We start from the raw sequence: 72089 nt of genomic DNA, 5'->3' as shown, positions 1-72089 counted from the left end.
TTAATAGAATTAGAATCGAAAAAAGGACTTTCAATGAAGTTATAATAGAAAGCGGAAGTCAGTCCGTGAATATCGAAATGGCGGAGATGGAGATAGCATAAAAATGACAGCATGACCGTGGGTATAAGCATATGCATCGATAAAATATAAAAACAATATAACAGATCACGGATGTATTTAGAAAGAATTTAACTTTGATACCATATTAAAATATGAACTGAAATTTTCTTCAATCATAAGAACTAGTACATACTTATAATGAGATATAAATATCGTCTAAATAAAACAAAAATCTTACAAAACTCTTAAATAAACTTTTGACAATCTCTATTTCTTCCCGTATCTAGACAAGAATCCTACAAATTACCATAATATAATATGGATATATATATTCTAAATATATCTTTTAACAATCTCTATTTCTTCACGTATAGGAGATAATTGAAAATAGAGAACTCAAATAATTTTGTTCCTCAATCTTCAATTTTCAAGTCCAAACAAATAAAGAACTCATAAATAATTTTGTTCCTCAATCTTCAATTTTCAAGTCCAAACAAACAAGGGAGATAGATTTATTTTCATTTCTCTGCTCCATTTCCCTATGCCAAATACTCCCTACATTTCAATGGCGTGAGATTGAATTTAAAGTGTCATTCTAGTTAGTTTTGAGTAATAAATTCAGAAACATATGGAAGAGTAGGGAATGATATCTGAATTATCAAATCATTCATTTAATATTAACCAAGAAAAAAAAAATTTCTTGACAGTAATCAGTAAAGAGAATGATATTAAACACGCACAAGCACTTGCACAAGGGCATAAACAAGAAACCAGTAGCGAATAAAAGACAACTGCAATTGCAAATGTTTTGGTTAAAATGAATTGCTCATATCCAGGGCGATCGAATTCGAACCAGGCATACATTACTACATAAGCACAATCACAATCACAATCATAATCACAATCAAAATCAAAATCACAATCGGGAAGAAAACATACCATGAAGCGGCGAACTTAGATGACTGGGCAATAGCAAAGGCAAGAAGAGCGGAAATTAATGGATAGTTGGTTGAAACTGATGAAAAATAATACGGGGTTGCCTCTACCGCTGCTGTTGATGTCGCGTTTCGCATCGATCCACCCACTTCATCCGCACCCATTGTCCCTTAATTCCCTGGTTATTCTGCCGATTTTCTGAATCGTAAAACTTTACTCAAATATCTGACTGAAGGAGCAGGGAATTCCAGGAGAGGAGAGCAGGGAATCGTTAGAGATAAAAACAAGTGGAACGCAAATAAATAAATGAAAGACGGATCAATTGCCAGATGCAGAAAAGCTAAACTTGGAAGGCAAGAGATGGTAATGGGAATGGGAGGAAGAAGGCTCTAATCTTGGGCAGACGAAGCAAGAACCGGTCAACATTCATGTACTTATTGCTGAATTAATAAGATTAATCAAATCAATTAATAAACGTCACATCCATCATTGTCTTTGGACTTCGATGGAAATGATACGATTATAATTATAATTGTAATGACATATCACTAATCTATATAATCTATGAACGCTATGCTACTACGCTAATGCTATACTCATCGTAACTAGAGAATAGAGGGGCATAAAATCCCATATTTCTAACCAATCAAATTATGACAGGAAGTGAGAAAACGTAGATGGAATTTATCCATATTTCGAACAAATCAAATTATCACATTTGGAACAGAGAAAATGTTGGTGAAATTTACAATATACTTATATTTCTATTATTTACTAATTTTATTTTTCTTTAAAAAATTTTTAAAAAAAATTATATTCAATCTTAATTGTTATTCAATTCTATTTTATTCAAATTTTTATTATACTATTTTACAGTAAAAATATATAATTTTTTGTAAAGTGACAAAAAAAAAAAAAAAAAAAAAAAAAAGAAAAGATAATATGAAAAAATTTATTATTTGACATTTTTATTTAAAGGTGTATTCATTTAGGAATTTCATTGGATTGTTTTTATTTTAAAAAGTTTATGAATTTATGTGAATTTAGAAAGCGTAGTTTGATGAATTTTATTAATTAATTTAGATGCATTCTTATAGATTTGATTGGATTTATTTATGGATTTATATGAATTTTGTAGAATTGTAAAATATTTTTTTTATTGATTTATATAACTATATAAACTTATGTAAACCCAAATTTTACAATTATAATATATTTATTATATATTACTATTATATTTTATAAAATATAGGTAATATTAATAAATAATATATAATTATTAATGATATAGAAATATCGTAACATATATGATACTACTATTTTGTATATTATTTTTTAAATTTTATAATTTTTATTATATTATCATTCAATATATCAAATTATTTTTATATTTTTTATTAGTTATTATTATTATTCTTATGTATATAAATTTTGTAGAAAATAAATATATAGACTAAAAAATTAATATATCACAAACATTCATTATTTTTATATTATATGCATAATTTCTTATACCTTAAAAAAATATCTCTTCAAAATATTTCACAAAACAATCACACCATAAATAAAAAACTGCATTTACGATTTTACATAAGAAATAAAAGTAAAAGTAAATAAATATAACTAACATTATGCTTTGTGAGTATTTATGTGTATATTTATTTGGTCCCAACACTGTTTGAGAATAACTTTAAGCACCAAAAAAAAAAAATCAATATCATTTCATTTGGACTGCATGGATCTTAACTTGGCATTAAGAACAAACCAACCTACTTCTCTTACGACGGAAAACACTGCTGATGAAAAGTGGTTGTTTGAGAAGTAGAATAGGTCCAATCGTCTAAGGCTAATGATTATTAAGAAAAGCATTCCAAAATCTTTCAGGGTACGATATATGATGATATCACTACTGTCAATGGATTCCTCGTCGAAATTAAGAAACGCTATACCAAAAGTGATAAAACAAAAATGAGTACTCTTCTCAAGAGTCTCATTGCCATGAAATATAATAACGACAAAGGTAACATAGAATAATACATCTTAAATATGTCTAATAATACTTCTAAATTAAGGACAATTAAGTTAGACCATTTTGGAGGACATATTGACCCTAATGATCTTGCTCTCATCAATGACGCATAATGAGATATACTTTTCTTACTTTGGTTTATTCTGAAATTAGTTTAATTCCAGTTAATAGACATACTTGTGCATGTATTTTTGTGCAACATTAAAATTATCTTTATTGCTGAAAATCAATTGACGGTGAAAGATACATCTACGTAACTAACGGAAAGAAAGTTTAAGTTTAAGTCATTGACAATTTTAGATTATTATTAAGTAATGGTTATTATTTAAATTTGGATGATATATTTTTTTGGTACCATCTTTAGACAGAATTCGGTTTCAATTTATATTTTGGACAAATTCGGTTATTATTATCCATTCATAAATAAAGTCTTAGTTTATTCTAAAATTCAAAATCGGTTTAAACAAGTACATTATTTGATAATAATATAAACATTGTTTACTTAATAATGTGACTGTAATATAATGAATTAGTTATTTAACATATTCATACAACTTCTATGATTGTAGATCCATTTAATTACTAAATGGTTTTCATTTAAGTTCTATAATGAAAATATTGCTCGTATGAGAGTAAAACCGTATTTTGATATTTTGATTTATTGGGAGCTGGTCAATAATGTCTGAATGCTATTGAAGTTATTTTGGTTTACACTACATTGATTAGTATTCAATGTTCAATATACAATGTTTAGTATTAATGTTCAATATTAAGTATTCAGTTATTCTGAATTAAAATTACGTGGATTAGATGAAAATAGGTATGTTAAGATCACATTACAAGAAATTTTCATGTTGTGCATCCATATTTAAATGAATATTAAGTTATATTAATAGTGTGACCACTGATCGATTTTATTGTAATAAATGCAGTGATGACCCCTTTGATCCGATATTAATGTGATTTACATATAATATTAGTAAAATATATTAAAGGATCTGATAGAAAAAATTTCATGAGCTCATAAAGTTATATATGATACATTTACCCAAGCAAGAGATTGTTGAATTAAAAATCCAATTATGGTTTGAATGTAACTAATTGCGCTATCAGTCAGATTAAATCTATATTAAGTGATCTCTAAAATTTATTGAACTTAAATGTATTTAGTAAATGTGAGTCTCATATGTGCAAAAACTCGGTAAATTAATAATTGAGTGATGAAGTCAATTAATTATAAGGGATAATATAAATAAATTAGGGTTGTAATCACAGGTCTAGACGCAACATCAACTATTTTTCACCCACCCTGAGATTATTCTAAGGCAAATACGTTTAACCTTAGAGTTCTTTCAATAGGGCTTCCAAGAAGGAATGTGCTCATTGTTGATGAGTAGTCTATTCAATCCATTTAATCTATATTCAAACTCGGATAGCCTGGCACTGGCTCATCCATGGGAGTTGCCCTAACACCGGCCTAACTTCGGGGGTATTACATCCTCCCCAACTTAAGAATGCAACATCCACGTTGCACCCCAAGAATCATCAACTGCTAGGCTCATCCTCAGTCCAGTCAACGACTGCGGGCTGTCGCAGGTCGGCTCTGATACTAACTGTGACACCCCTACCCACAAACCACACAAAACTGAGCATGTTGGGATTGCAGACTGAGCACGGGCCTAACAGTTGATGATCCTTGGGGGTGAAACGTGGACGTTGCATTCTTAAGTAAAGGAGGATGTAATACCTCCGGAATTAGGTCAGTGCTAGGCCAACATCAGATAGATTGAATAGACTATTCATGTTAACAATGTGCACATTCATTTTTGGGAGCCCTACTGAAAGAACTCTAAAGTTAAGCGTGTTTGTCTTAAAATAATTTGAGGATGGATGACCCCCTAGGAAGTCTCCCAGGGTGCGCATGAGTGGGGACAAAGCGCGCTGCAAATGACTCGTATTGACCTGTGGGGCCAATCTGCAATCTTGACATGCTCGGCTTCTCGTGGCTTGCGGGCCGAGGTGTCACAGTTGCATCATAAGCTTGAAGAACACAATACCCTCAATTAATTTGCAGATCGATTACGCTAAGGAATCATATCAGATTTTATTTTCTTATCTTAATTATTTCAACACGATAGATCTTGATATTATAATTTAATTCCTGATAAGTTCCAACAGTAAATTAAAGAAAAAATAAAGTAGCGAAAATATAGTCATAACAAACTAATGATGAGATACAAAGAGATACATGCTACAACCAATAATACAATTAGAAAAAAAAAAAAAACACACATGTGTATTTAAAAAAAAAAAACACATATTAATATAATATATACCACATTTTTGATAGCATATAATATAATAATATTCAGCATAATATATTATGATTTCATTACAATATATTCTGATTTCAACACTAGTACAATAAGCAGATTATACAACACAATACAATATATAAATCACACAACAAATGTTAATACAATATACTCTTTCCTTAACAAACTATTTATTTTTCTATATTGATATGTCCTATAACAAAATATTTATTTTCTTTTTTAGTAATTATAGTATCTATCTAATATTACAAATAGTCTTACAACTTACAATATATTACACAAATGTCATTACTTTTATATCACACAATACTAAAAAGGTTATTTTAGTCATTTCAACTTTATTTTTATTACATATCAATATAATACTAATATACTTTAAACTCCATGCAAAAAGCAAACGGATATTTACTTAACGGACGGAGGGAGTATAACTTAGTATATTAATCCATTCATCATAATTCAAAGTACCTTTTATTATTTTTCGTCTGTTCCACTTCATATTCATTTTCTATTTTAGAAAAAGTAATCATACACTAATACCAAAATACCTTTAATTTTTACTTAAATTACAAATATACCATTACATATGCATAAAGTCAATGGACAAAAATGTCAAAAACTCTTACACGCTTCTACTAACCAATAATTTTATATAGCACAATATATGTTAATTTCAGGATAATATATAACTAGCACGTCACATATTTCTATATAACACATTATATGCTATTTATTTTGTGATGAAATATTCATTGGTTTAAGTTAATGTGTAAGTTGATCATATATTATTTGTCTTATAATGAAATACTAATTACTTCAAGTTAGTATGATTAAATCAGCACTGATTTAACTCAGTCGGTACTCTAAATTACGGCTAGATCCTAATCTTTGTATTAAAACATGTAGCATATAAGCTGTCAAATATGAATACATTTGTGTTTGTTTTGGGGATTAGATTTTAAATACACTATTCATCCCATTTTTTCCTTCCAGAACATCAAATCAAATACTTATTTTTCATTTTTTATATTATACTAAAAATCAATTTTACATTCAAAACATCACATCAATATCTATTTATATCATATCATACAACTATTCAAATTCAAAATTTTTACTATTCAAATCTCAACTCAAAATCGAAACGTCCAAACATTCACACCATGCGTGTTCAACGACGTTTATGCATATCCTAAGTTAAAAGGCTTTTTTTTTTTTTTTTTTTTTTTTTCTATGCAGTGGGTTTTTATTTTTTAGGCATACGATAGCCACCAACAACCCAAGCATGATCACGGCTCGAGGGTTCAAGAGTAACGTGTTCAGCAAGGTTGAAATGCTCTGCCTGGCAGCCTCTTACTTCCTGGGTGAAAACAGTAGCGGCCGGACAGTTGAATCAATGCAATTATACAGTTATATGATATCCTTGACGACAAAATAAAATTTGTGTTATGACAAAAAAAAGAAAAAAAAGAAAAAAAATAAAAAATAAAAAATAAAAATGCAGTATTGTTTAAAAAGTGATGAGATGGTATGTGATGTTCCCTCAAACAAAAGGATGTTGCATCAGGTAAATTGTAAAAGACTTATTAACAGAAGTTAAGTCCAATTATCAACCAAAACTGAGAAATCAACACAGTTGAAAAGTAAAAAAACTCACATATTTTAAACCAAATTCCAGTTTAAAAAGTCACCAAACTTCAAAGTAAGCAGAATTTAAATAAATATAAGTTAAATCTCATAAACCAGTAATATATATGCACAATCAGGAACAACACAATTAAAATCTTATTAGGAAACAATGATGATTCACTACCGAGATGAAGAGCAAAGAGAAGTATAACTTACGGGTGACTAGCAAAGCTTTTCCCAAAACAAAATCATGACTCAAGATACCAAGTTGAATCTCCCCAAAAATAGAAGTCCAAGCTTTCTTGTTGCATCAGCCTCAATAGATGCTCTATTATGTACCAAATTTTCAGCCCTAGGATAAAAATGGCTTTAGGGGAAGTGAGATGCCCTCTAAAATAACGAAGGAATCCGCCGCTACCCGAAAATGTGCACGGGCTAAACCGTCAGAAGAATGTAATACCCCGTAAACTAGATTCGACAAGGCAAGTCATACTAGACGAACCATGCGTGACAGATGGACCTGGAGGCGTCGGGTTTGAACCCATAACCCCCCAGGTCATCTCTTACGGGATTTGTATATGGTCTTTCTTATCAACATCTATTCTATCCAGCTAAACCCAGGTGGTTTATACTTATAACCACAATCCTCCTCACCTTCTCTCTGCAATGTCTTCTTCCTCAACTTATGTGCCTCCTCCCAATGCCCAATTTCACCGTATAAATTAGCCACTGTTGCGCTATAACCACCCCCATTATTAGAATTACGATCGATCTCGCCGAGTTTCTTCAGGGCTAATTCAGCCAGATCCGCACGCCGGTGAATCTTACACCCATTGAGCAGCGACCCCCACACAACCTCGTCAGCCGGAACTCTCATCTCCTGCACCACTTGCAGAGCTTCTTCAAACAGCCCTGCTCGCCCCAGCAGGTCTATCAAGCACCCGTAATGCTCAATCTCAGCCTCTATTCCATACTCCTTAATCATCATATCAAAATAATGGCGCCCCTCCTTCACCAGCCCTCCGTGACTACAAGCATTCAACAGCCCCACTAATGTCACTCCATCCGGCTCCACTTCATCCCCATCCCGCATTTCTTCAAAAATACGAATAGCGTCACGAGTTCGACCATTAACAGCGTAACAATTTATCAAAGAATTCCAACACATTGAATTTTTCTCTACAGCTAACTCAAAAACACTAGTTGATTTTTCCAAACTCCCACATTTCCCGTACATATCAATCAACCCGTTCACAACAAACAAATCTGAACTCAGTCCACTCCTATATATGTAACCATGGGTACATTTGCCAATCTGCAGCAACCCACCATGGCCCAGAGCAGAAAGCACGCAGACAATAGTTCCCTGATTTGGCTTATTATTCATTCCCTCCTCGACAACCATCCTCCTAAGAAACTCAACACTCTCTGAGAATAGCCCATTTTGCACACAACCTGCAATAACACAATTCCAAACAGGTGTGTCCCTAACACCCTTTGGCATATCATCAAAAAGCGCAACCGCATCCCCCATTTGCCCTGCTCTAGTATACCCCGAAATCATGGCAGTCCAGGATACCACATTCTTCTCAGACATTTCATCGAACACCTTCCTTGCAGCAAGGATGTGGCCCCCCCAGCGAGAGTAGGCGTCCAACATCGCAGTCTGCACCACCGGGTTCCCACCATAACCAGTCTTCACTATCTGGGCTTGTACCAGTTGCACCCCGTAACGCGTATCAAACTCTGGCCAGGATGTCAAGATAATCGAAAACATAAAATGGTTCGGCTTGGACCGATTTTCGCGGACCATGTCCCGGAATAGTAGTAAAGCCGATTGGTGATCGGGTACTTGGGTGTAGGCGCGAACAATTGCAGTGTAAATATAAATGTTGGGCGAGGCGAAATTGTCGAATATTCGGCGTGCGTAAGCAAGATTGCGAAGGCGAGTAGTGCAGAAACGAATGAGCTTGAAGGCGTAGAAATGTGTGCGGGCATGGCCGAGTGCGGTGAGATGGGCTTGAAGTTGCCTGAGATGGTCGAGGTTACTGCATTTGTCGAGGATTGTCAAGACATGCCTGTTGAGGCTGCCGGAGCCGGAGCCGGAGCCGGACATCTCATTCTTCTTCTAATCAATTTCTGTAAAATGTCTTAGAAGACGTTAGTTATTCAGTGATAATTACATCTCATGCTTATTGGGTTCTATTTTCAATTTATCTTATCTTTTTAAGTTTTAACATTAATTATATTTAAATATTTTTTAATTATTTTAATTATTTTATCAATTATTTTAGCTTTTATAACGAAAATTGGCAGAAAAAACATTTTATTACTTTATGTATAAAATAGTGATTGGAAAATAATTTATTCAATCATTTTTATAGGATTTGTTCTTCTAATTTTTTTTTCCACATTGTCTTTCCAAAAAAATTAATACATTAGGGTGTGTTTGTTTGGGTATTAGATTTTTAATCCACTATTTATCCTATTTTTTTCCCCAAAAACCATCAAAGGAAATACCTATTTTTTATTTTTTATATTATACTAAAAATCAATTTTACATTCAAAACATCACATTAACACCTATTTATATCACATCATACAACTATTCAAATTCAAAATTTTTATTATTTAAATCTCAACTCAAAACCCAAATCAATTAGATATTTTTGTAGGAAAAAAATTGAATAAATAGTAAAAAAAAATCCAATCTCCTATTTATTTCACACACACAACATTTTTTTGTCATGATACATAGATTTGATGTATCATTGCATTATTTAATATGTTTATATTTTTGTCATGTTGTATCATTAATATAAAAATAATATATATATATATTTTGTTCTACGTTGACTTTTTGTATAAGAATATATAATATATATATTGGAAATGACAGCGAAAAAAAATTGTTTAAAAGATTTTTACAAATTTAAACTTATTAAAATTACTAAAAATTTTATATATTTTTATATTATTTATAAAGTATATTAACTTATCAAAATGAAGGTAAAACAAAATATATATTGTTAATAATTCTGATATATATATATTTTATTATATAAATTTATATTAAAATAAATAAAGTGAATAAATTTATTAAAATTATATACTCTCTCTGTCCACATACAAAATAAACATTTATGTTTGGCGCGATGTTTAAAAAATAATAGTATTTTAATTATAGTAGGCAATTAAAAGTAGTGTAATAACATTTTTGCTCTTATTTTTTGGTGTAAAAGTAATAATATGATGTAAAGTAATGGTATTTGTGGAAAAAAGTGAGATATTTAATGAAATATTTACTTTATAATTGGACGTCCCAAAATAAAAATATGTATACTTTCTAACTGGACGGAGAGAGTATATACTAAAATAATAAATTAATTAATATCAATATAATTATATTAGGAATTTTTTATCTTTTATATTATTCTCAGAATAATTATCATATTTTTCAATAATTTAAAAAAACATCTTAAAATAACAAAATAAATATTACTCTCTCGGTTCGTTTTGAAAGTATACATTTACTTTTACGGTAATAATAAGAAATAATATTATATCGCTCTACATAAAATTTTCATTTTGTTTTATTTTAATATGTTTCACATAATTAATCATTTTTTTTTCAGAAATATAATTATACTTTAATCACATCTTAAAATTAATAATTTATAGTTTTTTTTATTTCAATTAGATTATTTAGTTATTTTAATTTTAATTTATAATTATTTTTACTAATATATTTCTTAATTACTTATAATTATATTTTTATCTAAATTATTGTATCTACGTTAACATGGATAATTTATCGAAGAGAAAGGAAGTATTATTTAATTATAGTGAGTAATTAAAAATAGTATTTAAATAATTTTGTCATTATTTTTTAGTGTAAAAGTAATGATATGATAGTAAAATAAGAATATTTTTGTAGAAAAAAAAATGGATTCGTAGTTAGTGTAAAAAACAATGATTAATGCTAATAAAGATTTAAGAAGTGTTTGACTATTAGTTGATTTGATTAGCTTTATCAACTAAATGAATATTGAAAGTATAATAATACGATGGTAAAGTAGGAATATTTATAAAAAAAAAGTGAAGTTCATATGGTATTATGCTTACTTCTTCCGTCCCGCGTTTACATATACATGTTTCAATTTCCATCCGTATCGTTTTACTTTATATATTTCTTCTTTTAAGTAATTACGTATCTTAATTTTTTTATATAAATATCTTTACTTTACTATTATATTATTACTTTTACATTAAAAAATAAAGACAAAATTATCTTTACATTATTTTTAATTATCCACTGCAATGAAAATATTATTATTTTTTAAATTCTGTACAAAAAAATAAACGTATACCTTAATGCACAACATAGAGAGTATATCTTATAAACTTCATTCAAAATATTATGTTCTTATATAATTTTTTCGATAAATAGTTATATTTATATATATTAAAAAATTATTTTTTTATAAATTAATTTAGAGTTTGTTTGCTTGTGAAAAAATTTCTAACATATTTTTCAAAAAAATTAATATATTATATACATTGATTATTTTTATATTACTTACATAATTTTATGTACTTTACACAATAAAATTTTATTTCAAACCAAAATACCAAACAAACAAACCCGTGTATTCAATATAAATATATATTTATATTTATTTATGTATATTATATAATTTTTTTATTATCTATATTATATATATTTTATTAAAATTTAAAATATTTAAATATATATTATAAAAAAAATTTACTCAATATGTATGTTATAGCATAAATTACATATTAATTAAATAAATAATTTTCAATTGAACTTTTAATTTAAAAAACAACCAATAGCCACAAACACATTCCATGTTTGTTTGGTTTTGTTTGGGATTGAGATTTTGATCTAGGTCAAAATGAATTGGTGGAACGAATTAGCCCACAATTTATCATAGCTTGCAAATAAGTTGATTATTTACGAATCAATCCGCGATGAGACGAATTAAGATTTAAACAGTTCAACCCAACCCATTGGCTGGTGGCGAGCCAAGCGGGCCAATCCACGGACTTTTAAAAAATATTTAAAATATTTTTTTATATATTTAACATAAAAAATAGTTATATTTTAGAATTTAAATAATAAATATGTAACATAAATTGATTTAAAATTTTAAATATCTTCGGTCGTTATTTTTTAAAAAAATGTGTTAATCGAAAATATCTAAACAATAAATATGTATTATTTTTATAAATATTTTAATAAATTTTAGAAAAAAAAATAAAAAAAACAATGGAAAATGAATAAAATATGGAAAAAAGAATTAAAATAAAGAAAATAGCAACATCTCCAAAGCAGTTATAAAAGAGAATAATATCACAGATAACCTATATTGGTTAATTATTTTAACATAATATGAAAGATTTTTATAAATTAATTATTTGATTTAACTTAAGATAAAATATTTTTAAAAACTAATATAAAATATAATATTTCATCAATCTCACATGCCTATATCTCTTTACTTTTTTATTAAAAATTATGAATATCTCTATTAAACAATAATGATGATTTTCGTTGTAATAATAAGTAAGTTGTAAGAATTTTCTAAAGTTACATAGTAAGTACAATTACTGAAAATAAAATAAATAGATTAATTTTAGACATAATAAAATAGCAAAATAGATAGATTTATTTGAAATATTAAAAATATAATATAATTATAATTATTTGGCCTCGAATTAACCCGCTCCACTGCGACCTAGTCCACTTCTAACCCGCAGTTCGTGTAGATTGGCTCGTTTAGACCCGTATTTTAATGGACCTAAAAAATTGAAACTCAAAACCCTTTCTAAAAGTGGGGCAGGCCGGGCAAACCCAACCAACTCAACCTATTTTAATACTCTAAGCCATATAATTATTTTAATTTGGTCTCTAATACTCCCTCCGTCTCATATCTATATATCTATTTACTTTTTGCACGATATTTTAGAAATATTAGTATTATATTGAGATAAAATAAAATTAAAGATAAAAAGACTAAATTAACCCTATTAGTATTGTATGATATAAATATAATGACATTTGTGTAATATATTGTAAATTGGAAGGGTATTTGTAATGTTATGTAGATAATACAATTACTAAAAAAAAATTGAATACTTTGGTATGGGACGAACCAAAATAGAAAAATAGAAAGATTGTTAAGGGAGAGAGATAGTATAAATTTTGTATACTAGACTTTCTACTTTTATAGTATTTGTTTGCAAATACCACTTTACATATATATATATATATTATTTCCATTTCTATATAGTCCTCTAGTCAATTATAATTTTATTTTATTTTTTTAATGCAAAATTTTGGTTTATTGTCCCTACTCTTGCGAGCAATACTCCTGCAAGAGCAAGGCTATGGCAGTACCTTTTAATACTGTCTTTTATGTTTATTTTTTTTCTTAATTTTATTTATTTATTTATCATCATTATTAAATAGTATTATCATTAATTATGCAATTTAATAAAACAGTCTTTTATTTTTATTAATATTTTATTCTGTTCTATTTATAGTAATTATTACTTGTAGCTTTATTATTAATAGTGTATAGTATTTTTGTTTTCTTACATTCTCTGCTAACCATAATGCTAAACATATATATTAACACAAAGAACATACACTTACATACTATTGAATATTTGTTTTTCATTAAGCATTTTATTATTTTTAAGATATTAAAAAAACTTTCAAAATATAACAATTTTTGAATAATTTAAAAATTATATAATTAAGTTAATTCAATTTAGTGGAAAATTTTTTAAAAAAAAATTCATTAAAAAGTTAATATAATTTTTTATAATTTTAATTCATAATTTAGGTAAAAATTATTTATTTTGATAATTATTCACTACTGCACGCATGCGCATAACTGTAAAATAAAGTATCAGTTCATACGCCACAAAAAATTACAAAATGCAATAGTTCGGTGAGTAGGGTCGTCTCCACATAGAACATTAACAATATTGACTATTCGATTATTTATAATTATATTATATATATATATAATGGGGGGTTTTGATTTGTCACACTAATTTTGAGAAAAATAAATTCACTCAATTAAATAAAATAAAATAAATTACAAGACGATTTAACAAATATACTTAAACTCCAACATAGACATGAATTTTTCTGTTCGGGATATAAAATTTGTTCATCGATTAAAAATCAAGTTTATTGATTAGTTGGATAAATTGGTTATAGTTGATCTACACGCGTTCACAACCAACATTTCCTTACTTTTTCGATAGCTAAGGTACAACAGTTAGCTATTTTCTTAATCGAGTGAGAATCCTAGTTACGACCATAGTTTTACTGGCTCGACAACTTTAAGTACTAGAAAGACTCAATTCAATTTAACAAAATTTCTACACAGATTTGTTCAAAATTGATTCTAATTCTTCCCTATAGTATTCCTTTAGGTTGCTACATCAATTGAAAAATTACACAATTACGGATGTCAATCTCCAATTTAACTACGAAATCTCAAATCAATACGTATGCAATAATCAATTTAAAATTTATAAACTCGTAAATTAGAAGAATTAGAAATACTCAACATCAATAAATACCAAATTCAACCAAAACCAAGTCTCGCAAATTCAATCCAAAATATCAATTGACACCTACGCTAGAAATGAAATTACTCATATTTCATAGAAATTGAAAATACAAAACAATTGAAAAAGTTCATCATGACTTTAATTCTTTAGAAATAGATAAGAAAGAACAATACTAGAATAGAAGAAGAATGTCCCAAAAAGTCGTCTGCAATCCTTCTCCCTTTCTCCCCTTCAAGAAATGGTGTCGTGGTAAAAACGTGGTAGTCTCTTTCTCTCTTCCTCTTCAATTGCAAAATCATGTCTCTTAATTCTCCATCCCATGATCCCTTTGCACTTAAATCCTCACATAATCTTTATATTTTCAATTTACCCCGAAGGATCTTTTTGTAAATTTTCATATTTTCCATATTGTACTTGCGTGATCACGCCTAAGACCTTTATGTGTTTTGCTCCTCTTCTCCCAAATACGCCCCAAAACTTGTCAACTCCATGAAACCTATTACATAATAAAAAAAACACACCATGAGGAGAATATATACAAAATTCCGCATAAAATTTTTTCCTAGAATATAGCAAAATATTATCATATATAGCACATATCAACTAATTTAGAATACACATGCACATAAAAATCAATTGCATATTACTTTTTATGGCATTCAAAATTTTACCACTTTTAAATAAAATAATATAGTGTTCAACAATGTAAAAAAATAAATAAATACAAATTGTTCATTACAAACATACAAATCAAACAATGCCAATTAAATATTTGAAGTCACACGATGTACTTTCTCGAACTACCATTAAGAGACATGATCTTAAAAATCCTCAAGTTACCATTCAAATATTGAGATTCTTCCACACATCCAATATATAATACTTCTTTCATTTATGTATATACCATGGCAGCTTGCTTGAGTAACGGGTTATGGGGACTAAAAAGTGGGGTTTGTTTATGACGTGATTCAATATCATTTACCTTCTCTTTTGCTCGCCAATGATTTAAGACTTCTTCATAATTTCGAACACAATGTAGCAATTTCGAAGTATTATTTCCAATTTCAGCCTTCAAAGTTGTATTAGTGCCTTCACTCCAAGATGTAGCCATAAGCCCCGTATTGAACACCTTAAGGCTAAGAGTAGTCAAACCATCTTTGTCGTAAATTATACATCTTATTAAACTAACTCTTTTCATTAATTCCGCAATCAATCACCCTCTCTTGCCATGTTGCCTCGAATTCTTCTTCAGATTCACAAAAACTTATGCACTTTCTCCATAATCTTTTGAACTTTGAGTCGGAGTTCAACATTCCAAAATATGATGGAGCATTTTGATTAATATGCCACTGACAGAATCTATGATGAGTTAGGGGAAACTTATTGTCGACTGCAGTCATGATTGCCTAACTCTGATTCGTAAACACAACCCCCCGGTTGTTTATTGCCCATGGACTCAAGAAACACGCCAAAAAGCCATCCAAATGATCTTTGATTCTCATCAGTTAAAAATGCAAACCCGAACATGATCTTTCATTGTGATTGTTAATTTTGACGAATGGAACGCACACAAGTCCATACTAATTAGTTTCATCACCAAAGCAAGCACAATTTGTTAAGCATGTGAAATCTTTTAAAAATAAATTTACCATCGTAATATTATCTTCATCCACCTTCACGTTCTAATAAAAAATATGGTTTATAAAGTGACTTCTTCCTAAAGTACTGTACCGCTCCAATTGGATCATTTCCACTAATTTTTTGTTTATTTCTTTTCTCTTTAGCAGTTTCATCAAATGCATCTCTTTGAGTGAATCCCAAGTTACTCTTTCCTTGTGTCATTATCTTCATCAATCTATATGATTTAGCATGCTGTATACCGACATTCAACAGTGCATTATATACTGTTCTATATTCTTCACTCAATCAATGGTGAGATCGTAGTAAATATGTTTCATCGGGGTTATACAATTCATGGTTGTGTTTACAGTAAACATCCGTGATGATCCCCACTCCTATAAAATATTAATTTGGCACTACATTTGCATCGAAAGTTGTTCTTTTTGTAGTTTGCTAAATCTTATGTTGAAAATTTGTCGTCCTTTTCACCTTCGCAAGAACAATTGTACCATCTTCATATTAGAAATTCCGGCTTCTTTTTGCTATACACAATCTTTCCTTTTTCTGACCTTAAAACCCTTTGCATGAGTATATTCCAAGTATAACGTATACGCATTAGCTTCGTCTGGTAAAATTATTTTGTTGTTACCTACAGAAAAATTATTATTATTATTATTATTATTATTATTATTATTATTTATAGTATTTTTATGATATTAAGCTACATCCATTGAGTTAAAAAAAGGCTGGAAAAATCTAATGAACTTTTTTTTTTTTAATATAAAGAAGTAGTAAATCAATTTTTTAAAGATTGTGTAAATTTTACCTAAATATAATGTATAACTTTTTTTTTTCACATGTTTAAAATATCTTGATACACAAAAATAGTAAATAAAAATTTTATAATAATAATAAAAATATTCTAATTATATAAAATCATGTATAGTTATTAATTTTCTTTCACATCACTTGAAATAAAAAGAAAAACAAATATTTTTTGATTGAATTAAATAAATTAACATGGGTTTTTCTTTATGAAAAAAATATTAAATTAAATAAAAAAGTATTTAAATATTACCTAAATCCAGTATGTATATATTTCTTCTCATACATTTAAAATACATTGATTCATAAAAATAGTAAATATAAATTTTTTGATAATAACAAAAATATCATTAATTTTTTTTTTCACATAAGTTGAAATAAAAAGAAAAAAAATATGTCCAATTAAAATAAATAAATAATCTGTTTTATTTTTTTATGAAAAATTATTTTATATAAATAAAAATAGCAAATAGAAATTGTCTAATAATAACAAAAGTATATATAAAATTAAGTGTAATTATTAATTTTTTTCACTACTTAGATAAAAAGAAAAAAATAATCTAATTAAAGTAAATAAGTAACATGATTTTTAATGAAAAATTATTATATCAAATAAAAATCATAAAAATAAAATAAATATTATATAAATATTTTTTATCATAAATTTAAAATGTTTAGATACAATAAAACATATAATAAAAAAATAATTATCATGTAGCTGGAGTTCCCACGCCATAAAATATATATAATATTATAACTATATAAAATCAATAAATCATGTATAATAATTATTTTTTTAAAAAATATACATGATACATATTAAATAAAAAAGAATAAAAGTTAAAAAATAAAAAGAGAATAAAACGTTACAAATATATTAATTTGGATTTATGTGCACTTGCTATTTATCATGAGTATTGCTTCATGAATTTAAATTTGCCCCAGCTATTTGTTTACATCATAATTTTATTAGTTCTATAGTCGCAGATCAAATATATAATGTATTTTAACGTTTACTTGAGCCTTTTTTTTTAAAAAAAAAAAAAAAAACTCTTATTTTTATAGAGAATAATTAAATTGTATTGTTAGCTCCTGATTGATTTTAAAAAATAGTGAAATGCTTCTTTCCACTTTAAATTTATCTCACACAAATTCTCACAAAAATTGATCTTGACTCTAAATTTTTTTATATATGCATTATACTGCAATTGTCCACATTATATATAGAATTTGCTCTTAAATAGAAGAATGTGAAAAGTTTTTCTAATACTCCCTCCGTCCCATGTATTATGGGCCTATTACCGTAAATACGAGAATTTACGTAAAGTGTAATAGGTAAGTAATTAAGAAGTATATTAGTAAAAATAATTATAGTATAATAAAAATAATTGTGGATTAAGATTAAATAACTAAATAGTTTAATTAAGATTAAAAAATTATAAAATTTAAAATTTAAAATGAGATTAAAGTGTATAATTATATTTTAAAAAAAGAATGGACAAATTATGTGGAACAGATAAAAATAAAAAATAGCTACAAATTATGTAGAGTAATTCATCTAATAGATCCTAAAACCTTGTACAACTTATATCATGAATACACGTTAATGGTCATATCATCATTAATGATAATACCACTTAATAATGATAGTAAATAAACAAAATTTAAATATATATATATATATATATATAAAAGTAGTATTAAAGGCACGGGCATGTTTCATTGGGATTTTTTAAAATATTATTTACTTTTAATAAAAATTAATTTTATATTCAGAATATATATATATATAATTTCTATAGAAAATAAATGTATATTTAAACATTACATATTTTATAGAGTATTCATAATTTATATCATTATATTTGACATTTTTTATGTCATCGAATATTAATTTTTGTAAAAAATATCTTTAATTTTTACTAATTAGCTTCAAATTTAGTCTAATTACTCTTATTATTATGTATATTTAAGATTATATTATTATTATAATTTATTTTTATATTAATTTATATTAATAATATATAATTTATTTTTTATAAAAATATAATTTTTAAAATATTTAAATAGATAAATTTTCTTTGAGTGATTTGATTTAATTTCTTCTATCTAGAAAGAAAAATTCCCAAAAAAAATTAAATCACATGCACACTTATTTTTATTTTTTTTCATATTACTCTACAAATTAATTTTAAATTTAAAATATTACATCAATTTTTATTTATATTACATTACAGAGTTATTTAAATTCAAATAAAAACCGAAAATCAAAATCCCAAACAAACACAACTTTTTATTTTTATTTTTTATATAATGATAATAATAACTAATATTAATTGATGATGTGAAAAATGTAATTAACATATTTGATTATAAAAAATTTCTGTGTCCAACAAGTATCATTTGATGGAGCGGCAATCGAAACTCAGCACCATTTTAAGTCGTCGATTCAGAACACACTACACGTCCCACTTAGACATGTCATTTTGTTATCGCTAAAAAATTCTTTTGACAGCTTGGCCGTCGAGCCGATCGAAATTTGGATAGATCCTCCGACTTTGTCAAGAAAGAATTTGAAACAATGTGATTTCACATAAATTATTAAACAAAACAAAGCAATAAAATAAAAAAAAAACAAAAAAGAAAGTAATCAGTGACAAATAAGTATGTAAATGAAAAAAAAAAAAAAGAAATTGATTGCAAAAAGTTCTGGAATTGAATGGGAATTAATGAAAGAAAAATTGAAAAGTAATTAAATAATTGAAAAGAATAAAGAAAATAATATAAAAATAATTTTATTAATATCTTATAATACTAATATAATAATATTTGTAAAAATATTTTAATATTAAAAAATAATGAATGTAAATTGAAAATTTACTGAGAAAGACTATTAATCAAGATAATTTGATATTAAGGAGAAAATTGAATATATATTATTTAAATTATGAGATGTAATAAAATATGATTAATTATTTCTATTTTAAAATATTAAAACATATTTAAAACAAATAAAAAAAAGATTATAAAATATTTGAGATGGAAAAAGTCTTATTTTAATACAACCTGGTCCAAATAAACAGATCCCTAAACAACTTCGCCTACTAATTGAAGTTATTGGACCAACCAGCCAACCAACGAGTACAAAATTCAATATTCATCAACCAACGAAAACGAAAACAAACAAACAACAGCTAAGCTAGGTAGCACCTCTCCTGCCCCCTCATCGGGGTCATCGCCCCACCTCATACACATCGCACCTCATAACAGCCTCCTCCTGCCCAGCGGAAATTCCCAAGCACTCCACTTTCACTTTCTCAACCTTTTCCCCCACCCCATACCCTTTTCCCATCTCCATCTCTATCCCCCTCTCCCTTTCCGCCTTTTTCCTTTTCAACATGGCTGCTACCTTCGCTGCCGTGGGATCGCCTCTTACCGCCGCTGCTATTACTCGCAAGACCAAGATCGCCTATTTTTTACGCGCACCGGACAAGCTCCGGGGGTCTCCCATTTCGCAATGCCGCTCCATCAGATCCATCTCGCGCCCAGGTATGTGATATCTTGATGATATTATTAAGGCCCCAATGTTTATGCATGATTATTAACGTGGATGTGCAAGAAATTGATTGCCGGTGAGCTGTGATGTTAAATTCTAGCTTTATTTCTTTTGGGGAAAGGAGATTGAGTGGAGTGAGTCTCTGCATTGCTAGAGCCGTTGTTCTTTCGAATGCTATTTGATGGATGCACTGTACAAAGACTAGTTTGATCTAATTTGGTACCCACACACAAAACATATTTCAAATTTGCATCCTTCAGCTTCTGCTGCGGTATCTATTGAAAACTTTAGATTTTTACGGCCTTATTGAATCTTTGTGGCGGCTTTTCCTTTTTCTTTACTATGGCCGATGAGCCAGGCATAAAGGCCCAGGTTGCCACGGCGGAACAAACTACTACGGAAACAGTACAGAAAGCAGAAGCTCCTGTCGTTGTAATCACTGGAGCCTCCAGAGGAATTGGCAAAGCGATTGCTCTGTCTCTGGGTAAATCTGGTTGTAAGGTACGGTCTTGTAACTTATTAGTGGCTGCGGATCAGATTTCTTACATCGTACAGTAAATACTCCTCGTCATTTTGTGAATGGTTTTCTTTTTGTGGGGATAACAAATCGTCAGCGCACATTAATATTTATATAGTTCTTTTACCTTTTTCTCAAACTCATTAAGGATCTACTCCTTCAGGTTCTGGTTAATTATGCAAGATCATCTAAGGAAGCAGAAGAAGTTTGCAAAGAGGTGAGTATTAAAAGAAAGGACAAACTGTGTAATCAGATGTGTGCTGTTTTGGTAGCATCTGGAGTATGGGTTAGTGTAAAACTAAAGTTTAATATTAGTTTCTTCACCTTGTAGATAGAAATGTCGGGTGGACAGGCCCTTACTTTTGGAGGAGATGTTTCAAAAGAAGCTGATGTTGAATCCATGATTAAAACTGTGAGAAAGATCTCTAACTATATCTGTATATAAATTTATTAAAAAACATTTTATCCAATCAAAATCTTCCCTCAACCGTGATTTCTTTGGGATGTCTATAGGCAATGGATAAATGGGGAACAATAGATGTCATGATCAATAATGCAGGTAACCAAAAGCTGGATTATGTTCAAATACAATTCTCTCCTCTTTTTCTCATATTTAAAGTATATTTTACAATTTCAGGCATCACAAGAGATGGTTTATTGATGAGAATGAAGACATCTCAATGGCAGGATGTCATTGATCTAAACCTTACTGGAGTTTTCCTATGCACACAGGCTGGTTTCTCAAAGCTCCACATTTTTTTGCATTAATTTCTACTTTCATTTACATTAATGTCTTAATGCTCTGCAGGCAGCAGCCAAAATAATGATGAAGAAGAAAAAGGTAACAATGCTTCTATTGTTTTGATTCCATTTCATTTAATTCTAGTCTGATATTTGGCTTCAATCACACTCAATGACGTAATCCCAATTTGTTCTGCTCATAATGAGGGTAGTTTGTTCCTTTCTTTCATAGTGGAACAGTAATACATCCAATTTCCGTTTCTGCATTTAGACTAAGTACCTACGAAGTATCATAGGATAGTAATAAAATTGATCTTTAGAATCCATTGTATAACTCCAACTAAGGGTCAGAAATATTTCTGATAGTTTTATTATTATTATTATTATTATTATTATAATATACCCCTCCGTCCCCAATATTTAGCCCATTTGGGCTTGACACGGTATTTAAGAAAAATGAATATTTTATTGAAAAAGTAGAAAAAGTAAAAAGGTAATTGAGGGTATTTTTGGAAATTTAGCGAGTAATGAAAGAGAACGAAGAGAGGGAATGTAAGAAAGTTAGTGGTATTTGTTGTAAATAAGTGTTGAATGAAGGTAATAATTAAATGTGAAATTTTTTGACTTTTCTAAATATAGTAATGAGATAAATTTAACGGACGGACGAAAAAGAAAAGTGAGAATAAATTTGGCGGACGGAGAGAGTATATATTTTGGATTTCATCTTGGAGATTAGTATAAAGCTGATTTTATCAGGGAAGGATAATCAACATTGCATCTGTCGTTGGTCTTGTGGGCAATGTTGGGCAAGCCAACTATAGTGCTGCAAAAGCTGGGGTAATTGGATTCACAAAGACTGTTGCCAAGGAGTATGCCAGCAGAAACATCACTGTATGTGAGCTGGAATTTTTACCTTATTGTTTTCTGCAAGTTACAAACTATTCACACTGCAGCTTTCAGTGGCAAATAAAGATATTATATTAGAAGAAGATTCCATTGACAGGTAAATGCTGTTGCTCCTGGATTCATTGCATCTGACATGACTTCTCAACTTGGGGCAGATTTTGAGAAAAAGATACTGGAAGCCATCCCATTGGGTTAGTGATTTTTATTTCAATTTTGATCTACTTTATCAATCTTCTGGCTCCTTATTTTTGTGTTTCGCAAGACGAGGCAATGGTTTAATAATATTGATTCTCATTATTGGTTGGCCTCCTTTTCATCTTGAAGACCCAACAGCTATATATCTTTTTTCCAGCATTTATTTATGTGATGGGAGAATTAGGACGAACTGTAGGACTGAACTTGAACCCATGCGAAACAAATCAGGAAATAGATCTAATAGAAGGTTCAAGAATAGTGAGAATATAAGAGGAGTAAATCTATTCTAATCTAGAAACTAATGAGGAACGCAACATTAAGTGCAAGAAAAATAAAACACAAGGATTTACGTGGAAAAAGGCCACAGGAAATGGAAACAAAATCAATAAAATGTTCCCTATGACCAAAATGAAGGCTGCATAGATACAGATCATATTAAATGGCTTCAAACTATGCACTATTTATACCTTTTCTCTGTTGCAACGAATAAAACATTATTCATTTACTTTTACAATGAGAGAGAAAAGAATCAACTGGATCCTTAGAATTTTCAAGGCAATCATTGAAGTGGAATATTCAAGAATGTATTGCATACTGAGTGTAGAACATAAGGTAGCCATGGTGTGAATTTCTATGGAAGATGTAGCCCTACGTTGGTCTAAATGGCATCATATTCTCCATCCTGAGGCCTCTTTATAGGAATTTTCCCAAGTTTTGGTACTTTCATTTGATGATCAATATTTGGGAAGCCCATACGAATGTTTGGACATAACTCGACAAACACATCAATTTATAGTACTTTAACATATCTATGCAGCTAGCAACGGAAGTTCCAGGACTATTTGATGAACATTATATAGATTACTTTATGGGGGGTTATGGCCTGAGATTTGAATCCATTTGAGAAAAATGGACCTCAAGAACTTGAATGCATTGGCGTCAATGCCTAAGTCTTAGATCATTGGGAGAAGTGAATTTTCAATCTGGAGCGCAAGGGAGTTTGGCAAGCCACAAAAATGAAGTTGGTAGTAACAAGCTGGGAATGGGTAGTAAAGTTGCAAGTAGCCACCCCATTACCTCCGAGCAATCATTAGGGTGAGCTCTTCTTTGGAAGGTAAGTCACGCGGAATACCAAAAGTGTCAATCTAAAGATCTTTGCTACCTTTGCAATGAACCGTATACGTCATTGCATAAATGCATGGGTGAATCTCTTTGGGCATGCGTGGTGGATCCAGGGACTGAGTGACCGAACTTAAAGAAGTGAAAGAGTTCAAAGGTTGAGAAAACGGAAAGGAAGTGGTGGGTGAAATTGAATAGCTAGGCAAGTATGATTGCCCTTATTTATGATAGTGGGGTTTACTGGCTAGTAGACACTAAGGGGTCGAGAAGTTATCATTCTCATTGACAGTGGTGCCAGCCACAAGTTTGCTTCATCTGCCCTAGTACAAGTACTTGGGACTAATTGGAACCAACAGAAGCTTTGAATGTGGTACTAAAAAATGGTTAGAGGCTTTTTAGCGATGGAGTTTGTTGTGGGTTAAGCCTTGATCTTGGAATATGGATGGTGAAGGTGGATTGCTACTTATTTCCTCAAGAGGGCGTTGATGTTATTTTAGGGGTGGCATGGCTCTGTACCTAGGGAAACATTCGGATTAATTGAGAGAAATTAACAACAGTCTTTGTGGTCGTTGGAGAAAAGATTCAATCGCAAGAACACCCAACTCTTTGTCATTCTCAAGAAAGTTTCCATATGATATTTAATGGCACCAAAGCCAGGTATTGTGCTGCTATTGCTCCTAGTCCTCTAAAGTTGCAGATAGAGGGCTACTTGAGGTATGGAGGTGAGATTCAAATGGTATAAAAAAACATTCTCGACGGTCTTTCGGGTGCCATCCAATTTACCCCCCAAAAGGATCATACCAATCACACTATTCCTCAATATGGTGGTTTAGTTTCCAAACTGTACTATTACAAACAAGTTCAAAAGGACGAGATTGAACGACTTGTAAAGGGTATACTTCTTGCAAGGATAATATAATTGAGCACAAGTCCTTTCTTTAGCCCCTAGTGCTTCTAGTGAAAAAGGATGGCGAGGAGCTTGCTTCGACTATATCAATAGAAACAAAATTAATGAGATCATAAAAATCGGGATCTACTGTTTGCCCAAAAGTCTCCAGGGTCATTTATTTCAAAATAACCTTAATGACCCCACTTTAAAAATCAGGATCTACTGTGCACCAGGTGTGGAAATTTTGGTATTGGCTTCTACCGGCCTACACTTCAAGATTATCCTCTATATCTCTAGTCAACTTTATGGTTGTCGCTAGGTTCCTGAGTCTCAGGAGGTGGAGTGAACTTCGAATTAGAGACTTTTGACCTTTCATGAAGTAGTCTAGGTAGTGCGGGAAAAACCCGGAACTTGGCTCGTCAATTGAACATATAGAGTTGTTGATATAAGTGAGAAATAAAGGATTCAAATGATATCATTGCCCAAGAATAATCAAACGGTACCTATCATTTGCCCAAAGCCTGATGGTTACTTTATTTCCAAAATTCGAGAATGATAGTCTCCAACCTCATTACTCCTTAAATATTATTACCTAAACTGTACTTAATAAAAATAAAATAAGTCTATCAAATAACTAAAGGGCAAATCCAATTCAAAATATAATATATTAATAGAAAAGTAAGTAAATAAAATTTAAACAGGAGAACAACAGACTTAAGCTCATCCCCGTCGTCAATACACAAGCATCGGAAGAGACTCCACTTTATCTTCAATCTTAACTTCATACACTTTACAAAAAAGATAAAATCAAATAATAGCAACCAAATCTAGTAGTTATGACTAGATAATAACTATTAAATCTAAATAATATCTACCACAATATCTATCTAAAATATATCCCAAACACCTGCCTTAAACTCAAGTTGTGTTTTCGTAGCCAACGTGAGTTTGGCAAAAGAGACCAAAAGTGGAGTTTGAATACAAAAGAACTTCATAACTAGGCATCAATCTTTCAAGCATTCAAATCAATTTTATGTAGTGGTGGCGGCATTAAGAAACTAGGATTTTGGCCACATTAAGGTTTCTAGTGGCGACAATTCTCTCTCGCTAGAACACGCTGGAAATCATCTATTGCAAAGGTAATGCTAAACTCTAATAAATTTAAGTTTTTGGCTAAATTAGGATTTTAATGGGCACGATCCTCTCTTACAGTTGCGTCTAATTTCTGATGGCGGCGATCCTTTCTTGTGGCGGTGGAACCGGAAATCCTCTGTTGCTGCAGCGATGCTAAATCCTAAGAGACAGAAATCCCGGATAGATAATTGAAAACAAAACTAATACCTTCATTAAAAAACTAAAAACAACTTAACAGATAGGTTGGAAATATCTTAGTATGTTCTTGCTGAAAAATTATAGTGTTTTCCCATGCGGTTGGAGTTAGGGTTGACAAATTTGTTGACCACATTGACCATCCGTTGACCAAACATTAACAGATGATAACATGCGTTCTTCCTAATGACGACATTTGGTACGAGATTTAGTGGCAAATGTCGTCACAGAATCAAGAATATGGGGGCGGTGGTGGTACAAGTCAAATGCATCGAGGGAATGACATATAAATGAGATTAGAATGGAGTATATATACTTGAAGTGGTTGTAGATTTCATATGCAAGAGGCAACCCTCTGGGTATATTCTAAGTTACAAAATGAACTTGGAGAATTTTAAGCTTTGATACATGTTACATTGTGAGAGAATTTCTTAATTGTTTATTAATAATGAAATAAGTGTCTATTCATAGAACTTATACAAAAGAGATAAAACTTAAATAATAACAACCTAATTAGTAAATATACTTAAAATAATTACAACATAATCTAATAGATAAACTTAAATAATAACCATCAAATCTAAATAGTACCAACTAAAATATCTATTTAGGGTGTGTTTGTTTGGGGTTTTGGATTTTGAGTTGGGATTTGAATAGTAAAAATTTTGAATTTAAATAGTGGTATGATGTGATATAAATAGGTGTTGACGTGATGTTTTTAATGTAAAATTGATTTTTAGTATAATATAAAAAATTGAAAAATAGGTGTTTGATTTGATATTTTTGGGGGGGAAAAATGGGATGAACAATGGAAATCTAATCCAATCCCCAAAAAAACACACCCTTAAATTATATCTCAACAAAGATGATTAATAAGATAACAATCAAACATGATCTACCATTTCCCAATAGCTTCTAGGTTCTTTTATCTCAAAATGAAGTGATAAATCTCCAAACTTTAATGACTCCTTTTTAAATACTCTTAGGGTGTGTTTGTTTGGGGATTTGGATTTTGAGTTGGGGTTTGAATAGCAAAAATTTTGAATTTAAATAGTTGTATGATGTGATATAAATAGGTGTTGATGTGATGTTTTGAATGTAAAATTGATTTTTAGTATAATATAAAAAATTAAATATAGGTGTTTGATTTAATGTTTTTTGGGGGAAAAAATGGGATGAATAGTGGAAATTAAATCCAATCCCCCAAACAAACACACCCTTACTAAACTCAACTTATCAAAAATAAAATAAGCCTACCAAGATATAACAAAAGATAAGCCCATTTAAGATATAAAAGAGACTGGTAAAGCATACTAATGAAAGCCTAAACTATGAACAACAGGCCTAAGCCCGTCCCGGCCATTGATATATAAGTAATGGCCGAGACTTCTCTTCCTCTTTCATCTCAATCTTGTGCTTTCCCAACTCCTTTTCTATTACGTACAGTCACTTTTCAGACTTGCAAACAAGACGCTCCTGTCCTTTTTTAACATATCCCTCAGTTTGATTTATAAATACTTCTTCCAATTCCCCATAAGAAATGCAATTTGATAGTTATTTGTTCCATTTCTAGATCAAATTAGACTACCAAATCTCATGAATTCAAATGAATGTATGTGTCCCTGGTAGGAAGAAGATTTCAATAAAATCTATACCTTCTTGCTGACTATATTCCTTCATGAGCACCCTCACTTTGTAGCAGGGGTTTTCAACTCCAGAAATCCCTTCCTTCCACATATACACTAGGTCACTCCCGTCCTTTTGCAATTCTAGTGTCCCAGGTGTTTACTTGTAGCTGTTGTTTATTTATTTTCAGATGCTGTTCATTTCTGGAAGTTCGGAAATGAGATAGTATGCTTAAAATTCATAGTTTCATTGATTTATGATATCTGTTGGGCTACAATAGTGCTTCACCCATAGGTTCAAAGTTCATTTACCTTCTTTTCATTCTAATATTCCACCAACACCTTAAATTCCTTGAAGGTCTCAAATGCTTCAGTTTTGTGTTTTGGAAAATATACCCATATTTTTCTGGAGGAGTATCAAAAAGGGTCATCATAAGTTTCTTGTCTGTACAAGATAGAGCAATCGCGGGTCCCAAAAATCAGAGTGGGTATAGTCTAATTAACTATTGAATCTTTCTGATGACGAGGAGAAACCACACTCTTGTGCTTCCCAAACACAATGCTTGCAAAATCAACCTTGTCCAAGCCATTATTGTTATAACAACCTTTATGTAGAGAAATGGGGGAAAATATTATTTCATTCATTTTGAAAAGAGAAGGAAAGAATATATATATATCTTTAGAAAATTTATTCTAGCAAACTAAATCTAACTAAATCATAGATATGGAATCATATCTATATCAGAATCTAACAACCTAATTTAGATATGATTAAATAACTATTCATAAATTTAAATAATATTAATCAAAATATCTATCTAGAATAAATATTTTATGACGGCGATCCTCTGTCGCTGCAGTTGCACTAAATCCTTAGAAATTAAATCTTAATAGGTAGAAACTCCAGACAGGTAATTGAATACCAAACCAAAAACGTGATCAAAAAATTGGAAGCAACTTATAGATAAGTTAAAAATATTTCAGTTTGTTGTCATCGGAAAATTCTAGCTATTGAACACCGAATGCATTTGCACATGTAGCCAAAGTATGCGGAAATGAAATTGTTGACCTGAGTTGACTGGAGTTGACCGACAACGTTGATCAAATATTGACCGACACAGGTAACTCACGGGCGTTGTTTCTGAAGATGATATTTGGTGGCAATTGTATCTCAGAATAGGGATATGGTGGCTGCACGTGAGATTAGAATGAGTGTATTTTTTTGGAAGTAGAAGGAGATCTCAAATTCAAAAGGCAAGTCCTACTATCTATTTCTATTCTAGCAAAAAAAACTGACTCTATACCATTTCATTCATTTTGAAAAGGGAAAGAAAAAAAAAAAAAATATATATATATATAGATAGATAGGTATCTATCCTAACAAATTAAATCTAATTATATCTAACTAAATCATGGATATGGGATAGATATAAATCATATCTAAGATATAGATATGAATCTAACAACATAATCTAGATATGATTAAATAATAACTAACAAATCTAAATAATATTAATCAAAATATCTATCTAAAATATATTTCAAACACTTTGGAATTTAACATCTTTGTCTATTCTCGTTTATATGGTCCATTTGCATTCACCACAACTTCAATAAGCTAGAATTGTAGCTTACCTTCTCTGAAACTGGAGCCCTTGAATGCACTGCATGACCATCCAAAATACAAACCCTGGCCCCTCGCTTGCAAAATAGTTCATACACCTAAATTCACCTTCAGCTGAGTATGCCTAGCCCAAAAATTCCAGCATACCAAGAAACATTAAGTTCCGCCTAATTTCCGGAGCGTGACATTCATCAATGTGCATATGCTGCCATCTAGAATTTTGATTTGAACAGTTTCAATGCCTTGCACTTAACATCAGGAATTGACCCCCATTGAAACCACACCTTGTGTGATGTAGTAAGTGTAGAAAACTAGTCCTGAAAGGAAAAATATGGGGAACTAACACCTTAGTCCATTATCCACTTGTCATGAAGTTGTTTATCAGACATAAGTCAGGATTGGTTGTCCTCGTCCTATTGACATAATTAGTTTCAAGGGGAGTTTTCCCTTTTGTTCTTCACTTTTTCTTGTTCTTCAACTTATAGTAGTTGGGATAATGTGTCCTGATTTTCGGCAGTAGTTACAAATTTTGTTGGTTCTTCTCTTGGAAAGAGATTTGGATCATGACTTCTTCTCTTGAGCTTTGCAGCCCTTTCAAGCTCATGATTACAAACAAACAGAACCCAAAGCATTATCATCACTCCATGGTTGAACTTCTCATTTAAGAGAAAATTTGCTTTAACAGCTGCAAATGTGTCTCTTGGCCACTGTGCAACACGATTTCCTTGAATTTCTTGTGGAATGGAGGCATGAAACAAACAATAAAATAGCTTTGTCCTCATCTTTAATTTTGACATCCTGATTTTTTAGATCCATAAAGAGTTAAAATCTACTATATGTGTTCGTATACGAATACCATAACTCGTACTGATTTTTTATAGATGTTCCTTTTACCTTAGTATTAACTGAAGACTTGGCCATATACATCGTCTCCAACTGATTCCACAAACCAGGAGCAATTTCCTTAGCAGCAACTTCTCTCATCACATCCTTTGTTAGCATCAGTTGTTTGGCACTAATTGTCTTCTTGTCATATGATATCAACCTTGTCCTCTATTCTAGCAAGTTGCACCTTCAAAAGCTTTCTGAAAACTATATTGAATAATAATGACTCAAATTTGTCTATCAAATTACATCAAATCTTGAAACAGACATTCTCAAGAACAATAGTAGGGTGGTGATACCACTTGTGAAGAATTAGGACAAGCCTCAGGACCAAACTTCAACACATTCGGAACATATCAAAAAATAAATTTTATAAAAGAGTTGAAGTGAGTTGAGTCCCCTAGACGAACTCATTGATCAGCGAGTAGAAATAATAGTGATCCTTAAAAAGAAAGGAGAAAAGTAGGGTGTATTCTTTTGTGTATATATATGTTTGTGTGTGTGTTTTTTCAGATTTGATGTTTTTTAAGTGGAAATATTAGTTAGATATGATTTTTTTTTTTAAAATGAAAAATAGGTGTTGGAGCTGATGGTTTTGGAGGGAGAATAATAAACTGAATAGTTAAAAATGGGGGAAAACATACAAATGAACACATCCTTAGTGTCTTGGCAAATGAATCAACCCAACTTGCTAGAAAATTACTGTAGAAGGCTCACTTGCCTTAAGACTAAAGTATTGCCAAAGCTTGAAGATGAGGGAGTTGAAACTGATTCACCGGGGTTGATCTTGATTTCGGAAATATGTAACAATTTACTTGCTGAATGGTGAACTAGTTCAGCTTAGGACTCACAAAAGGGGTAAAGTACTTTATTGTTGCCAAATTCAATATTATAAGAATATGATGCTCAATTATTCTTGCTCGGAGTGTCCGTATATTATTAGTGCATCCTTGGATATCTAGAATGTAAATCACAGAGTTTGTGTGTACTAGTTTCGAAATGTTTATTTATGATAAAAGGTCGTATTGAATTCAGGGCGGTATGGACAACCCGAAGAAGTTGCTGGCCTGGTGGAATTCTTGGCCCTTAATCCTTCCGCCAGCTACATCACTGGACAGGTGATTGTTATTTGTCGTAATTTGTTCTCTTTTATACGAGCTCATGTCCGAGCTGCAAGTAACATTTGGGTCATGTCAGCCAAGTTGTGTTTGGTGTTTCTTGAAGACTTTAACGAAATTGTGACTGCCGTCTCATATTATATAGCGCTTGGTTTGAACTCGCAGGTGCTAACCATTGATGGTGGCATGGTTATGTAAACAGCATCCGTTAAAGTTGTTGCCAGCATTCGTCATGTCATCCCATCAAGTTTTAGGACAGGTTAGGACTTCTTATGATACATGCAAACAAATTTGGAGTCGGCCAAACAAGAGGTGATTTAAGTCTTTTGGTTTTTTTCATACATATATATAATTGTTATTCTGAAGATCATCATGATGTTACAAGGCAAATAATACGACTGACTAATTAATTGCCTGAATATGGTTTGGGGCAGAAATTTCCAATCACCTTTTATTTATTTATTTATTATTTTTGGTTACGCGACGTGAACGCATGCATGGTTAGAAAGTAGTATCATTTCCATCTTCATCTCCATCTCCAGTGAACAAGTGTTGGTGTGGTGTGTTACAGATGGAGTGAGTGCTGCTGCCGATGCCACTCACTCCAGCGAGTCATGCTTCAAATTATTATCCTCCAAAATTACAAGTGACAGTGATATATAGGATCCGTTTGGAGGGTCCGTTTGAATTGACTTAAAAAATAAGCAAAAGCAGAAGTCAAAAGCATAAAAAAGTTTGATTTTTGTGTTTGGATGTAATAAAGCTTGCTTTTAAACTGTTACAATTATTAAAAAGAACATCATGTTAATATAATTGTATTTTTTTATAAAAAATTATATATATATATTTTTAAAATTTTATAATTATATTTCAATAGTTTAAATAAAAGTATAGAAAATATATTTTTTAAAATTTAATTATTTATATTTTAAAATTTTAATTTTAAAAAAATATATAAATTAAAATAACAATATAATAGGAGTATTAAATTATTCGTATTCTTCAATTTATTTTAAAATTTTATAATTTATATTTAATAATTTTAGTATCATTAAAAAAATAAAATAATAATTTTAGCTAAAAAATATTCATGATTATTTCAGAAATTATCTTCAATATGCTTCTAAGAAAAGAATTGCTTTTCCTTTTAGACAAAAGTCAATATAAACAAATATGAAGTATTTTTTTTAAAAGCACATAGCAAAAACAACCGTCATCCAAACGGACAAAAGTGCAAGCACATGCCAAAAACAGCTGCCAAAAAAAAAAAAAAAAAAAAAAAAAAAAAAAAAAAAAAAAAAAAAAAAAACAATCCAATAGCAAACCAACAATACTATCCATATTATATTAACTAGGATCAGATCGGATCGGATCCGCCTGGGTAGGATCAATCCAGTTTTTCAAAATCCATAATTTAAAAGTGTGTTTGGTTTAGTGTTTGTGCGTTTTGATATTAATCTTTATTAATAATTGTTTAATGTTATTTTTAAATGCTGAAATTTAATAAAGAAATAGTAAAATTCAGACATAAGTTGGAACTTGATTTTTATAGTTTGAGAGAAAAAAATCCTTAAGTATGAAAGTTGAAATGTGTACCGTTTAATTGTGCTAAGGTTAGATCGTGGTGTTATTATTTGATATGCAATTTCACATTTTCTAAATATATTTGAATTTTGTTAGAACACGTAGAATCATGTGCTATGTTGTGTGAATATAGAGAGAAAATTATTTATAATTTGTCTATTAATATTTCCTTAATAGTCTTCTTTACTATTTCTGTCTGTCCAAAACAATAGTCTTGTTTTCATAAATAACCATATCACTCTAAAACTACCCTTACTTTTTCATTTTATTATACAATTGCCACTGTAAAAAAAAGTCTTTTATCTATATTTTTTACCAACTATTAATATAATATTAATATTTATTGAATCTCGTGTCCAACCCAATTAAGACTATATTTATGGGACAGAGGGAGTAATATGTTATACAAAAGAAATATAATTTGTTAAACCAAAACAAGTGGTTTAAAGGATGCATTAGAAATTGAACTTATGTTTGTGATCATATTTCAAAATTAGCGTATTATTATGTTTGAAATAGTACATTAGCTGTTTAGTATATATTTATATTATAGATAGCAAAAAGTTATACTAAAACGAGCATATTATACTATACAACAAACACATTACAAAATTAGTATATTATTACATTTAAAATAACACATGTTAGAAAGTTTGGAGGAAAATAATGAGATTGTCTTTTTATCATAAAATAAGGAGCTTATATATAGGCAATACAAAACAGACTCGATAGACTCAAATCTAAGTAATCTAATCTATGAATAATATTAAATCTAGATTTAAATCTACTAAATCTAAAATTGAATATCTAAAATATCTCAACATTCTCCCTCAAACTCAAGTGGTATAACAAAAACCAACTTAGTTTGATAAGAAATATAAACGCAAAAAAAAACTATAAATAAAATTAGCAGTTGACTCTCCACCCACCGGAGCAAAAAAACAAGATGACTCTCCACCGGAGCCAAAACGACATGACTCCACCGGAGCCGAAAACGACATGACTCCACCGGAGTTGAAAACGATATGACTCCACCGGAGCCGAAAACGACATGACTCCACCGGAGCCGAAAACGACATGACTCCACCGGAGTTGAAAACAATATGACTCCACCGGAGCCGAAAACGACATGACTCTACCGAAGCCGAACACGAGATAACTTTCTACTGGAGACGAAAAAGAGATGACTCCATCGGAGCCGAAAAGCATATGAATCCACCGGAGCCGAAAACCACATGACTCCACCGGAGCCTAAAACGACATGACTCCACCGGAGCCGCAAACGACATGACTCTCTACTGGAGTCGAAAACGATGGGAGTACTCTCCACAAAATCGGAAATAACAGGACTCTCATTGCAAGCAGACGGATCGTAGAATTGCGAACAGATGCGCAAACATGACTTCAATTGTAGACAAAATCAAGACTCAAGATAAAATCAAAATTAGAAAAAGAAAGGGCCGGAAACTATTGAAAAAATTTCAAAATTAAGAGACCTCCGGGTACATCCCGTGTTGAATGTACGCGAGAACAGACAAATTTCAGATTGTATGCAAGAAGGCAGCGGACAGATGACAAATCTTAGACGAAACAGATTTGCAAAAAGACGGACTTGCAAAAGCATAATCTCAAAACCACCGAGACCTCCGGGTACAATCCAGGTTGAATGTACCCGGAGAAACACAGGTTCGTAGGCTATATCTACGACATGATAAAAATAGGCTCTGATACCATGTTAGAAACTTTGGGGGAAAATAATGAGATTGTCTTTTTTATGATAAAATAAGGAGCCTATATATAGGCAATACAAAACAGACTCGATAGACTCAAATCTAAGTAATCTAATTTATGAATAATATTAAATTTAGATATAAATCTACTAAATCTAAAATTGAATATCTAAAATATCTCAAGAGCACATTGTTAGTTTAACGCATATTTGTATGAAATATAAAAAACATTATTACACCACACAACAAGTAGAATGCAGAGTTAACATATTATTACAATAAAAACATTATTAGTTTAGCACATATTTATATGAAATATAGATAACAAATGATTATACTGTAACAATAATATTTCACCACGCAATAAATATATTGCAAAATTAGCGTATTATTAAATAAGAATATATTTATATTATAAATAATAAATGATTACACTATAACAATAATATTTCACCACACAATAAGCATATTGCAAAATTAGCGAATTATTAAATAAGAATATATTTATATTATAAATAATAAATGATTATACTATAATGAACATATTTTAGCATACAACAACCACATTGTAAAATTAGTATATTATTATTGTTAAAGTAACACACTTTATTATATTAGCACATATTTATATTATAAATAGCAAACAATTGCACTGTAACTAGCATATTTTACCACACAATATATATTTCAAAATTAACAATATTGCTTAAATAGCACAGTTGAACATATAGAAATCATATAATTATTTATTAAATAAAATATATATATTTCAAAAAGTACAGGGAAACATAATATAATTTGTTAAGAATTATTGGATAAATATTATAAAATACAAAATTATATTTATACCTTAGCAATAATTCTAACTATTGAATTAATTATTAATCCAAAGAATTAAAATTAACAATCATACTATTGACACCAAAGTCCTAAAAGAAACTGCTCCTTTCGTCTCAAACACCTTGCAATATTTTTAAATTAATAATCATACTATTGACTAGTCCTAATCACCCGGCTAACCAAAGTCATAAAAGAAACTGTTCCCTCCGTCTCAAACACCTTGCAACATTTTTTTTATGTCACAAATACCCTGCAACATTTCTAAAATAGAAAATAATTAATTATACTTAATCCCCTCATATCGTCCAAATAAAAAAATAAAATATACATTTCTCTCAATCACATCACCTAATTTCTAAATTATCCTACTTAATACTACTGACCTAAAAGCCCGTGCCAAAAGCAAATGTTGCATCTTGTTTGGGACGGAAAGAGTAATATTTTTATTGTAAATGAGAGTATTTAAAACAACGTTTATAAACTAATACTCCCTCCGTCCAATATTTATGTATCCGTTTACTTTTTACACGAAATTTTAGAAATATTATTATTATATTGAAATATAGTAGAAATAAAGGTAAAAAGACTAACATTGTTAGTATTATAGGATATAAAAATAGTGAATGTATCACTTTTGCACAAGGTACAAACCCTTTTATAGCAGTTCCAAGAGGCCACTCTGGAAGAAATTCCCCGAGAAGAAAATAGTGAAGCAAACGACCTTGCACAACAAGCATCTTCAGTCTGATGAACAAGCTAATTTTCTTGCTTATATTTCAAATACGGATCTAGAAGCAAAAAGACTAACATTGTTAGTATTATAGGATATAAAAATAGTGAATGTATCACTTTTGCACAAGGTACAAACCCTTTTATAGCAGTTCCAAGAGGCCACTCTGGAAGAAATTCCCCGAGAAGAAAATAGTGAAGCAAACGACCTTGCACAACAAGCATCTTCGGTCTGATGAACAAGCTAATTTTCTTGCTTATATTTCAAATACGGATCTAGATTCTTTCTCAAGGAAGCCGAAAAATTCTTCATCTTAATTCTGGCAGGCTTACTTTGATAAGTCGTTGAAAAATATTTTGAGTGGCAACACACTTTCTTGATACTCAGCTCATAGCTCCATTCAAAATGACCTCCATTTTGATTATATCCATTTTTTATTGCTAGAGTATAGTATTTAACGGTTATAAGAATTGAGAGAACAAACAAAAAGCTGAATCATCGTCTCATTGTTTATAAACTTGATGAGATTGATTCTGAAATACCGGACAACATTCATTGTGTTTTTCACTTGTTCCGAAGCTCTCCTAATTTGGAGTCCCTTGAAATTTCAATAAGTGACATATCGTTGATTATATCGTCTTTATTTTATCTTTTCCGGTACCGGTATTCTCAATACGATAATGAAGTGCCCCCTTGATTGTTTGAAGGATGCACCAACTATTCTTCTAAAATACTTGAAAGATATGAAAATCTCAAACATGTCTGGTTATGATGTGGAAAGGGAAGAAGCTTTTGTAGTGATGAATAGGCAACGCAACTTAAGAATTTGAAAATGAGATACAAACAAACAATTCTCTTCCAGGTTCAAACCACAATTAAAACCAAAACAAAAATGCATGTGTATACAACATACTACTATATATATTGTATTCTCGCGTGCTTTGTGTCGGTATTACTACAAACTACATAGAACAAACATTAAATTAACAGTGTTTGATTTGTGTAGACCAGACCAAACCAGACCAGCTATTCCAAGTGTAGTGAGTGAGTATGATAAACTAAATGAGGCTTGCTCTAAGCTAAGCTATAACTTACTACAGCTGATTTGAGGCCAATCTCATGAAAAAAACCAGAGATTATTATAGTCTGCTCTACCAACCTCACAGAATGGACATAAAATACACTTCCCCCTATTCCTTTTCCAGAACCCAATATGATCTCCCTCAAGAATTTTGACCTTTATTAATAATAGTAATAATAATAAGACTTTTGCTGATACACTACTACTACTACTACTACTACTACTATGTACACTAAGTAGTCCAGTCTCTGTATCCACAATAACCAACCAACCAACCACTCATTCCTGCTGCCTGCACAAGGGAAGATAAGAAGATTAATTATCATCCAAGAATCAATCAAAAGATAGCCTAGCCAGCCTCCCACAGAAACAAACACCAAATCAGCAGCGGCAGCAGCAGCAGCATGCATACTCACAAACAATGCTCAAGTGCAACCAGATAGCTAGGAGAGTCTCCTCTCCTTGGGGCAGACAGACAGGCCTTTGGCTTAGGAGTATGTGGGCAGGCGGGCACCGACTCATCTACTGATGTTTCTCATCCGCATCCGAGACTGCTTTAAAAAAACGCGACACTTCTCGATATAGTATCTCAGCCTCAAATGGCTTTGATACGTACCCGTCCATCCCACACTTGAAGCACGCTTCATTTGTGGCCTGGATGACATCAGCCGTCATGGCCAAAATGGGCACGTGCCACTTTGAGATATGTCCGTATACTTCGGCAGAAAGTTCTCCTCCCTGGATCCTATTGTTTATGCTCAACTCCATCTCCCTAATCCTCTTTGTAGCTTCAAATCTGTAACATTACTTTCTGTGGTTAATTATAGCGTATATAGCAGCTACACATCATATGTTGCACTAATTAACATTAGGAAAAGGACAAGTATCTCCTCTGTTAAGTAAGTATGTATTGCCACTTGATGCATAACCACAACATATTGAATTCCTTCAAACCAGTCGAGCTGGTGAGGGAGGCAGTAATGCTTACCCATCCATTTCCGGCATCTGAATATCCATGAAACAGGCGTCAAATAGGTGTGGAGGAGTTAGCAACAATATTGCATCTTTCCCCCTCTCTGCATGGACCACCTCAGCACCGTACTTTTTTAGAGCTCCGGAAGCCACCACAAGGTTCACTGGATTGTCATCTACTACTAGAATCTTTTTACCATGAAGAAGATTGCTGAGGGACAGATTATGATGCTCTCCATTGCGATACATTCTTCGGCTTCCAAGACCCATGGCACGCTGTAGGGATGCGGCAAGCATGCTTGCTCTTAGTGGTTTCATGACAACAAATGGTGTGGGAACATCAGAATCTGAAAAACCGGCTTGAACAACACTGCTTGTTGAATTTGATAGAAGCAATAGTTTAGGAGCGATCCCATAATTGTTCCTTCTCAACATCGAAACTGACATGCATATATCCCTATTCCAGATTTCCTCTTCAATGAAAACCATGTTCAAGGGGATTACGCCAGAGAAGCTTTGACTCAAGTCAGAAACCACTTCGACGTGGATTCCAAGCCGCTGGATGTGATATTTGGAGACCATAGCTCGGACAGGGTTGGATTCCACTAGCAGTGCTCTCATCCCATGAAATTCCGATGAAATAGAGTCAAACTTACTGTTCACTGGCTGGCTGATTGATTTGTTGAAATTTGAGGAGCTATTACTGAAAACAGCCGTGAAAGTAAAAGTCGATCCAATCTGTGGTGAGCTTGCTAATCCAATTTCACCTTTCATTAGGTGAACCAAACACTTGCTGATGCTTAAACCAATACCCGTGCCCCCATTTCGGGTGATGGAGGGACCAACTTGCATGAAGGGATGGAACACACAGGATTGAGCTTCCAGTGGGATGCCCTGACCAGTGTCTTCTACAGATACTATTATATTAATTTGATCGGCTAATGAAGAAGAGCTGCCTCCATCTTGATTCAAAGGTCTAAATCCTGCCCAGCTTAGCCTTCTATCAACTACAGGGTAAGCACTCAAGGAGCTATTCAAGTTGCCCTCTACTTCCATATCCAAAACTTCTTCAATAAGATGGACTGTCACAAATATGTGTCCTTTATCAGTGAACTGCAAACAAACAGCAACCAGGCAGTCAAAACATTGCATATAATGCTAAACACTACACCTAGGATAGCTGTTTTACAGGATTGTGTCAGATTGCTAGGATAAAGTCACTATGCATGACTTACAGAAAGAGAATTAGGGGAGACAATCTTCTCACTCTAAGAATAACACAAGGATATTGAATGAAATTTGTTGATATAAGCGTCATTTATTTTGAACAGCAGACAGACACAGTAGTGCAGTCACTGCTCTCAAAACTTCACATATTCAACTAAGCATCACAAAAGGATTTCAAATAAGCAACAATTCCAAATTTACTCTCAAATTTATGGCTTAAAATGATTAAATTCTAGATAAAACTTACTTTGATTGAATTTCCCACCAGGTTGGTAACAATCTGTCTGAATCTTCCGGGATCACCAACTAATGTAGCAGGCACTTTACTAGAAACGTAAACAGCTAACTGCTCATGCAGTCACCCAACAACATGACAAAAATTGCAAATGCAATTCAAGTTAGAAATGACAAAACAGGGAAGAACAAAAACAGAAGTCAGAACATGTTACTTACCTCAACTTTTTTGTCTTGAGATTTTCCCGAGAAAAGTGATAAAACATCATCAAGAATAGCCCTCAAGTCAAAACTAACTGCTTCAAGCTCAAGTTTACCAGATTCAATCTTTGCTAGGTCCAGGACCTCATTTATGAGTGAAACTAATGCTTTACCACTCTCCCTGGCAGTTCTAACATAATCTTTCTGAGTTTCATCCAGACCTGTATCCATAAGCATTTGCAGCATTCCTGTCATAAAAAATAATAGGCAGTTTCACAAATTATCAGCAATGTAATTTCATCAACATTCGCTAGATCCTGGAACATGGATCAAAAGATCTGGCTTATTGACTAACCAAGAACACCGTTCATTGGAGTTCTGATTTCATGAGAAACTGTAGCAAGAAACTGCAAATAAAAGAAAATCAATTAGGATGCATTATTTTACTGGTGACACGATCACAGTTTATACTAAAGATGGAAAAGTTCTACTACCTGTGACTTTGCAACATCAGCTGCCTCAGCACGTTTCTTAAGCTCCATCATCTCATGATAATCGTTCTCAACTTTTGCTATTCGATTCATGGTAGCATGGAAAATTTGCCCCATGAGCAATGAAATTATGAGGATCCCAACTGATGTAGTTATTGCAACCCATGGCCATGGTGGTTTTTGCTTGAATCTGATAGAAAAGGAAATCCTTTAAGAGATTCCATCAAGGGACATTTGAAAGGATGCTAGTATCGGCTGCACTTGTTGTGCAAGCAAGAAACATAGTATATAGATAAGAATCTAACTGAAAACAAAATATATTTACTTGTTCATCAGTTATTATCAAGGCTTCAAATAAGTACTCGAGAACAAGAATGTGATAGGAGGTACTTTTGAATAGAGAGAAGTGTTCAAGTTACCTGCAATGCATCTCATGCATTCTAAATGGATCTCCAAAGCTAAGAGCACTGACATGACACAGTCCTCCAAATGAGTTGTTTGAACCATACATGCTAATAGGTTGGGAGACATTGGTAGTATCATATACATTCACAAGAATAGTTTGCTTGCTAGCAAGCTGCTGAAGCAGTTTCTCCACAAGCGACTCAATATCGAAGATCCCGCCAAGATACCTTGTCCATGAAGTCAGATGTCAACAGACCTCAGCCACATCACATTTGAGTATATATTGAAAGATAAATCAAGCCTAAAGCTATTTGAGATTGGATTCTAGTCAGATAGCATACCCAGCAGTTAATTGGATCCTTTCAGTAGTGGAAGCATAAGGAGGGAGATCTGCTTTGTAAACAGCAAATGTCAATATCACCCCTAGGCGATTTGTTTTAAGTAATCTGAAAGGAGCAGTGAGGACCCCTTTTCCTGATTCCCTTGCACGCAATACATTGTCACGATCTTCCTATTACAACAAGAATTTTGAAACATAAGAGTTTGCTTTGTACTCAAGCCTGTCTTCAGCTTCAAATATTTGAATACATATTTGTGCCACAATTAGCAGAAATCTTCCTTGTAGTCTATGCTCAAAAAGCGTATACAGGAGAGAAGCTATTTAACATTGAGAAAAGGAAAATTATTCAATAAGCACTTGCCTTTCCCGACATAACATCTACAGAGATGACATGAGCAACAGTGTCTTGTGCAAAAATGACAGGGGCATACTCCTCCTGCACGGGGGATGGCTCAAGATCTGCTGGATCGTACTCATCTTCATGGACTGGAGTCTGTTCAACATTATCCATTCTCTTGATAGTTAGGCCATGTTGGATCTCGAATTGCTCTCTTTCTGCGTGGAGCACCCGTACAGCATATGCTACTCCACTTGTAAGAGGCCTCTCAAATGATGTTCTTTCTGTATATTTGGCGAAAGTCCTCTACAGTGTATTGAAGTTAAAGCATGTTAATGAAGCCTCTAAGAACGAAACATTCAGAACCAAATCTGATTCTAAACAATACACTCATCAGGCACGAAGAAACTTCAATGAATGCAAGCAAGAGTATTCATATTCTATGCAACACTCCACCCCTCTGACCAAAAATAAAAACTCAACATATATATTAGAATAACTCATGAGGAATAAGGATACTGCAAAAAATGATAGTCAGTCAGATTGTAGCTTTGTTGTGGGCAAGACCAAGAAGCAATATGCCCGAAAACAAGTGTTGCAAGGAAATGATTAACCAAATGAGCCAAAAAAAAATCAACATAACAGGTAATAGGTGAAAATTCGTCAGATATGGGTGGTTCTTTACCTGATCAATAGCAGATGGGATCTTTCCATGGTGAAAAATTGAAATCATGACAGACATCGCCTGAATATGATTCATGCTAACATTGAACTGATCTTGTAGCATCCTCGCCCTCTCATCACACATACTAGCAAGTGTTTCTTTCCTCTTCTCCAGAGCTTGTGAGCTCATGTACCAGAAAACCCATAAAGATGCCATAATTCCAAACACTATCCAAGCTATCAGAAGTTTCCGCCACCAGTTCTTGGTCACTTTCCTGGAACCAAAATACTGGTAATAATTATGGTGGATCTTACACACACAATCCAAAACCAGACCCCAAAATTTGATCCATGCATGCCCCCCCTCACCAATAAAACCAACCTTGGTGGTCATGATTCCTCCATTACTTAGCCAATTCAAAGAGATCAGAGATAGAAACCAGCAACACAACAACAGGAAAAGATGGCCCACCTTCAATCCAAAACCAATTACATCAAGTAAACTCATCTAACAAAGAGAATACCGAGGGATGCTGGTCAAGGAGCACCAGATTCAGCTACCTCTTCAGTTTTAGTTATTCTATTGAGTATTATGGAACCGTGCCGTCAAAGCTATAGCAAACCCCTATATGGACTTCCACACTAACATCAAATCCCTACTATGACTTTCAGAAAGCGCCTCAAAAATTGCAGAAAGCAAGAAGAGGCCACAGATAATGATGCTATCTTATCCACCTAATCCTAAATATGTTCTTAATTCAATTCAAATTAAGGGAGATGAAGAAATTCTCAAGCAAGCACCCTTAACAGAACCAAAGAACTCCCGACCCTCCAACTCCTTCAAAGATTCAACATAATATTGATTTACATCGGGCTAGCTACCAACCACAACTCGCCAGGAGAAATTATTCAAAGCTAACGAAGGAAGATTCTTTTAACAAGAAGCAATAAAATTCTAATCACCCAAAGTAAATCCTAAGCAAACAACAAAAGCACCAGCAGCGGCGAAACACCCTAAGTGAAAAATCTGAAGATGTTTCCCTTCAATATGTTTCGCCTTAACTTCCTGAAACTGAAAAGTATAAATGGAACTAAGAGCTGTGGAGTTTGACTCTCAAAGAGCCAACAATTGGAGTTCTTGAGATGTTTGATAGATTAATGATTGGAGCAGTAAATAATGGTCTCACTAAGAGAGAGAGAAAGAGAGAGGGATTGAAAAAGAAAATCACTTTAATTTATAAGGACACTTGCTACAAGAATCTGAGAAAGTAAGATGAGGGAGGGGAACACGGTGGTAGAAGTAGATATGTCTGCAAGCGAAGGACCATTATTCCTTAACACATTTCATCCATCAATCGATCAAACACACACGAAACAAGAAGAATAACGGGAATTTGGACTTGGTTTGTTATTAACATCAATTCCCATTAATTAATTAATTACAGTAATTATTAAGTAAAAATAAGGAAAAGACCAGTAGGTATTAATTAAAGAGTGAATAAGGTATGTTTCCACTCACCAAAAGGGAAAAAAATAATAAATAAAAAAATAAAGTAATAATAATAATAATAATAATAATAATAAAAGAGAAAAACACGAAGCACGAATGTTGTTTTACCCTCTTTGCTTCTGATCACATGACCCGACCCGACCCGTTGGAGAAGTCCTATTCGCCAACAAGTTACCTCCACTTTAAAATCCACACACATAAAAAAAAAAATATATTTATAAAGTCGGAAATACCCTTATAATCAATTATAGAAAAATTAAATGATAATGTAACTATGTAGTTTATGTCACTTTCGTTCCTTTGTACTCACGTTGCCCGAGTCGGATCGGATCAGTCTCCTTCAAATTGGCTGCTATATCCTATAGGGTATCAATTCAGGCAAACTTCTGAGGCTATTCACATTAAAGAAATTCTCCAAAAGTTTTTTAAAATTTTTACTTTATACTTATTTTTTTTTAATTTCACAATCTTTTTCTTTCACCTCATTATATATATTTTAATTTATATCAAAATAATTAATAATATTATTAAATTTTAAAAAAATTATATCAATATAATAAATAATAAAATTTTATATAATAAAAAATAATATTTTTTTAAAAAAAAAGTTTTTGTAGGTTGCTGTGCAGAGCAACCCACAAAAAGTTTTTGGTTTCTTTTAAGAATGTGGCATTGACGTGGAGGTCTCTGCAGGGGAAAGAAACCCCCGATGCAGAGATGCCCTTAGGCCATCCGCATCAATGAAACCCAATATGAGTTTCTTCCATCTCTTTTATTTTCTACGTTATATTTTCTCATTTTCTCTCTGTCACGTCATTCGAGAAATTCATTTCATTTTATACATTTATCAAAGAAACTCATTTACACAAATTTTAATTTCTCTTTCTTCCATATTATTAAATTATCTATTTTTAAAATAATTTTAATAATAATAATTTTTATCAAATATATATTTATTAGTATTTATTTATTTAATAATTTAATTTATAAATAATAACAAATATTTATTATTATTATTATTTTCTTATTATTGTGATCAATATTAATGATTATTTAATTATAATTATTTATATTTAATAAAATTTTAATATAAAAAACGTATTTAATATAATAATCTATATATCAAAGAAGAAGAAAAATAATTGCAAATAAAACAATACAATTATTTAAATTAAAATAACATCGAACAATTTAATTATTTGCAGAACAAAACTTCTGCCATATGTGTTCAATTTTATAGTACAACATTTTGTATTATGTGTCTTTAAAAAAATAAAATAAATTCTATTGATTTGATATGCAATGATAAATATAAGAATGTTGTAAGAAATTAGTACAATAAAAATTAATGTGATGTGAAAATTCAATTTTATGGTACAACCTTTTGTTATTATTATTAATTGGTTATATTTAATTAAAATTTTATTTAACAAAAATATATCAATATTGGTATGATTTTGTAAAAAATAAAATTTTATAAAATATAAAAATATAAAAATTATTAATAAATATATATATATATAATAAAAATATAATGTATAAAAACTAACTAAAAAAATATTTTTTTGCCATGTATTCCAATTTAATTGGACACATAGTAAAAATACACTAATGTCTCGGTTTTAAAGGAATGCTGTAGATACAGTCAGCGCTACACGCTGGCAAGCAAATAATTAATTTTTAATTTATTATTATTTTTTTTAATCCGACGTGGGGTTTCTCTGCAGGAGATAAACCCCCTACGCTAATGGCCTTAGGGCATCCACAACGGGAGACGCTTGTTGAGAAACGCCTCCCACGTCATCATTTATTAAATAAAAAAAAATTAAAACACCAATTAACATAAGGAACGGTACATTGCGAGTGTACCGTTTCTTCCAATTTTTGTGGGCCATGGTCCACTTTTTTATTCAATAAATATTAAAAATAATATTTATAATATATACTTTTTTATTTATATTTATAATAATTTGTTTTATTAAAATATTAGATTTAAATTTTATTATATGAGTTTTATTTAATATTTATTTTTTTATTAAAATAATATTGTTAATAACTATAATTTTTAATATAATATTTTTATATTTTATGTAACTTTTTAATGCATATTTTTGTAAAATATTTAATTAAATATCTATTAATTCAATTATAACATTTGTTTAATTAAAATTACATGCAATACAAATAATAAATAAAAATACATAAAAATATTCATAAATTTAAAATTAAATTTACATGACTTAATTAAATTATACACACTACAAATATTAATTGAAAATACATAAAAATATTCATAAATTTAAATGCAAACCTACACGACTTAATTAAAATTACAGACAATACATATAATAATTAAAAATACATGAAATAAATACCAATAAATTTAAATGCAAACTTACGGAAAACATTCGCGTGCCAACCTTTGTTTCAACTGTTCTTCAAATTCCGTCAGATTATCCCCTTTGGCCATTATCATCATGAGCATTTCCATCTTCGTCTTAGCAAGTTCTAACTGTTTAGCTTCCCGATCAAATTTTCTTGCCGTTTTTTCTATCCTTTTAGCTTTCAAAAGTGCTTCTATTTTTTCGGGTTGTTGCTTCAATCTTTGCTCCTTGACTGCTGCCATATGTTCCATACTTGAGCTAAATTCACTGCTTTTTTCGTAAAATTTTTCATAATTTTCAGTAGGACTTGAATTGAATGCCTCGTTTTGCACCTGTTTCTCCCTCTTCTTACTTGCTTTAATACCAGGGGGACGAGTAGGAGGAGTTGGGTCATCCACATCAAAGTATGGTGTCGCCGGACACGAACCTGAGTATCCACCGTCTTCACTCGTTTTTGTTCGCTTTGAACTTCCACCACTGTTATGAGATGATTCGCAGTAACTGGCCTTCCATTTAGGCTCATTTCTGAGTATACGCCAAGCATCTTTATGGACGAAGTCTTTGCTCTCACCGTCATTTGAGTATATTTTCTTTGCTGCATTGAGGACATCCGTGCTTGATTGTCCACTGCGCATGTTTCGATTGGCCTCCTCATAACACCCAACAAATTTTTGCACTGACTTACATATTTTACTCCAACGATTTTTACATTGAGTAACACCTCTGCTCGTTGCACTTTCGGGCTTGTTCTCCATATAGTACGTTGCAATTCTTTTCCAGAAAGCACTACTTGGTTGGTCAGTGTTGGTTACGGCATCCTTACTTGTGTTCAGCCATGCACTGATTAGAAGTTCGTCTTCATTCCAGCTCCACACCTTCCTCGTATCTTTATTTTTTGAATTGTGAGGCACATCATCATCTGCTAAATTGATAGGTGTGCAATGTTGTGGGGTGCCCACTGCTTCATTCGCTTGCATCATGAATTGAGGAGATGATGAACTTCCGAACGCTTGAAAGTTTGGAGGATAGAAGTTTGGAGGAATTTGATAATATGGTGAAGGATTGAATGGTTGAAATGGGACATTAGATGTAGGGAATATGGGTTGATTTCCTAACATGTTCATAAAACTTGGAAATCGAAAAGAATTTTGGGGATCTTGAGAGTTGGATGAATTTTGAGAGTTGGGATCCATTCGTAGGAAATTTAGAAGATAATATAGAGAGAAGAAAATGAAGAGAGAAGATTATAAAGAGATGGTGTAGATGATATGAAGTGAGAATGTAGTGTATTTATAGTAAATATTGCAACGGTTATATTCCCAACGGCTATATTCCCCAACGGCTATATTCCCAACGGCTATATTCCCAACGGCTATATTCCCCAACGGCCATATTCCCAACGGCTATATTCCCCAACGGCTATATTTCCAACGGCTATATTCCCAACGGCTAGTTTCTAATTTATATATATGTAACCAATTCACATGCACACAATTCATATGCACAATAGTTCAACCTTTCATATCTTATTTTCTCTCAAAACAATGTCAATTTCATCCTTATCTCTGTCCGATTCATCCGACGAAGAGTTGGAAAATATATGTCAATTGGCAGAAACATATGCTCAATTGTATCAAAAAATTGAGCATATCAACAATGAAGATGAGGGAAGCTCACGGAAACGTCGACGGAGAACATACATAGAGAGGAATCGTGAAGATGGTCATACTCGATTATTCAATGATTATTTTTCTGATAACCCCGTGTATCCAAGTTCTTATTTTCGTCGTAGGTTTCGAATGAGAAAACATGTCTTTCTTCGTATAGTAGATCGCCTCTCCAATGAAATGGAGTTCTTTCAGCAACGGCGTGATGCTACAGGAAGAGATGGATTGTCAGCATTACAAAAATGCACAGCAGCAATACGTGTATTGGCATACGGCACAACTACTGACACTGTTGACGAATATCTTCGTCTTGGAGAGAGCACCACAAGGGCATGTTTGAAGCAATTTGTTGAAGGGATATGTTCTCTATTTGGTGAGGAATACCTACGACGACCAAATTCTACTGATGTACAACGATTATTATTTGTTGCAGAGACACGTGGTTTTCCAGGCATGCTAGGAAGTATTGATTGTATGCACTGGGAATGGAAAAATTGTCCGGCTGCTTGGAAAGGCCAATTCGAACGTGGAGATCATGGCAAACCTACAGTTATATTGGAAGCTGTAGCCTCATACGATCTATGGATTTGGCATGCATTTTTTGGCACACCAGGTACATGCAATGACATTAATGTACTTGATCGATCTCCGGTATTTAACGACGTTTTGAATGGCAGAGCTCCAGAGGTTAATTTTGTTATCAACAACCATCAATATAATATGGGATATTATCTTACTGATGGAATTTACCCTCCGTGGGCAACCTTTGTTCAATCGATTCGTCTCCCTCAAGGTTATAAAGCACAATTATTTGCGCAACATCAAGAAGCGGTTCGAAAAGATGTGGAACGTGCTTTTGGTGTATTACAAGCTCGGTTTGCCTTCATTAAAACTCCATCACTTATTTGGGATATTAATTTACTAGGTAAAATAATGAGAGCATGCATCATATTACATAATATGATTGTAGAAGATGAAAGGGACACTTATGTGCATTATTACGATACATCTCAATATGATCAAGTGAAGACAAATGATAACTCGAATTGGTCATACAACAATACGAGACATGCAACTATGGATCAATACCTACGGAACAGAATGCGACTCCGAGCTAGAGAAACACACCACCAGCTCAAAGCGGATTTAGTTGAACACATTTGGGAGAAATTTGGTCAATCGACTAATTAATTTATTTGAAAAATATATTGTAATATTATGTATTTTTTATTAAATTTAAGTTTGAATTTTTAATTAGTATGTGGATGTGGAATTATTATTTTTATTTATTTTATTTATTTATGCTAAATAATTATTTTATTTTTATTAAATATTATAAGAATAAAATATGATTGCAAAATATAAGTTTATTTTATAAATAGATAAAATATTTAATGAGGTGGAAAAAGTAAAGATTTTAAAGGGTTCTTTGATGTGAATGTAAAATATAGTTGGAGTTCTTCGTGACGTGGCGGAGAGAGAAACTGACGTGGCACAGGAGAGAGAATGAGAAGAAATTTCTTTACTTTTTCCACCTCATTAAATATTTTATCTATTTATAAAATAAACTTATATTTTGCAATCATATTTTATTCTTATAATATTTAATAAAAATAAAACAATTATTTAGCATAAATAAATAAAAATAATAATTTCACACTTTGCATAATAATTAAAGTTAAATATTTAATTTTTTTATTTCTTGAAAAATATATTTCAAATTATAAATATTAAATAAAATTTTATATAACAAAATTAGAATATAATATTTTAAATAAAATAAATTATTATAAATATAAATAAAAAAGTATATATTATAAATATTATTTTTAATATTTATTGAATAAGAAAATGGACCATGGCCCACAAAAATTGGAAGAAACGGTACACTCGCAATGTACCGTTTCTTATGTTAATTGGTGTTTTAATTTTTTTTTTATTTAATAAATGATGACGTGGGAGGCGCTTCTCAACAAGCGTCTCCCGTTGTGGATGCCCTTAGCTATTACTTCATCTTCTTGAAGTTATGTCAGTTTTTATTTCTATTTATATGCTAAATCTATTTATAGTAAAAAGAAATTATATATAAAAAATAATAACTTTTTTATACTTTTTTTTTAGTTGTTCATTATATATTCAACAATTATTTTTTAATAAAATTTTATAATAATTTATTTTACTTTCTACTTATCATATTTTTATATCAAAATATTATTCTGTCCGTCTTCAACCATGGTGCAACATTTGTTTCGATAGAAGAATTTACGTAGATAGTATTAAATAGAATAGTTTTGAAAATGAACTGATATGATAGAGAGAGAAAAATGTATATTTATTTGATGTGATGAGATAAATAATGAGATATGAATTAAATATATTAATTATTTTTTAATTTTTGGATATACTAAAAAGAAAATATTGCAGAATATTTGAAACGAAGAGAATTACTTTTTTTAATTTTTATATTCAATAAAAAATGCATAATTATTCTGAATTGAGGAAGTATTATTTTTTTTAATTAGAAATTATTTTATATTTTTTTATAAATATATAAATATATTTACCTATATTTAATCCTTGTGTCTATTATTATTCGTCTTGAATAAGTAAATAGTATAGAATAAATAAGGTACTGTTATATAATATATAACAATATAATATAATTGGTAAGTATTAAGTGTATATATATATATATGAATGTGTGTATGATATTTAATAGATATATAGATATATATAGAGAGAGAGAGGGGGAGAGAGGATTATGAGAGAAATCCTGTGCGGATGAATTGATGCCTACTCCATTTCATTCATTATGTACATATATTATATAGGAGAAACAACATACAATATATGAGTGTAATGCATCTATATCAAAGATAGGTAGTGTCTACGTATACATTTGTTGTACAATACTCCCTCTTGGATGCTTTATACATAGAATGTGTCTCGTTAAAACTTTACTATAAAAAAATCACGTGGGAAAAAATCATAGTGAAAGAAAAAGAGTATATCATTCTTGTATTAATGCGCTCACCTTGTTTTAGACTTTATTTGATGTCTTTTATCCGACGAATTCCAATTCCTTGTACTAATTTGTTGAATGTTACAGTCAGTAGCGCCTTCGTAAACAAATCTGCAAAATTTTCAGACGATTGAATTTGTTGCATATCAATTTCACCACTTTTCTGAAGATCGTGGGTGAAAAGGAATTTGGAGATATGTGCTTTGTCCGATCGCCTTTAATATACTCTCCTTTTAATTGAACTATACAAGTTGCATTATCTTCAAATAATATTATAGGAGGTAATATATCATCGGTAATCAAGCCACAATTTTTCCGAAAATGGTGAATCATGGACCTCAACCAAACGCATTCACGACTTGCTTCATGAATTGCTAAAACCTCAGCGTGGTTTGAAGAAGTAGCTGTTATCGTCTGTTTAGGAGATCTCCAAGAGATTGCGGTTCCGCCATAAGTAAATAAATAGCCAGTTTGAGATTTTGCTTAGTGTGGATCAGACAAATAACTAGCATCAGCATAACCGATTAATTCATTTCGAGATTCCCTCGAATAAAATAGACCGAAGTCATGAGTCCCCTGAAGATAACGAAAAATGTGCTTGATACCATTCCAATGGCGCTTTGTGGGGGATGCGCTAAACCTGACGAGTAGATTTACTGAAAAGATATATTTGGCCTGGTACAATTTGCAATGTACATTAATGCACCAATAGCGCTGAGATATGATACCTCGGGGCTAGGTATTTCTTCATTTTCTTCTCTTGGCCTAAATGGATCTTTACTGGGATCAAGGGATCTTACCACCATTAGTGTACTAAGAGAGTGAGATTTATCCATGTAAAATTATTTTAATACCTTTTGGGTATATGTGGATTGATAGATAAATATTTCATTGTTCACATGATCCACTTGTAATCCCAGACAATATTTTGTCTTTCCAAAATCTTTGATCTCAAATTCTTTCTTTAGATATTCAACTGCAATTGGGATCTCTTTTGGAGTTCCAATTAAATTGAGATCATCAACATATATCGCAATAATGACAAAATTTGATCCATTTTTCTTGATAAAGACGCATGGGCATATTGGATCATTAGTATAACCTTCTTTTATTAAACAGTCACTGAGACGGTTATACCACATTCGCCCTGATTGTTTAAGTCTATATAATGACTTTTTCAATTTGATGGAATATGATTCCCTTGGGTTTAATTTATATGCTTCAGGCATATTGAATCCTTCATGAACTTTCATATAAATATCAGTATCCAATGAGCCATAAAGATATGCAGTAACTACGTCTAAAAGACGCATATCGAGCTTTTCTCGCACTGCTAGGCTCGCAAGGTATCTAAATGTTATTCCATCAACAATCGGAGAGTATGTTTCATCAAAATCTACTCCAGGTCTTTGTGAGAATCCCTGAGCTATAAGACGGGCTTTATATCTCACAATTTCATTATGTTCATTTCTTTTTCGTACAAACACCCATTTGTATCCAACTGGTTTTATATCATTTGGTGTTTGAACAATTGGTCCGAAGACCTCTCTTTTGTTTAATGAGTCAAGCTCTGATTGAATCGCATTTTTCCATTTTGGCCAATCATATCTTTGTCGACATTCATGAACCGATTTTGGCTCTGGATCCTCATTATCTTTCATTATATCAAGTGCTAAACTGTATGCGAAGGCATTATCAATAATTGTCTCTTTACGGTTCCAATATTTTCTTGAAGTAACATAGTTAATTGAGTTTTCAATAATCTCATCATATTCTTCAAGATCGTGCTCTTCTTGAGCAATTATTTTAGGGTTGACTTCCTCATTAGATTGAGGTTTATCAATGTCATTCTTGATATTTTCATGATTATCATCATTAATTCCTCTTTTCTTTCGAGGATGTTTATCTTTGGAACCGAGTGGTCTACCACGCTTTAAGCGTGTTGCTGATTCATTAACACTTGCAATTTATCCATCAGGAACAATTATTTTAGCCGGAGCGTTAGCAGCTTGGATATATGATCGAGTGACTTTGCTCGAGTCATTGAATGCATCCAGTAACTGATTTATAATATTTTGCAAATGTATAATACGTTAAACTTGTAGTTCACACTACTTTGTACGAGGATCACAAAAATTCAATGGGATTTTCCAATTAATATCCCTTTTCGGTTCATTTTTGTCTCCCCTAATATCGGAAAATGTGATTCATCAAAATGACAATCTGCAAATCTTGCAGTGAATAAATCACCCGTCATAGGCTCAAGATATTTTAAAATTGACGGTGATTCATATCCGATATAAATGCCCAATCTACGTTGAGGACCCATTTTTGTACGTTTGGAGGATGAAATAGGAACATAAACAGCACACCCAAAAATGTGTAGATGAGATATATTTAGTTTGTGAGCAAATACTAACTGCATTGGAGAATAGCTATGATAGTTTGTCGGTCTCATTCTTATAAGTGTTCCTGCATGTAACATTGCATGCCCCCAAGCTGAAACGGGCAACATAGACCTCATCAGTAATGGTCTAGAAATCAATTGCAATATTTTAATAAGTGATTCTGCCAGGCCATTTTGTGTATGAACATGAACAACTGGGTGCTCTACATTAATTCCAATCGACATGCAATAATCATCAAATGCATTTGATGTATATTCACCAACATTATCTAGACGTATAGTCTTAATTGGATTATCGGGGAATTGTGCATATAATTTAATAATTTGGGCAAGCAATCTCGCAAATGCCATATTGCGAGTAGATAATAAACAGACATGGGACCATCTCGTAGATGCATCAATAAGCACCATAAAATATTTAAATGGCCCACACGGTGGGTCTATTGGTCCACATATATCCCCGTGTATTCTTTCGAAAAATATAGGTGATTCAATACCTACTTTAGCTGGCGATGACCTAGTTATCAATTTTCTTTGAGTGCAGGCAACACAAGTTGTGTTGGGTGCCCAAGGTGGGTGCATGTGTGCATGTGTTGGGTGAAATTCCGTGAAATTCCAATAGTGGATACTGTATCTCTCCAGAGACTTATATATATAGGAGAAGTCGTGTGTGGATGAATTGATGCCTACTCCATTTCATTCATACTATATATATATATATATATAGGAGAAGCAACATATAAATATATATATATATATATACCAGGTGCCTGTGTCGGGGGTTTGAACCCGTGACCTCACGGTCACACATCCAACCCCACATCACTAGACCATCCCTTACGGGACAATAATTGATTAATCTTTCATTTTATAGTTGTTTTGTATTAATTTTTTATCTAATTTTTACAAAAATTATAAAAATAAATGATTGCTCAATTATTTATTTATTTATTTTATTCAAAAAATTTATTTAAGATATTTTAAGTTTTTTTTTTTTTATGACGTGGGAACCTGCAGTTGCTACCCGAAAGTGCGTACGAGATAAACTCCCAACCGAATCTAATATCCTGCAAACTAGACCCGACAAGCAAGTCACACGAGGCGAACCATATGTGGCAGGTGACCTGGAAGCGTCGGGGGTTTGAACTCATGACCTCACGGTCATAAAAATTGCGTAATTTAGATATTTATTTAGACCAAACTTCAGTTTTGGACAATGTAAATATTTCATGCCAATTTTACATTAACACAAATGGATTTCACACAATAAATAATATTTACTAAAACATAAAGGATTATTATATAATTTACCTAGAATAAATAAGGTACACATAACTAAAATGGCATGAAAGGTTTTATAAAATACTTATTTTGTCTACAAATAATAGATATATTTACTATTTACAGATTAATTAGTTAATACTAATATTCTAGAATTGATATACGGCAAGTATAAGACAAATAATTTTGGTTTGTAAACTCTACACATTTATTAGAAAATATGTATTGAAAATTATATTCTAATATTTATATGTAAAATAGGTGATATTTTATTAATGATATAGGTTTGTATTTTCTAAATAAGAAATACATTTATTATTTATGAACATTTTATATAAAAGAATGTGTTGAAATATTAGTATAGGGATAGCCAATAGAAACATTAATTATTTCTACCGTTGACCATTATTTTATATATATTGTATATAATATATATATATGTAATGGGTATATATAGATGTATGCGTGCAGCCGTGTGTGTGATTATATAATATATATATGTATGTGTAAAGTATTATATATATATGTATGTACGTTTGTAGCATGTATGAATATGGAAGTAGGGAGGATGTGAGAAGATAAATACATTAAACTGCAGTCTCGCATTTCATTTCATACATAGGACTTATTTATAGGAAAGTATTAATACATCTTGCGGTTGAGAATTATTCAATGTAAATGATACGTGGCATTATATTAAAGCATCCACCTTTATGATTCGAAGCTGATATGTATATAACACTCCCCCTTGGATGCTTTATACAAAGAATGTGTCTTGTTAAAACTTTACTAGAAAAAAATCTTGTGGGACAAAAAATCATAGTGAAGAGTATAACATTCTTGTATCAATTCGCTCCCCTGATCTGAGCATTATTTGAGATCCCTTAACCGACACATCCCAATTTTCTTTACCAATTTTTCAAATGTTGCAGTCGGTAACGCCTTGATTAATATATCCGCCAAATTATTATCTGATTGAATTTGATGCACATTGATTTCACCATTTTATTGTAGATCATGAGTAAAAAAGAATTTTATTGAAATAAGTTTCGTTCTATCTCCTTTAATGTAACCCCCTTTCAATTGGGCTATACAAGCTGTATTATCTTCATACAATGTAGTTGGAAGAATTTTATTGTCAGGTATTAACCCACAAATTTTCAAAACATGTTGAGTCATTGACCTCAAGTGAATATATAGCCAGTTTGAGACTTGACTTTATGAGGATCAGATAAATATCCTGCATCGGCAAAACCAATTAATTCATGTCGAGAATCTTTCGAGTAGAATAACCCAAGGTCAATTGTTCCTTGGAAATAACGAAAAATGTGTTTAATCTCATTCCAATGTCGTTGAGTAGGCGATGAACTAAATCTTGCCTATAAGTTTACAACAAATGATATATCAGGTCGGGTGCTGTTAGCAAGATACATCAATGTGCCTATAGCACTCATATATGACACTTCTGGGCCAAGTGTTTCTTTATTTTCCTCTTTTGGTCTAAATGGATCATTTATTAGGTCGAGTGCCCTGACGATCATTGGGGTACTTAGCGAATGTGATTTATCCATCATAAACTATTTTAGTACCCTTTTGGTATAATTTGATTAGTGGATAAATTTTCCACTTTCCAAATGTTCAATTTGTAGACCAAGGCAAAATTTAGTTTTTCCAAAATCTTTGATCTCAAACTCATTTTTCAGATATTCAACAGCTTTCTGAATTTCATCAGGAGTTCCAATCAAATTGAGATAATCGACATATACAACGATGATTACAAATTCAAACTCAATTTTCTTTATAAAAACACATGGACAGATCGGGTCATTTATATAACCTTATTTGGTTAAGCTTTCGCTGAGACGATTGTACCACATTCGGCCTGATTGCTTGAGCCCATACAAAGATTTTTACAATTTGATGGAATATGATTCTTTTGGCTTTGATTTGAATAAGTCTGGTATGTTGATCCCTTCTGGGATTTTCATGTAGACGTCATTGTCTAAAGAGCCGTAAAGATAGGCAGTAACCACATCCATTAATCGCATATCAAGATTATTGTGTACTGCCAGGCTCACCAAATATCTAAATGTTATTCCATCTATGACCGGCGAATATGTTTCTTTAAAGTCAATACCCGGTCTCTGGGAAAAACCTTGGGCTACAAGCTTTGCTTTATATCTTGTGATATCATTATTTTCATTTCTTTTTCTCACAAACACCCATCTGTAAGAAACAGGTTTCACATTTTCAGGTGTGTAGACTATAGGGCCGAATACTTGCCGTTTTTTCAATGAGTCCAATTCAGACTTAATTGCGTCTTTCTATTTTGCCCAATCATCTCTTTGCCGACATTCATCAACTGATTTTGGTTCATAATCCTCGTCATCTTTCATTATATCGAGTGCTACATAATATGCAAATGCATTATCAATATTTGTTTTCTTTCTGTTCCAATATTTTCCATTGGTGTATAGTTAACAGAAGTTTCAATAACTTCATCATCACTTTCATCAGAATTTTTAGTATCAACCTCTTGAGGGGTTGTACTGAACTTTTCAGTTATCTGATCATTGTTGATATCTTCACCAGTATTTACAATTTTCCTCTTTTGTGGATTCTTATCCTTGGAACCCAACGGTTTGCCACGTTTTACGCAGGCAGTATGCTCATTGGCACTCGGCACTTTCCTTTCTGGGATATTTATTTTAGCTGGTGCATTTGCTGTTGTAATATATGATTTCGTAACTCTGGCAGCATTATTAAAAGCATCAGGCAATTGATTTGCAATTTTCTGCAAATGCACAATTCTTTGAACTTTAAGTTCATTATGTTTCGTACAAGGATCAAATTCAAGTGGTATTTTCCGCGAAATTTCTTTTTTTTTTTTTCAGTTGATTATTGTCTCCCCCTAATGTTGGGAAATGCGATTCGTCAAAATGACAATCTGCAAACCTCACAGTAAATGAATCACCCGTTGTTGGTTCAAGATATGTTGCGATCGAGGGTGATTTATACCCGACATATATACCCAACCTTCTTTGAGGTCCCATTTTCGTGCGTTGAGGTGGCGCCATTGGAGCATAAACAGCACATCCAAATATTCGCGAGTGAGATATATTTGGTATTTTTCCAAAAATCAATTGAGTAGGGGAATAACAGTGATAACTTATTGGCCTTATTTTCACGAGGGCTGTTGCATGCAATATAGCATGTCCCCAACATGATACGGGAAGTTTAGACCTCATTAACAATGGTCTAACAATTAATTGCAATCTTTTGATAAGGGATTCATCGAGGCCATTTTGTGTATGTACATAGGGAACAAGATGTTCCACAATAATCCCAATTGACATGCAGTAATAATCAAATGTATGTGATGAATACTCTCCAACATTATCTAGACGTATTTTCTTTATCGAGTGATCTGGAAATTGTGCTCGCAATTTAATTATTTGTGCAAGTAGTCTAGCGAAAGCTAGATTGAGAGTAGATAACATACATACGTGTGACCATCGCGTTGACGCGTTAATTAGTACCATAAAGTACTTGAAGGGTCCACACAATGGATCTATTGGTCCACAAATATTACCTTGAATTCTTTCCAGAAAAGCTGGGGATTCAAATCCAACCTTTGTTAGAGATGGTCTAATTATTAACTTCCCTTGCGAACAGACATCATAAGCAAATTCATTCGGACTCAAAATATTTTTCTTTTTCAATGAGTGGCCATTTGAATTTTCAACAATTCGCCTCAGCATTACATTGCTAGGATGCCCAAGTCAATCGTGCAAAGTTTTAAATTCTCTAGTAGCCATTTGGTCTACTAGGTGATATGTTTCATTGGCACTGATTTTTTAGTAATATAAGCCGGAAGAAAATGATGGCAATTTTTCTTTCACAATTCTGTTGCCATTCACAATCTGAGTAATCATAAGGTACTCATTTTCTGCCTCATTTAATGTTTCAATATGATACCCATTTTTCTGAATATCACTAAAGCTCAGTAAATTCCTTCGAGCTTTGCTCGAGAACAAGACATTTTTAATTGTCATTTTTGTCCCTTTTGGGAGATATACAGTAGCTTTCCCTGAGCCTTTAATAATTTTCGATGCACCACTGATAGTAACAATAGTGGTCTTTCACATATTTAGGTGGAAGAAATAACTTTTGTTTTTCAAAATGTTGTGAGTTGTAGCACTGTCGATAAGACATATATTGTCATCGGCTCCAAAATATTTGGCATCCATATCTTTGCAAGAAGTAAAAATAATAAAAAACATGTATTAGTAACATAATCAAAATAAACTTATATTATAGGGGTAATACAAAAGGGGGGCAGAAAACATCAAAATAACAAAAGAGATACAACAACATTTTATCATTTAACATCATTAGTTATGTCAAGTAGATCATCAGTTATTTTCATTCATCACATCGTCAAATGTGTCATCATGGGCAGCGTGATTTGTTTCGGGGGCAATTCTTTCCTACCTTTCTTTTGAGGCCTGATATAGTTTAGCCAAGTGACTGGCTGTGCGACAAACATGGGCCCAATGACCTTTGATTCCACACCGGGTGCATTCGTCGTCATTGTTTCTATTTCTCCCGGTGTTGAACCTCTGTTGAGGTCTGTACGGCCTTTTGTCATTATAACGCCGATTTGACACATATTGGGGCCTGTTTTGATAATTATTGTGACTGTATACGTTTGCCCGGCCCCGTCCGTGATTCTGATTTCGATCGCAATCAATTCGCTGATTTTTGAGTTGCCCACGACCACGCACCGGATTTTCCGGCTGTATTGCATTTGCCTCTGGAAATGGATTGCATCTGTCAGCCGAGATTCGTGATTTTTCAACAGAAATTCATTATTTTGTTCGGCCAGCAAAAGACAGGTGATCTACTCAGAATATTTCTGGAAGCCTGTTTTGCGATTCTGTTGCTGCAAAACCATGTTAGAGGCATGAAAAGTGGAAAACGTTTTCTTCATCATAATAGATTCAGATATATTTTCGCCACAATGGCGCAGCTGTGATGTTATTTTAAACATTGTAGAATTAAATTCTTGGACTGTTTTAAAGTCCTGAAGCCGTAGGCTTTGCCATTCGCTTAGTGCCCTTGGCAACAATGTCAACTTCAAATGATCGTATCTTTCTTTCAATCTCTCCCACAATTCAAGTGGGGATTCCAGTGTGACATACTGCATTTTCAGTGCCTTATCGATGTGATGACATAAAAAGATGCCTTTGCACGATCTTGGCTCTAGGAGCTTTTATCCCGGGTAATGGTATTTTCCAAGCCCATTGATGCCAGATGGTTTTTAACATCGCGAGCCCATGCCATATAATTTTGGCCAGAAACGAGGAGAGGGAGAAATTTCTGTTTGACAAGGTTAGACATAATAAACAGATAAAATATAAAATATTACCCTGCGGAAATTAAAATACACAATCGTGCTGATAACGTGTTGAAGTATTAGTATAGGGATAACCAATAGAAATATTAATTATTTCTACTACTAACCACTACTTTATATATATTGTATATAATATATATATAATGAGTATATATATAGATGTATGTGTGCAGCCGTGTGTGTGATTATATAATATATATATGTGTGTAAAGTATTATATATATATGTATGTACGTTTGTAGCATGTATGAATATGGAAGTAGGGAGGATGTGAAAAGATAAATACATTAAACTGTAGTCTCGCATTTCATTTCATACATAGGACTTATTTATAGGAAAGTATTAATACATCTTGCGGTTGAGAATTATTCAACGTAAGTGATACGCGGCATTATATTAAAGCATCCATCCTTATGATACGAAGCTGATACGTATATAATAGTCCATTATTAGTGAAGAAATGAATTAGTATTTTTATTGTAGTATGCGAATCTTTGTGATGTGAAAGTTCTATAATATATATACATATATATATATATGTTAAATGATATAGGTATAAAATTGTCATAGGTGTAATGCATGTTTGTATACTAATTTAAGAAATGTTGTCAATTTTTTTAAAGAATTTTTTTTTATTATTATGATAAAGTGTCCAGATGATAATAATAATAATATACAATGGTTTTATATAAAGATTTCTTAATGAATTAATACGATTGGAGAATGGTAGATCGATCAAATCTGCTTTGAATACTTTAAATAGGATTAACTTCCTTTGAAGTGCAGGTAACTCACAGTTGACATCGATATAAATACTCGAACACAAAAGAAATAAATGAGCCAAATATTTATAACCTAGTTCGGTTATAACACCTTATATCTAGGAGATCCCAATCCAGGAGATGCATCACTATAATCAATATTGAATACATTACAAAATAACCTCAAACTCACTTAACTCATACCATCAATAATGGCTTACCTTGCATTCAATGCACAGGTACTGGACGTTAGAAACACATACAGACACAAGTGTATACATCAAATCCAGAGTAATATAGTCAACAAGATGGTTGTCACCTATTATTGGGCCTATATAAACTCCTTCATCCGGAAACTCCTCTGGTGAGTTTTGTGTAACAACAAAGTGAAAATCATGGAGATGGAGAAGGACTCTTATTCAACAATATTTTCTCTCTTTAGAATAATCTCTCAAATGTGTTATATCTCAAAACTGAGGTTGTCTCATTATGTGTATACAACAACCTAGTTTGAGTGTGACTTAAGGAGCAATTAATTCTCTTAGCACATAAATGAAATGAGAACTATTTTAACATAAATATGACATTCCATTGACCAACCACATTCTACCAATTTGTCTTATATGAATATTTGAATAGATGAGACAAAATAGAAAAGACAAAACATACACTCAGGTGTTGCAGGTCGTGTGCGGCTGTGTCTGCCTACAGCAGTGAAAAATAGTTTGCTATTTTTGGAATATGGCGACAACAGCTATGCAGAAAGGTGGTTTTTTCATATGCCGAAAGAGAAAAGAGAGAGATATTTTCATTTAACTAATACAAACGAAAGCAAGAAAGAAAGATAAGAACAAAAAAAAAAAAAGTATTTGGCATGAAGAGTCTCGTAAGGGAAGACCCGATGGTGTCAGGGTGAACTCTTGACCGTGAGGCTATGAGTTCAAACCTCTGACACCTCCCGGTCCACATGTCACACATGGTTTACCTAGTATGACTTGTCTTGTCGAGTAGCGACTACGGCTTCCCAAATTCATGAAGATGAATTGATATTGCTAATAATGTTGAGAAAATATAGTAATTGTGTTTTGACATTAAGTATGAAAGTATATGCCTATACAATTATGATACATGAGATGCAATTAACTTGAGGTGTAAATGACATTCAATGTTCAAGTTGAATCAATTAACATAATATTTAAAATCAAATTGTTAGCCTATAGATGTATATGGTCATACTATAATCAACCTATTATTTGTAAATATTTTAATTTTGCAGATATTATCTATGTACAATAACTCTTTCTTTATGTCACTTGCAATGAAAAAATTGATGTAATTACTACATTTTCGTTATATTCTCTAAGTTAAATTTAGTTCTAAAACCACTCTCACCATACTATTTGGTCTATCTTGTTGCACATCAATCAAGTGAAACTCTAATAGTTATATATGTACTTTTAATTCAAGTTATCATACACTTTAATCTCAATCAAAATAATACAATATATAAGGAATTTGGCAAAAAAATAATTAAAATTTACATTTTAAAACAAACTAACAAAAACCAGAAAATAGAAGTCAAAGTAATAAAGTGAAGTGAAGAAAAATTGGACACAAGTGAGAAAAAAAAAATGCAAATGAGTGGTGTACTTGTTATATGAAAATGAGAAGTGATCAGAGTATTTATGGGGAGAATGAATCATTTTAGAAATTTGACGGTATAAAAAAATAGTAAGATCATTTACGGTCGCAAGAAGCTCGCGATTTGGAGGTATTTTTTGCGATAAAAAAGTTAGATTGAGGTTGGCTTTTAAGCAAATGTGATATTCCCTAATAATGAGTCTGATACTCACAAACAACTTTTGGAATCCAAATTATAAAAAATAAGCTAGCTTTGCTTAGAAAAGTTAAAAACTTGGCTGAATTGCTAACTTATAATACTTGATAAATATAAAAAATAAATTTGACTAACAATCGATACTTGTAAATTAAAAACTAAACATGGATAAAAATAATCATGTTATCCCCAAAATATTATATTGAGGCAAAATAACTCAAGACCAATTGAAGGAGACCGTACAGTCCGACCGCTTTGACCCGTGGAGAAAAGCCGAACAGTCCAACCAGCTCGGCTCATCTGTGCGAGGCGCGGTTCAAATAGGAAGTCGATCTGCCGCCGGTCAGATCGTACCAAATCAAAATTGGATTTATTTTTTGATAAAATAGAACAATCATGCTACGGTCTATGGGAGAAAGCCGGAGAGAATAGCCAAGTTGTTGCCTATTCTTAAGGAGAAAATAGTTGGGTCGTTGCCTATTTTAAAGAAGAAAGTAGCCGGGTCGTTGCATATTTTTAGGGAAAAAAAATAGCTAGATGGTTACATCTTTTTTTGTGATAGGGTGTTTGACCAAGAAGTTGAGAAAGAATAGAGATTATTCAATATTGGAGTTAAAATCCTATTGTTGTGTAAAATATATATAAAGTAATTTTTTTTTTATCTCATTTAATATCATAATTATCAATTTTGGTTCAATTAAATTTTTTTTTATCAATTTTGGTTTTACTCAAATGAAAATTTATCAATTTTAGTCCAAGACAGTTAACTGGGACTGAACACGACCGTGTTGGCTTGAACATGGCTGTGTTGGGTGACTCAGAAGAGTAATTGGGCGTCCCAGCCAACACGGCTGTGTTGGGCTCAACACGACCGTATTGATTACCCTATACTTCTGAACACTGCCGTGCTGCTGCCTATGTTCATGTCCAACCATGTTGTAGGCCATGTTTACGACTATGTTCTCAACACAACTATGTTTTAGGTCATGTTCACGACCATGTGTATATCATATTTATTATTATTCACTTTTTGTTAAACTTGTTTGATATATATATTTATAATTACAAAAATAATTTTTAAAATTATTTCATAATATAAAAATAATCAACTTTTAATATTTTAAAAATAAATTAAAAAAATATAAAATTAATAATATATTAATATATATATTTTAATAATAGTCATTATTTCTTATTTTCAATTACTAAAAATCAAATATAGTGAGGATTATTAAAAATATATACCAATATATTATTATTTTTGAATAATTTTTTTCAATTACTTTTTCAAATATTAAAAATTAAATATTTTTTATATTATGAAATAATTGTAAAAAATATTTTTGTTGGTTTACAAATATATATATCAAATAATTTTAACAAAAATGTGAAAATTATAATAATATGACTTACAATGTTTAATCATGAACCACCTTATTCAGAAGTGGAGGGTAATCAACACAAATAGTGTTAAGAAGTGCAAGGTAATCAACATGGCTGTGTTAAATCCGAACTCAATCATCATTCTGAGTCATCTAACAAAGTGTGTTTAGTCCCAGTCAACTATTTGAACTAAAATTGATAAATTTTTATTTCAACAACACTAAAATTAAATTTTTTCAATGGAATCAAAATTGATAAATATGACATTAACTAAAAAAAAAAAAAAAAAAAAAACACGTATGTCACAGAAGCACTCACGCCGTACACACCTCTAGAACCCCCAGTACACATGCTGGATTATTTTCTTTATTCCTTTTAATTATGCAATTCATTTTCGATTTTTGTTCCTTTATTTTTCCTTCAAGCCCATTTGCTTGATCGGATTGATTCATTTTTTTCTTTCAATCCAAATGCGTATATTTCAACGAAGAAGATGAGAACGTGGAAAGAATTAACAAATTGGTTTGCAATAAGGAAGGGCCTAATGGAATCTATAAAGTATCATCAATGGTCTTTAAGGCCATCACCAATGTTCTTCAAGGTCGAATCAAATAAAATAAAAAATAAAAATTAGGGAAAGAGAAGGAAAGACCATCAACATCCTAAAATATATATATATATATATGTATTTTCTTATCCTTTTTATATATTTTAAATTTTTCATCTTATTTCTTGTACCTGTTTAGTTTAATACTCCTTCGATCCATTAGATCAAAACCACTAGCAGCAGAAGCATAAGCAGCAGCCTTAAACCTTAACTAGTTCATCCTGCTCTGATGAGCATAACTAATTCAATCATCATGCCTTAATTCTGTTCCTATTATATATTAGTATTAGATATTTATCATTGGGCACAAAGATTTCTCCACAAATCACATCATCTAGCTAGCTGTATCATCCTCTCCCTGTTATGTTTTCTTCTGCTACGTCCACTGAATCATTTTGCTATGCTCCATCTTCATATGTTTGTCCGTTGCTTGTGGGAGTTAGCAAGCTAAGCTTCTTTAATTGAACACCTTTCTCAGTGACCTGACTGACCCATTTCGTTTCTTGATCCCAATTAAAGTTCCTAACTTGTTTTGTTGTGCAATTAATTGCTTTGATTACTTCCAACTGCCAAGATTAATAATTATAATAGCCTCTGCCAGAACAAGAAGAAGAAGAAGAAGAAGAGAAGCTGCTGTTCAATTTTTATTCGTTTCTTCTACAGTTTGGTTTCTGCAACAGCAACAGCAACAGCAATGCCTCAGAGGTATTTCCCTTTGAGATGGGAAAGCACAGGAGGAGATCAATGGTGGTTTGCTTCTCCCATCGATTGGGCGGCTGCTAACGGCTACTACGATTTGGTTAGGGAGCTTCTGCAAGCCGACGCCAACCTCCTCATCAAACTGACCTCTCTCCCAAGAATCCGATGGCTGGAAACTGTGTGGGACTCGAATGACGATGATATCGCCAGATGCCGATCCCAAGTGGCACAAAAACTAGTCGAGGACAAAGGCTACAAGTGGTTGATCGAGGGTGGCTATGGAGGTTGGCTTCTGTACACTGCAGCCTCGGCTGGAGATTTGATATTTGTGAAGCAAGTGGTGGATAGAGAGCCTCTGTTGGTGTTTGGAGAAGGGGAGTATGGCGTGTGTGATATATTTTACGCTGCCATGAGGAGCAGAAGTAGCCTTGTCATCAGGCTGCTGCTGGATCGCGCCATGTCGCAGCTTCCGGATGACGATGATGGAGGAAGGAGGGATTTCAAGTGGGATTTGATGAATAGAGCTGTTCATGCTGCGGCTCGAGTCGGAAATGTGGATATGCTGAGGGAAGCACATGTGCAAGGTTTGGGTTACTATAAGGATGGGCAGGGTTCCACACTGCTGCACACTGCCTCAGCCACCGGGCAGGCCAAGGTCATCTTTCATTCCTTCTTTCTTTTTTTTTTTTTTTATTTTGAGACTAGGCCAACTCAACACTAGTACGATATTGACCGTTTTGGGCTGAGTCCGCACGGATTTATTTTTGAATTTCCTCCAAAAAGCCTCATACTAGTTACTAGTGGACTTCCATCGATGATATTGATTGATTTTGGTTGAATATATTGTATAATAGAGAAGCCTAGATGTGACAAAATCAAATCACCAAATCTGATAACGTGATCGAAAATGCGATTTTCTTGAAGCGAATTCGGTCCCTCTATATCGATTGCCTCCCAAAATAGAACGAATTGAAAAGAATTGGAGATTCCGTAAGTCGAATTAAGAAACACATAAATTTTTCGAAGAATATTTGATGGTTGAGAAAACTTGAATTTTTTTTAAAAGAGATTCTTTTTTACTTAAAAAAAAAAAAAAAGTATTATTGATATATCTCAAACATAGGCCCAAGCCCAAACCATATAGTCTAAATCCAATTCAATTTTGTCATTTATTACTGAATGGTAATAAGAAGTTAATAAGGTGAGTTTGTTTGTATTACCCATGATACAAAACTCTTCATTTCCGTTCTCTTCTCTGTTTTTCGCACACACACCCAATATATATATATATATATATGACTGACTGATCTGATTTCAGGTTGTTAAATATTTGATATCATCTTGCAATGACATGATCTGCGGGGTGGACGACGGAGGCAACACGGCCCTCCACATGGCTGCATTCCACGGCCATCTCGCCGTCATGAAGCTTCTTGCATTCGCCTCTCCTTCCTCCGCCTTAATGACAAACCATAACGGAGACACTCTTCTGCACATGGCTATGGCTGCTTTCGCAACTCCCACTTTCAAAAGACTCGATAAACAGATGGAGCTTATCAAACACCTGCTTGTCGGGAACATCATCAATATCATAGATGTAGCCAAGATTATCAATGCTGCAAACCACCAAGGCAGAACTGCGCTTCACATGGCCGTCGTTGCAATGCCAAACATCCATCCTGACATAGTCGAGCTGCTTTTGTCAGCTGCCGTAAACATCAATTTAAATCTACCTGATGCTGAGGGGAACACACCATTAGATCTGCTGAAGCAAAGACCGCGATCAACCTCCGGCCAGATATTAATTAAGCGGCTTATTTCAGTTGGCATGTCGTCAAACTCAAACTCTAACTGTTGTCAGGATTCAACAGCGAAGAATGTTGTCGTTCCAACAGGTCTGAGTCCAGGAACTTCTTTCAGGATCGCTGACGCCGAACTAATATTGCACGCTAGACTACAAGAACAAAATAGGAGGCGTATGGTTGCCAGTGGTGAATTTTCAATCACAGAGCACGCATTAGGTGAAATAGAATCAATGGAATCTAAACAGAAAGGGATGAATCCACTGAGCAGTGTCGCCAGGCGTCTCAAGATTCTGCTTGGTCTGCCTAGGCCTGGGAATACTGCAGATTCACAAGATGACAACTACGGTAGTATGAAGTCAAATAGAATGTTCTCGGCAGCTGCCTCGTCCAGAAATAGCCCAATTTCGTTGAGGCAGCAATTTTCATCATCAAGACCTTCCTGCTCCCCTTCCCCTACCAGTAGTAGCACCAACCAGGGAATACTAATGCTGTCTTTACAGGGCAAGGGAAATCTGGAAAGTCCATGTAGTTTAACAGCAGGGCAAGTGGTTCTAAAATCAAAGCTGGGACTGGGAATGGGATCTTCCCCATTGAGTATTTATTCTGAGCCTGAGCCTTGTTGCTTGTCATTGTCATCTCCCATGACCATGACAGCTGCTACTGATATTTGTTGTAGCTCAAACCAGTCTCCAAACCCACAAGTAAAACGTAGACGCAGCCGCAAGCAGTACTGTTCCTTGAATCTCAAGTACATGATGAATAAACTGTTTTAATTACTGCCCTGCTTGGCTGTCCACTGTGTTGAGTATGCTAAAATATATTTAGAAGCAATATATTATATTTACGGTAGTTGTCTTATTTAAGAGATTCGTAGGATTCTTGTGACGATTTGTATTCTTATGATTGAAAGTAGTACTCTACTACTGCCTCCCAACTGCATATATATACACTTTTTAAGTGCTACCAGGGCAGCAACATAACTGCAATGCATAACATGAGCAGATGCTGCTGCTGCTGCTGCTGCTGCTTTGCGTGGTATAAATGCTCTACTCTCCCACGATTTTGATTTGATTTGATTTGATTTGATTAATTTGGCTGTGTTTCTTTAGATGATATGATTTAAATTGATTTATTTTCACCATTTAATTCGTTTCATGAAATAATTTGGTAATGTTGCACACATGGTACGTATACACATCACCAATAGGTGTCCCATACCTTGATGCATAATGTGGAAGCAAGTAATTCACCACAAACCTTTGCTTAAATTTTGCCTATAAATAGGATTATACAAGTACATTGAATGATATATCAAACCATTGCAATCTCATTAATCTCTCCCACGCCTCTCACTCAGTCTCTCTACGTCACTTTTCTTAGTATATTATATACAATATATACAATCATACTACATACATATATATAAAGATATTACACACATTAATATATATATATATATATATATATATTACACAACGTGCACATTGCACATACATATTGTTGGTATGAAAATTTTGTTTAACTGCATCGAGGATTTGTAGAAACTACATAGGACCGTTTGGTGTGAGTAGACTGATGCCGCTGTCCATGATGTCCGTTTTGAAGGACTATTCCAATGAACTAGAAAAGGACTAGGATGAGATAATTATATGGCCGTCTCAATGCTTGATTTCAACCAAAGACAAAAAAACACATTGACCAACGTGCTTGCATATCTTAGAAAGTCAACGGAGAAGAGAAAAGTCTCCAACACTCCATGCAACTTTTTTTTATATCATTTGTGTCACTCTTTTTAATGATATTTAATGGAATCTAGACAAATGAAAATTATTTCCATCTGCTTTGATATATAACATAATGTGTGCCAAAGCATGTTTGACCTCGTGGAGTCTTAGGTTGTCGATTTTATTGGATGAAAGGAGACATGTGTATTCTATATAACAAATATGCTCTAGGAATATTGGAGACAAGCTTTTCAAAATTTATTGGGAGAAAATCAAGAGTGTATTTTCATGAGCGTTGAGCTAAGTGTGAGTTGAGAACTTAGAAATTTCATCTCAACCATTATTTTCTTGTTGAAAAATTGAAATTCAATGGTGTAATAGATAGAGTCTTACTTTTTGCTAATGGGGAGTTTTTTCTTTTATATGAATGGATTTTGTTGTGAGGTTGGGCCATGTATTGAGTAGAGAAATATGGGAAGATTTTGTATATTATATTGGGTCTAAACTTGGTGGAAGATGTTGGAGATTAGAAGTCAAAAATGATATCCCGAAGGAGTTTTTGTTTTCCACTATGTCGACAAACAACTTAGTGTTTATTTGGTGCAAAGGGGTTCCAAGGAGACTCGAATGGGGAGAAGCTGGCAAGCCACCTACACCTACATCCCATTTCAAATCACAACCAATGGAGGCCAAGCTTGTGCATGTTTGTCTTGGCGAAGGAAGATGCATCTGTATATAGTAGGAAAATCCATATATTAAATTATGTGTGTGGCTATTGATTGGTGAAGTTTGTCTAAAGAATTTTGTATTTTATTTCTACCTTACTCATAGTGAAACTTTTATAGGTTGGTATCCCCAAATATAGGCCAGTTGAGGACCGAACAAAATCAACAAACACTAGTGTACTATTTGTCTGATATAATTTTGCACAATCCCTCTATGATCTTCTCGTTGTTCAATCACAAGCAGACAACGTCATCCAAACACAAAAACCTTTTGTGTTTTGCATTCCATTATATTGAATTGTCCATTGGTGTTCAAAGTTGGATTTTAAGGTGTTGAAATACATCTTCTAGGATGTCATACATTATATACACACATTATATGTATTATATTTATACATATATATAAAGTAGTAGTCAGTGGTAGACACAATTAATATTTATGTTTACTATCCCTATAATAATTTTACAATACGTTATCAGCACGAGTGATTCTCCGTCCACACTATATTTTGTAACGTATGTATATTAAATATTTTAATACAATTATAATTACTAAATTGAAATACATGAATCTATATCAATTGTCATTTTTTTATATAAGAATTACCTGTTCTGGTCATACATTTATAAATGTATTTGAAATCCATAGGTCCAAGTGGAAAAAATAATTAAAGACAATAATTCCATGAGTCACAAGGAAGATAACACAATGATATTTCTTACATTATACTAATAGATAAGTGAAAATGAAATATCTCACAGTCAAGAATCATTTTAACTTGTGAAATAAATTAAAATAAAGATACGATCACCTGAAGTTGATAGTGATTCCAAAGTTCGCAACATAAGACAAAATTTGAGATTGTAAGACTTTAAAATAGTCACTATATATAATTTCACCATATTTAGAATCACTTCAAAATTGAACCTATGTGGTATTACAAGGAAAAATATTTGCTTCATTGACAATGCCACCACCCACATGATATTGAAATACACAAACTATTTCTCCTACGTTAAGTTGAAAAAAAAAAAAAAAAAAAATCTAAATCAAGACTATAAGTGGCAGTGTGACATAATTAAAGCTCCGAAAGAGCTCTTATCTATTTTTTTGAAAAAATAATATGAAATGCAAATTGTACTTTTCTCAAACAAAGCTCGAGTATATTTGCTAAGCTATACTTATATTCATAAAAATATATATCACATTCAAACAATGAATGAAATAAATAATGAATAGTTGATTATTAAAAAAATTATCAATAGACATAAATATGCAATAACAAAATTTTTCTAGTTGTCCTCCGGCTTATACTATAAAAAAAATAAAAATAAATGCTATTGAAACATATGGGTAGACTTGAATTCTACAAAGTTAAATAAATTTATGATTTGACATAATCGCCTCTGGAAATTTGAAAATAATATAATAAGGTGAATAATTGATAACCTCATTGCCTATTTATTAAAAAAATCAAAAAATTTTGAATTTGAATAAATTCGCATGTGCTTAATGCGGTACTTTTGGTATGGATTTTAGAGATTTATGGGGGTCTTAATGGTGTATTAAATATGTATCAACTTCTAACCCAAAAGTATTTTCAAATAATAAATTTTCTTGTGTTAATTGGTGAGTGTTTAGTCAAACTCAAGACATTTAATATTGAGGAAAAACTCGAGTAGAAGTGAATGCGAGTTTATGAGATCGAAAAACAAGGATGAGTTGCATTAAGACTAAAATTATAATAAGGACAATAAATTTAGAAAGTGAATCAATGGTGAGAGAATGTGTTAGAAACTGCGTATGAGAGAATGCTGCGTTAAAGTAATTACATTAGACTTTTGTTTGCTAATTGCATTTGCTCTTACCATGGTTTATTTTAGTTTATGGCTACTTAGTAAGATAAACGAATTTTCAATTACTAAACTAATGTTCCATCTTTGAAATCATTTTTATGACCGTTGAGCCGTTCTCCTTGACACCCGCAATTGATGAATTGAAAAATTAGTTAATTACCTTCCTTTTACTATATTTTCTTAAGTTAAATTGTGATCAAAAGACTGCTTTCATAGGAGGCCCTGGGTCTACGTACCAGTGTAGATATCCTCTTGGACCGTTCTATTTAGATTAGATAAGGTGACTTATATTTGCTTGTAACCAAAGTTAGTGTGAGGCAATTCACAAAACAATTATCTTGTGCATATGTTATTAATGAGTGTTGGTGAGATGGAGAATGATGGTACTTTACAAATGAATGTGATACCCCGGAGTTTGGCTGTTGCTTGGATGTGTGTCCATATAGATTAAGTGGATTGAATAGACTACTCATGTCAACAATGTGCCCATTTCTTTTCGAGAGCCCTACTGAAAGAACTCTAGAGTTAAGCATGCACTAGACTCGTGTTGACCTGTGAAGGCAGTCTACACACCCGACACACCCAGCTTTGCATGGCTTGTGGGTCGGGG

General features: G+C 32.1%; 7 protein-coding genes across 9 annotated transcripts in view; 3 read left to right on the top strand and 4 right to left on the bottom strand.

The window, feature by feature from the left end:
• LOC127263385 (uncharacterized) overlaps nucleotides 1–1413 on the bottom strand; it is a 10775-nt gene extending 9362 nt beyond the window's left edge. Inside the window, exon 1 of the mRNA XM_051292378.1 lies at nucleotides 1000–1413. Within this exon, the coding sequence (XP_051148335.1) occupies nucleotides 1000–1160 (161 nt within the window). The 5' untranslated portion in view covers nucleotides 1161–1413. The remainder of the gene's footprint in view (nucleotides 1–999) is intronic.
• A 5190-nt stretch (nucleotides 1414–6603) lies between these two features.
• Nucleotides 6604–9125, bottom strand: LOC127263831 (pentatricopeptide repeat-containing protein At1g33350). Of its 2 annotated transcripts, none has more exons than XM_051293076.1 (2): nucleotides 7207–9125; nucleotides 6604–6721 (listed from the first exon to the last, which is right to left on the bottom strand). In XM_051293076.1, exon 1 carries the CDS (start codon nucleotides 9104–9106, stop codon nucleotides 7589–7591), a length of 1518 nt encoding a protein of 505 aa, XP_051149033.1. In that variant the 5' UTR covers nucleotides 9107–9125; the 3' UTR covers nucleotides 6604–6721; nucleotides 7207–7588. The 2 variants fall into 2 exon arrangements, with proteins under 2 accessions (XP_051149033.1, XP_051149032.1); XM_051293075.1 differs by having other exon boundaries at nucleotides 6610–6783.
• An 11133-nt stretch (nucleotides 9126–20258) lies between these two features.
• LOC127264033 (3-oxoacyl-[acyl-carrier-protein] reductase 4-like) lies at nucleotides 20259–32035 on the top strand. The gene is made up of 11 exons (XM_051293370.1): nucleotides 20259–20601; nucleotides 20967–21109; nucleotides 21289–21342; nucleotides 21457–21537; nucleotides 21639–21684; nucleotides 21763–21861; nucleotides 21938–21966; nucleotides 22623–22757; nucleotides 22870–22963; nucleotides 31474–31556; nucleotides 31722–32035. Exons 1-11 carry the CDS (start codon nucleotides 20451–20453, stop codon nucleotides 31752–31754), a joined length of 948 nt encoding a protein of 315 aa, XP_051149327.1. The 5' UTR covers nucleotides 20259–20450; the 3' UTR covers nucleotides 31755–32035.
• A 5223-nt stretch (nucleotides 32036–37258) lies between these two features.
• Nucleotides 37259–43690, bottom strand: LOC127263627 (histidine kinase 3-like). Of its 2 annotated transcripts, XM_051292737.1 has the most exons (11): nucleotides 42774–42889; nucleotides 42414–42666; nucleotides 41749–42034; nucleotides 41393–41558; nucleotides 41066–41278; nucleotides 40650–40836; nucleotides 40511–40562; nucleotides 40174–40403; nucleotides 39968–40066; nucleotides 38510–39606; nucleotides 37259–38317 (listed from the first exon to the last, which is right to left on the bottom strand). In XM_051292737.1, exons 2-11 carry the CDS (start codon nucleotides 42606–42608, stop codon nucleotides 38044–38046), a joined length of 2799 nt encoding a protein of 932 aa, XP_051148694.1. In that variant the 5' UTR covers nucleotides 42609–42666; nucleotides 42774–42889; the 3' UTR covers nucleotides 37259–38043. The 2 variants fall into 2 exon arrangements, with proteins under 2 accessions (XP_051148694.1, XP_051148693.1); XM_051292736.1 differs by having other exon boundaries at nucleotides 42414–43690.
• A 2606-nt stretch (nucleotides 43691–46296) lies between these two features.
• On the bottom strand, nucleotides 46297–47478 carry LOC127263960 (glutathione S-transferase T3-like). The gene has a single exon (XM_051293283.1). It carries the CDS (start codon nucleotides 47476–47478, stop codon nucleotides 46297–46299), a length of 1182 nt encoding a protein of 393 aa, XP_051149240.1.
• Nucleotides 47479–47829: 351 nt separating this feature from the next.
• On the top strand, nucleotides 47830–49143 carry LOC127263959 (uncharacterized). The gene has a single exon (XM_051293282.1). The coding sequence runs from the start codon at nucleotides 47830–47832 to the stop codon at nucleotides 49141–49143; it is 1314 nt and encodes a 437-aa protein (XP_051149239.1).
• Nucleotides 49144–65017: 15874 nt separating this feature from the next.
• On the top strand, nucleotides 65018–68078 carry LOC127263908 (uncharacterized). The gene is made up of 2 exons (XM_051293199.1): nucleotides 65018–66023; nucleotides 66687–68078. Exons 1-2 carry the CDS (start codon nucleotides 65364–65366, stop codon nucleotides 67944–67946), a joined length of 1920 nt encoding a protein of 639 aa, XP_051149156.1. The 5' UTR covers nucleotides 65018–65363; the 3' UTR covers nucleotides 67947–68078.
• The last annotated feature ends 4011 nt before the right edge of the window (nucleotides 68079–72089 follow it).

The sequence above is a fragment of the Andrographis paniculata genome, unplaced genomic scaffold (assembly GCF_009805555.1).
Source record: "Andrographis paniculata isolate CXL003 unplaced genomic scaffold, ASM980555v1 Contig69END, whole genome shotgun sequence".
In the NCBI taxonomy this organism is placed as follows: Eukaryota; Viridiplantae; Streptophyta; class Magnoliopsida; order Lamiales; family Acanthaceae; genus Andrographis; species Andrographis paniculata.
This window is presented reverse-complemented; position numbering and strand designations above follow the sequence as displayed.

What these genes read in the sequence shown, in the direction of transcription:
- LOC127263908 (XM_051293199.1), top strand. Translation starts at nt 65,364, where the DNA reads ATGCCTCAGAGGTATTTCCCTTTGAGATGGGAAAGCACAGGAGGAGAT. An exon ending in CAGCCACCGGGCAGGCCAAG is followed by an intron (nt 66,024 to 66,686) that starts GTCATCTTTCAT and finishes ATCTGATTTCAG; the next exon opens with GTTGTTAAATATTTGATATC.
- LOC127264033 (XM_051293370.1), top strand. Translation starts at nt 20,451, where the DNA reads ATGGCTGCTACCTTCGCTGCCGTGGGATCGCCTCTTACCGCCGCTGCT. An exon ending in CAGAAGAAGTTTGCAAAGAG is followed by an intron (nt 21,343 to 21,456) that starts GTGAGTATTAAA and finishes TTCACCTTGTAG; the next exon opens with ATAGAAATGTCGGGTGGACA. An exon ending in ACTGGAAGCCATCCCATTGG is followed by an intron (nt 22,964 to 31,473) that starts GTTAGTGATTTT and finishes TATTGAATTCAG; the next exon opens with GGCGGTATGGACAACCCGAA.
- LOC127263627 (XM_051292736.1), bottom strand. Translation starts at nt 42,899, where the DNA reads ATGAGTTTACTTGATGTAATTGGTTTTGGATTGAAGGTGGGCCATCTT. An exon ending in AGGATCCAATTAACTGCTGG is followed by an intron (nt 41,279 to 41,392) that starts GTATGCTATCTG and finishes TTCATGGACAAG; the next exon opens with GTATCTTGGCGGGATCTTCG. An exon ending in CTCAAGACAAAAAAGTTGAG is followed by an intron (nt 40,067 to 40,173) that starts GTAAGTAACATG and finishes CTGCATGAGCAG; the next exon opens with TTAGCTGTTTACGTTTCTAG.
- LOC127263959 (XM_051293282.1), top strand. Translation starts at nt 47,830, where the DNA reads ATGTCAATTTCATCCTTATCTCTGTCCGATTCATCCGACGAAGAGTTG.
- LOC127263831 (XM_051293076.1), bottom strand. Translation starts at nt 9,106, where the DNA reads ATGTCCGGCTCCGGCTCCGGCTCCGGCAGCCTCAACAGGCATGTCTTG.
- LOC127263960 (XM_051293283.1), bottom strand. Translation starts at nt 47,478, where the DNA reads ATGGATCCCAACTCTCAAAATTCATCCAACTCTCAAGATCCCCAAAAT.